The sequence below is a fragment of the Lathyrus oleraceus genome, chromosome 3, assembly GCF_024323335.1.
Source record: "Lathyrus oleraceus cultivar Zhongwan6 chromosome 3, CAAS_Psat_ZW6_1.0, whole genome shotgun sequence".
Taxonomy (NCBI): domain Eukaryota; kingdom Viridiplantae; phylum Streptophyta; class Magnoliopsida; order Fabales; family Fabaceae; genus Lathyrus; species Lathyrus oleraceus.
The window spans coordinates 502,445,197-502,517,285 of NC_066581.1; the positions used below are offsets into that span (position 1 = coordinate 502,445,197).

At 36.0% G+C, this 72,089-nt stretch overlaps 1 protein-coding gene and 2 long non-coding RNA genes across 3 annotated transcripts; 1 reads left to right on the plus strand and 2 right to left on the minus strand.

Annotated features, from left to right (window-relative positions):
• Positions 1 to 27,862: 27,862 nt before the first annotated feature.
• Positions 27,863 to 28,493, minus strand: LOC127128396 (uncharacterized). The gene is made up of 3 exons (XR_007805885.1): positions 28,366 to 28,493; positions 28,053 to 28,160; positions 27,863 to 27,947 (listed from the first exon to the last, which is right to left on the minus strand). It is a non-coding gene; the product is annotated as an uncharacterized LOC127128396 (long non-coding RNA).
• A 12,989-nt stretch (positions 28,494 to 41,482) lies between these two features.
• On the plus strand, positions 41,483 to 42,578 carry LOC127131848 (filament-like plant protein 6). Its single transcript, XM_051060739.1, has 2 exons — positions 41,483 to 41,522; positions 41,935 to 42,578. The coding sequence occupies exons 1-2, from the start codon at positions 41,483 to 41,485 to the stop codon at positions 42,576 to 42,578; spliced, it is 684 nt and encodes a 227-aa protein (XP_050916696.1).
• Positions 42,579 to 42,680: 102 nt separating this feature from the next.
• LOC127128395 (uncharacterized) lies at positions 42,681 to 43,312 on the minus strand. Its single transcript, XR_007805884.1, has 3 exons — positions 43,185 to 43,312; positions 42,871 to 42,978; positions 42,681 to 42,765 (listed from the first exon to the last, which is right to left on the minus strand). It is a non-coding gene; the product is annotated as an uncharacterized LOC127128395 (long non-coding RNA).
• Positions 43,313 to 72,089: the final 28,777 nt, after the last annotated feature.

A 72,089-nucleotide genomic window follows, 5' to 3' on the forward strand; every position in this document is an offset into this window, starting at 1 on the left:
ATTTTGTAAATATTTTTAATTGTTTAAAAATACTTTTAAGTTTTCAAAAATTCTGAAATTTTTTCTCCAAGGTCCTTTGACCTTGTTTGACCTATGATAAATCTCATGGCCATTTCTTTGGTGTTTTGATGAGATTTTAGGAATTTGACAAACCATATTTAATTTATTATTTTTAGTATTTTTAAATTGAATAAATGCCAAATAATTGTGTTGAGCCATTTTAATTGTTTGTATAAGTTTGACTTGTGTTGTTGGGTCTTGGTTAAGATTGATTTGACTTTGCTAGGTTAAGATCATTGAATTTAGGGGATTGATGGAATGTACATTCCATCTCCCAAAATGAATGAATGATCTTAATTTGGTAAAAGTCCTCCTTTGTCCAATTTGAGTTTTGATTTATTCCCCTCCCTCTTCATCTAATTCCCCTTCTTTATGCATCCATTTCATTTGGCCTATGATATCTCAAGGTCCTAAGGCTAGTTGATGGAAAAATCAACATAAGTATGGATGAGATTAGGCCACCTCTTTTCCATCTTCTTTTTATGTGTGGTATGTTTCATGAGCATAGTCCATTATACTATGCCTCTAACATGCATTAACACCAAAATTCTATTGCCCGACCTCAAATAGTTGTGACTTCTACATAAGTCCAATTACAATTGCTTAACATAGCGCTAAATTTTTGACACAAAAAGGCATAGCATTCTAGTTAGTGAGATTGTAAGTCTCCCCTCTTTCATGGTATTGTGTGGAAACTTGACCTTTTTTCCTTCCTTTGGAAAATGTCTTGGTTTAAGGATTCATGCTTGTGATAAGTGGGTTGAGTTTTCTCCAAAGAATGACTTAAATAATAAAAAAAAGGCAAAAGCAATACTAACTTCTAATTCATTAACAACTAACATTTAATTTCAAGCCATTTACTTTTAATGCAGTTTATCTTTAAGCTTTATTCATTTGCCATTATTCACACCATTCTAATTGTTTATGTTAATATCATTTTCACTTTGTCCACTTGGACCATATTTTGTGATATATTTTGCATGTGTATATTGTGTTTTTTTTGTGTGGTCTTTGACCATTAATGTACATAATAAGAACAAAAACCCTAAAAAACTATTGCGTGGACTGGTGGGTTGATCTTGGACAATTGGACTTAGAATTTAGACAACATCCGTATACAAAAGGACTTGGCCAATGCCAACTTTCATGTAACTAAGTGCTTGCAATTTGAAACTTCATCTGATACATCATTGAAGATCCATCTGACTTCATCTGCAACATGATCATTGTGAATCTGTTATTTTGAACCTGTGACTTGTGGAATTCATCTGCTACATAGGTCGATTTTAAGAAGATTATGGAGTGGCTAAAGCTTGGATGTGGCTATCTTTATTTGATGTCTTGTTTGTTGCTCGATTTTAATGTCCAAGGGAATTTGGGTTTCTATATGGCCTTCTTGCCTATTGGATTGCAGCCCATTAGTCAGATTTTTTCAACTCTTAACTTTTAAATTTATGCTTAGAATTAGTCTCTTCATCTCCTCCCCATCTCTTTAATTTCAAGATCTCTCCCTCCTTTTAAAAACTTCTTTGTTTGTACTTGTTTTTTCTAAACTTAGACAATTTTGCAAACTAGAAACTTTGGCCTTATGCCATTGCATTTTAAACTTCTTTTCTTAAATCAAACTTGTAAATATACTTAACTATACTTGACTTAAAATTTTCAAAATCCAAAAAGAAATAACTCATTCAAAACATTTTTAGGCCTCTGTGCCTTTTAAACCTAATTTTTGTTAAAAGCAATGCACCCACTTTGAAATTTGTATCACGAACTACGAGGTTTTGATCCCTCATTCTCAAGTTTGTACGTAGGCACAAGTCCGAAGGTCTTGTCAAACATAAAAATATAATTAATGAATTCTTTTCTCATCCTCTCATTCTATTTGTTTGTAAACCTCACTTTGTACAAAATACATATGCACACAAGAAAGGGTTCCCTAGGAGTACCTAAGACACTTTGGGTGCTAACACCTTCCCTCTGTGTAACCAACCCCCTTACCTGTAATCTCTGGCATTTTATTAGTTTTGATTTGAAAACTTCTTATTTTTGAGTTTTGTTCGTACTTTTCCATTTTCCCTTGGAAACAATAAAAGCGTGGTGGCGACTCTTGTTATTTGATGTCTTACTTATCCATAGCTTGACGATCATGAATTTATCGCTACAGCCACCACGCTTTTATTGTTTCTAAAGGAAAAGGGAAAAGTACGAACAAAACTCAAAGATAAGAAGTTTTCAAATCAAAACTAATAAAATGCCAGAGATTACAGGTAAGGGGGTTGGTTACACAGAGGGAAGGTGTTAGCATCTAAAATGTCCTAGGTACTCCTAGGGGGCCCTTTTTTATGTGTGTATGTGTTTTTTGGTATAAAAGATGTTTGAGAAAAATATAGTGTAGGGATGAGAAAAGAATTCATTAATTATATTTTTGTATTTGACAAGACCTTCGGACTTGGGCCTACGTACCTATATAAAAATGAGGGATGAAAACCTCGTAGTTCGTGGTAACAATTTCAAAATGAGTGAATTGCTTTTAATCAAAAGTTTAAACGAAAAGTGGCACAAAGGGCCCAAAAGTTTGAATGAATGTTAGTTCTTTTTGTCTTTTGAAATTTTAAGTCAATATGGTTAGGTTCATTTACAAGTTTGATTTAAGAAAGAGTTTGAAAATTCAATGGCATAAGGCCAAAGTTTCTATTTGAAATAAGGTCTAAGTTTGAAATCACAAGCAAAGAAAGTTTTTGAAAAGGGGAAGAGATTTTGAAATTTAAGAAGTGGGAGGAGATGAAGAGGTTATCCTAAGCATAAATTAAAAGTTAAGAGTTGAAAATATTTGACCAATGGGATGCAATCCAACAGACAAGAATGTCATATAGAAAATCCACTTTCTCTTTGGACTTTGAATCAAGCAATAATCAACAAAGCAATTAGCAATCCAATAATCAAGAAGATCAAGACATCAAATAAAGATAGCCCCATCCGAGCAATCAAATCTCATAGCTAACAGTCTTCTTTGTCTTCTTATGTACTAGATGAAATACTTCTTGATCAACTCAGAGAAAAGCATCAGGCACAATAACAAAATAACAATTTGCACTAAGACAAGGTAGCAAATGAATCCAAACAAATCCCAATACTTGCATCAGATGAAGGCTCAGTTCACAATAACTTGGTCTCAAAAATGTTGGCATTGGCCAAGTCCTTTTTGCATAGGGAATGTTGCCTAATCCTAAGTCCAAAAGTTCAGATCAAGATCAACAGTCCACCAAACATTTTTTAGGGAGTTTGTTGTTTATTAAGTGTTTTAAGGTCCTAAGACCACAATCAAAATCAAAATGCACAAACAAATATATACAATAACAAGATATGGCCCAAATGAGCAAAGTGAAAATGGCATAAACATAAACAAGTTAAATGAAATGTAAATGGCAATGAATGATAAATGACTGAAAATTAAATTGCATAAAGTAAATGACTTGAAAGTAATGTAATATTAACAATAATTAGTCAAATATTAGTCAAAGTTAATTGAATGTTAGTGGTGTTTTGCTTTTTAATTGATTAAGTCATTCTTTGGAGAACACTCAACCATCCATTCACAAGCATGAATCCTTGAACCAAGACATCTTCTATGAGAAGGAAAAAATGCCAAGTTTACACATAATATCATGAAGGATGGGAGACTTACAATCTCACTTACTAGAATGATATGCCTTCAGGGTCAAATTTAGCTCTATGTTAAGCAATCGTATTTGAACTTATGTAGAAGTCACAATTATCTGAGGCCGAGCAATAAAAATTTAGGTGTTAATGCATATTAGAGATTTGGTATGATAAACAAAACTCCTAAAACATATTACACACTAAAAGAAAGGATCAAGAGGGATGGACCTATCTCATCCATACTTGTATTGGTTTGGTTCATCTGACACAAGGTCATTGATGAACCAATTAGCCTTAGGATATTTGAGATTTCATTAGTCAATGAAAGGACTGGGAAAGAATAGGGATGAAGATGAAGGGGGGAGGGGGGGAATGAGAGAAACACAAATTGGTCATGGGAAGAATTTTGTCAAATTAAAATCATTTATTCATTTTGGGAGATGAAATGTACATTTCATCAATCCCCTAAATCCAATGATTTTAATCCAACAAAAGTTAAACCATCCTTGACCAAGGCCTAAACAAATAGTCAAACATCACAAGACCATAAAAATGGCTCAACATAATTTTTACACAAATAATCAATTAAAAATCAAATAAAAAATGCATTAAAATTCAATTTAATTTGGTCAAAACCTAAAATCTCTTCAAAACACCAAATAAATGGCCAAGAGATTTATCCTAGGTCAAAGGACCTTACACAAAAAAATTATCATTTTTGAAAAGTCAGAAGTATTTTTAAACAATTAAAAATATGCACAAAAACATTTAATTCATGAAAAATATCAAAATTAATCCAAAAAATAATTTTAATTCAGAAAATGAAATAGAAAAATATTTAAAGATTTTTGGTGAAAGTCCCATATTTTTTGTATTAAAAATAAGATTATTATGAATTAAACAAAATAAATGGAATAAACATAAATTCAGAAATTAAAAAGAAAATAAAAAAAACAAGGGCCATCGGATATATCTCATTAATTGAGGTGGCAGATATGATGGTCACGCGTGCGCTATCCACCAAAGACCTGAGTCAAAGCGCCACACGCGTGGTAATCAGAATGAACGCTCAAGATTAAAACGTTTGAACCAGATCAGATGGCTTGGGCTTTGACAACGCACCACCGGAGCCCTAGCTTCGGTCATCTTCTCTGATGACCTCCATTGGACTAGTCCAACCTCAACTTAATGAAAAATGAAAAACAAGGACACTACTTCAAAGAGAAAATGCTCAGGAGCTCGAATCTGGCCTCAATTTTATCCAATTCCAAGTATATAAAAAGATACATGGATTTGAATTTTGAGGATCATGAACTGAGTTGCTTCGATTTGACCTCAAAGCAACTCAATCTTGTTGCCTATATTGGTACGACTTCAGCCAACCAAAAATCAATCAAAATAATTTAGAAATGAGGGAGAATTGAAGAAGAGAAGTTTCTGAAATTTCACCTTCGAGTAGCTTCAATTCAGCCTGATCTTGATCTGAATTTGCTTGCTTCTTCCTCCTCTTGCTTGCAGTGATCATTTAGGATGAAAAAGGCAATGAATCCTTGGAGTTTGAACTTCAAAACAGAAGGTGAAATTCAAACTCGATTTCAAAGAAATCTTCAAGGAATTCTATGGTGTTAGGGTTTGAGTTCTCTTGGCAAAGCTTGGGTAAGGTGTGTGTGATTTCTGAGGCCATGAGCTTGTTTAAATAGGCAAGGGAATTGATTTTTGCACCACTTGAAATTTTTCTAAAATTGGAAACCATAGTGCATGAATGCATGGGCAATTATTTGGGCCTAAAGAATGATGAAATCCATCTCCAATTCATGCACCAAGAGTACTAAGGTCATCACATGGAAGCATGCAAAGAGGAGTGATCATTTGAATCCAAAACTTGCCAAAACAAATCCCACAAAGGAGCCATGTGAAAATCCCTCAATTTTGGTCCAAATTAAGTGATCTTGGACTTTTTAAAAATCTGAGATCAAGGGGAACAAATTTCATGTTGAACACTTTTCCATTTGAAGCTTGGATCATGATGAATTTTGAGGTGCAATATTGGAAAATCAAACATATTTGAAAATTTTCTAAGTACCAAGTCAAATGTTCACTTCTTCCACCTTGAATATATTTTGCTATGGGTTTCAAATGGAAACAGTTCCTTCATCAAAGTTGTATCTCTTTCAAAACTCTTCAATTTGGTCACAAATTTTACCTCATTTTGGATTTGGCATGAAGGTGTTATGCATTTTAGAAGTTGAGGAAAATCACTTGTTCAATGGTAATGGCCCAAAATAACCTATAATGTTACCTCTTGGAACATGCATTTTCAAGTTGAATTTGAACTTATTCCAAACATAAAAGTTGAAAAGTACATCTTTAATTTAATGATGGAACTTGAATGGCGTTCATATCATAAAAATTGAGCAAGTTATGGTCCTTGGAAGTTGACCTCCTAACTAGGGTTCAAACAAAAAGACCTATAACCGTTCACCATAAAACATGATTTTCCAAGAAAACCTAGCTCTTGAATTCAACATGAAAGTTGTTTGGAGTGTCATAAGGAGTAACGTTTCTCTTGGAATCATTTTCATATGACAAAATTTGTAGGAGATAGGATCTAGGGAACCCCAGTTTTGACTAGTTGACTTTCTCTGGTCAACCACCATGAACCAACTTGCTAACTTGACATTCTCTTGATCTTTGGGACTCATGGAGGATCATATATGTGTAAGATGATGTAATATTAAGTATCCTTGAAATTCTGGCATAGTCAGAATTCAGATGTTCTACTCCAAGTAATGACATCTGATCTAACATTGTTACTAATACAGCAAGACAGTTATACAAATTAAAACCTAGTACTGATATGCACACATTCACAGATGTCACGACATCTGCTACTATATCACCATAGAATGGAAGAACACCCAGTTCTGTCCATCTGGTACAAAGACACGGCAGAGATTCAACATAGCACTTACTTCTGTTGAGCCTGCACAGTTATCAGCATGATGTCTCAACATTGATTTGAACATCACCTGTTACAGCATTACAGGTTTACCTTATTTTATAACAGACAGAATTATAACGAACAGAAGGTAAAAACACAGGTAATTGTTAACCCAGTTCGGTGCAACATCACCTACGTCTGGGGGCATACCAAGCCAGGAAGAAGATCCACTATCAGCAGTATTAATTCAGAGTTAAACTCCCCCGTTTACAACTCTTCACTTAATCCCTACCCAATGCAATCTATACCTAGGAACTCCTAGATAGAAACCTCCAGTTTCCATTCCTATCACTACAATTACAATGTAATGCTAACCAACTTGAACTTGCTTCACAGCTTCGTTCAAGAACATAATCACTCTTGCCTACATGCTTTGGGTTACAAATACTCTCAGCTTTGAACACTGAGAAAACAACTTGAACTTGCTTCACAGCTTCGTTCAAGAACATAATCACTCTTGCCTACAGGCTTTGAGTTACAAATACTCTCAGCTTTGAACACTGAGAAACACATGGTAACCATCCCACAGGTTGGGAGGTTTACCTCACACACACCCCTAAATTTTCATTCTAGGAGGCTTACAAAAACTAGGTTACAATATGCTATTTATAACCTAATCACCCAACTGGATTTGGGCCTTCAGAAATCGCAGCAAACTTCTCCTTTGCTGTTACAACATCAGCAGAAACTTTCTGCTACAAACAAGGTCTTCAATCTTTTAGTTCCTAAAATATCTCCATATTTAGTTCCTAAAATATCTCCATATTTAGTTCCTACAATATCTCCATATTTAGTTCCTAAAATATCTCCATATTTAGTTCCTAAAATATCTCCATATTTAGTTCCTAAAATATCTCCATATTTAGTTCCTACAATATCTCAAGACCTCCACAAATAATGCCACATAGGATTCTAACTAATTTCCACATATTAGTGTGCTAACAAATAGGCTATTTGTTAGGTTCCTTAATTGTAGTTTGGTTGTTGATTTCCTGGATTTTCTCTCTGCTGTTGAATCCCTGAAGAATAGCCTGAGAAAAAGCTGAAACAGAAAACTGAACAACCTACAATATAGCATATGCTGTCAGGAATGAATGTCACGACTTTCAGCTTGACATCAAGGATCATATGCTAAGTCTGTTTTTCCAGAAAACAGACTGTACAATTTTGTTGACCTGTATATGACCAAAATGACCATACTACAGTAACAGCTTACATTAATAAATGTCAAAGTATCCAATTTGACATTTACACATTTGGCCTTAAGTCAGTTCTGTTATCCTCTTGAAGAACAGACTAAGAAACATGTTGAAGTATAGCAGAACACCACTCTGTCTATTGTTCAGTATATGCTGTCAATGATGAATGTCATAACATCCAGTTTAACATTCATACAGTAGGCCTTATGCCAGGTATGGTTCTTCCTTGATAACCAGACTGCAAATAAATACTGAGCTCTAACAGAACACCAACTGTTCTATTCCTCAGTAGCTGCTGACAGGGATGAATGTCACAGTCTCCAGTTTGACATTCAATAAATCCTGTATTAGCTAATCCTGCAGTAACTACTCAAGTGTGTCATGACATCAGTCAAGACATCAGAGTACAGTTAGATATTCTAACCTACAATGCAGTCACACATACACACCATGTCATGACATCAGTCAAGACATTAGAATCCAGCTAGTGTTTTACCATATAATGCAGCCAATTAAACACCTACAAACTCCCCCTTTGGCAAATTTTTGGCTAAAACACTTTGATCCCCATAACAGAGTTCATAGCAGCGGAATCACACATCTAGCAGGAAATAGGCCTAGCTAATACACTCAGAGTGGCAGCACACTCACACACATGGAAGTTAAATAAAACTTCACATAACAGCACACATCAGCTGCAGGGGGGGAATCTTGAATCTGTCATGAACATCTGTTTTAACACAATAACAATCTGTTATCCTAGGGTATCACCTGTTACTCCCCTTTTTTGTCAAAAATGTTGCCAAAGCAACACTTTAAATTACAGACCACAGAAAAAAAACAGAATTACACACAAATGACAGAATTACAGACTTGGTTTTGCCTCACAGTTTCAACCAAGTTAGCACCCACCTGATCTTGCTTCACAACTTTGATCAAGTAGTCACACACTGTCTTCACAGCAGGTGTATCAGGTGTCATACCTTGTTATCTGAGAACACATAGACCACAAGCTTGGTGATTACTTGCAGCACAAAGATAGAACTCCCCCTGTCATGAACAACCAACTCTCCTCTTGAAACTTGGAGATCACACATGACCATATCCAACACCCCAAGGTTGGACCTTCACATACTTCCTGATTCAAAGAGAACCCAGACCACTTGATGAATGGAAAACATAAGACGCATCTTCATGTCTTCAAGAGCACACCCTCTGTTCAACCCTCTTGGCTGAACACATCCACACTCTGTGCCAATCTCTCTTCTAACCATAACAGAACACCACTTCACAAAATGTTCTAACATTAGTTAGGACATCCGCACAACATAACAGGGAACACCATCTGATAATCTTCAGATATCACTGAGTCACCAGCTTACTCCAAAAGGACCCAGACACAAGTTGGGACATATACATTCTCATCCCATTATAAGAGATACTATTCCATAGATAGCTTAGAACTTCTACCACAAGCTCCAAGATATGAATTGAAAACACCTCCTTTTGTCTTCAACTTACTACTTTTCTGCTCAAAAGTAATTTGTCTCAGACTTTCCTCAAGAATAATCAGCTGCCATATGTGGATTATCTTGATTCTTCGAACTCACTTCTGAAATAGACCAAATGCCACTGGTTGATTACCTCCTTCATGAATCCTCATATGAAACAGTCAAATGCCATTCTTTGACCTCTCCACGTCTATCAGACCTCTCCCAAAGATATTCTGACCTTCCAAGTGAGACTTGAACTTCAAGCTACATGTTGAACAAAACTTAGATTTTCTAAGACATGAACATGTAACATCCTTTCTATCCAGTAACTCCAAAGAACTGCAACGAGAACGACCTTTTTGAAGTATCCAATCTACAACCCTGTAGACCTTTCTATCTCAAGTTGATGTGCCACTTCACCAACTAAGAATCTGATGTTGAACCAAATGTCACAACATTGTGTTTTGACATCTAGCTGTTGAATTCAGCTCCTTCTTCTGCCACTTGAAAGAACTTCCTCCCTTCACAGAACAAGCGTTCAATGTTCTCATAGACTTGATTGTGGAACCAAGTTTGAGTAAACAACCTCCATCCTGCAGGTTTGCAGTTAAGTCATCCAAGCTCACACCTTGATGAATCCCTGCTTCTTCTCCAAAGACATCAGACACTCTGATGTATGAGTCTTCAGAAGGACCAGTTAGAAACTAACCCTTCAGCTATACCAAGGATTCCACATCCTAATGCAAGGCTGTTTCCATGATGTCAAGACTGCTGCCACTTGTTCTTGACTCCACAGTGTGCATAAGCTAATGCACTTCCTTACCTAGATCAGAAATAAACTGATCCAAGTAACCACCATCAAGACTATGATGTCTTCTTCTTCTTGTACATACCAAGGTTGAACATGTTTCTTGCCAGGAAACCTTTTCAGAGATCATATGCTTCTGCTGCCACCAAAGAGATAGATCATAAGCCAATGTACTATCCTTCCTGTGATTCTGCACAGGGTCTTGAAGAAGTGATGTTCCAACATCTTTAAGAACATCAGTTATCTTGAGCTCCAAGGATAATCAATTAAACACTTGTACTTGGCACAAGTAGACATTGATCTTAAATCCTTTCCCAATTATCCTTTCAGATACTTCCACCATAAGAATACTTTGAAAGTACTCTTCTTGTGTCAACATCTTCTGCTTGCAAGCACCTCGACAATTTTGAAAGTCTTCCTAGATTAAATTCACCCTTAGGAATGAGAGAGATGAATTCTTCCTTGCAAATGTGTCACACAACCACCAGAACCCATGTGACACAGGTCAACAACCAACCAGACCCTAGGCTGACCAAATGTGAGGAGGTTAACCAAAACTCCCCCTCAAATTAACAATCATGGAAACTTCACACCAATATCCATGCATTGTACAGACATGTCTCAACATGACATACACCATCCCTACCAGTGGCAACTAACTCTATGAGTTATACCTAAGCATACTCCAATCACACCAATCAGACTTTAGCTGACCATAAGTACTAAAGGAACACCAGTCAATAGCAGACATGCATTGCCAGAGCATACTACATCAACCAACCTATGAATCTTCATATTCTCACTCCTTGAAAGAACTGCCACTTCTGATCGTGGTGCTTGAATAACAAGATTCATGGTCCCAATCCTCTTAAATGAAGTAGCAGTCAGGTTACCCCATTGTTGACTTCTAACATCCAGAGGACTTGTCTTCCAACACACCATAGTACTCCAAAGAACAGCTATCCAGCCCTGATCAATCTACAGGAGTAGGACAAGCAGCAGGAAATTGAGCAATGTCACATCTCAGCCAGCTCCACTTCTAGAGACCAGACCTCTACATGTGACCTTCTTGAGCATACACACAGTTGACCCTACCCTTGTCAACTTAGCACACACAGATGTCTCCTCTTCCAGGTCAGGAGTAGGTTCCAAACAAGGTCTCCCTTTGTTTGACACCTAAAAACATCTGCTCTTCAACCAGTAGCTTCATACTTGTTGAACAACATGTTCTAACATCACATAGAACATTAGTTCCACCTCCTTGAAACAAACTTTCCTTGAAATTCTTCAAGGTCTTCATATACATTACCCAAAAGAGTAAAAGAATCAGTGATCAGTTGATTCTTACCATCCTGAAGTGAGAGCGTCATGATGAGTGGACTTGAGGGGACTCGAGTATCTTTGACATCTTCAATAGATTATGATGAAATCTTGAATACAGCAGCCTTTCATCCACATGAGGGGAAACTACATCAGAGTTTGAGTTTTGCCAGGTATTATGCAGCGGAAATCATAATACAACTCAACCAATGAACACACACTTCACCAGATCGGCCTCCAAGAACATACCAAGTTTGAATATGATTCAATACTTGCACAGCTGTCCCACACAAAAGCCAATTGCCAATCTCCAGAGGCAGGTGCACACAGTTCCTGTCATGAATAGTCCATCCACCTACTTCAAGGGACCATTCAGGGAAACCACAAAACCTTCTACAGGTTCCAACATCAGTACTAACATAACTTCTTGCAAGATACCAGAAAGTATCACCCATGAATCTCATCCAGAAACAGAACAGGATGCCTGCTCTGATACCATTTGAAATTCTGGCATAGTCAGAATTCAGATGTTCTACTCCAAGTAATGACATCTGATCTAACATTGTTACTAATACAGCAAGACAGTTATACAAATTAAAACCTAGTACTGATATGCACACATTCACAGATGTCACGACATCTGCTACTATATCACCATAGAATGGAAGAACACCCAGTTCTGTCCATCTGGTACAAAGAAACAGCAGAGATTCAACATAGCACTTACTTCTGTTGAGCCTGCACAGTTATCAGCATGATGTCTCAACATTGATTTGAACATCACCTGTTACAGCATTACAGGTTTACCTTATTTTATAACAGACAGAATTATAACGAACAGAAGGTAAAAACACAGGTAATTGTTAACCCAGTTCGGTGCAACATCACCTACGTCTGGGGGCATACCAAGCCAGGAAGAAGATCCACTATCAGCAGTATTAATTCAGAGTTAAACTCCCCCGTTTACAACTCTTCACTTAATCCCTACCCAATGCAATCTATACCTAGGAACTCCTAGATAGAAACCTCCAGTTTCCATTCCTATCACTACAATTACAATGTAATGCTAACCAACTTGAACTTGCTTCACAACTTCGTTCAAGAACATAATCACTCTTGCCTACAGGCTTTGAGTTACAAATACTCTCAGCTTTGAACACTGAGAAAACAACTTGAACTTGCTTCACAACTTCGTTCAAGAACATAATCACTCTTGCCTACAGGCTTTGAGTTACAAATACTCTCAGCTTTGAACACTGAGAAACACATGGTAACCATCCCACAGGTTGGGAGGTTTACCTCACACACACCCCTAAATTTTCATTCTAGGAGGCTTACAAAAACTAGGTTACAATATGCTATTTATAACCTAATCACCCAACTGGATTTGGGCCTTCAGAAATCGCAGCAAACTTCTCCTTTGCTGTTACAACATCAGCAGAAACTTTCTGCTACAAACAAGGTCTTCAATCTTTTAGTTCCTAAAATATCTCCATATTTAGTTCCTAAAATATCTCCATATTTAGTTCCTACAATATCTCCATATTTAGTTCCTAAAATATCTCCATATTTAGTTCCTAAAATATCTCCATATTTAGTTCCTACAATATCTCAAGACCTCCATAAATAATGCCACATAGGATTCTAACTAATTTCCACATATTAGTGTGCTAACAAATAGGCTATTTGTTAGGTTCCTTAATTGTAGCTTGGTTGTTGATTTCCTGGATTTTCTCTCTGCTGTTGAATCCCTGAAGAATAGCCTGAGAAAAAGCTGAAACAGAAAACTGAACAACCTACAATATAGCATATGCTGTCAGGAATGAATGTCACGACTTTCAGCTTGACATCAAGGATCATATGCTAAGTCTGTTTTTCCAGAAAACAGACTGTACAATTTTGCTGACCTGTATATGACCAAAATGACCATACTACAGTAACAGCTTACATTAATAAATGTCAAAGTATCCAATTTGACATTTACACATTTGGCCTTAAGTCAGTTCTGTTATCCTCTTGAAGGACAGACTAAGAAACATGTTGAAGTATAGCAGAACACCACTCTGTCTATTGTTCAATATATGCTGTCAATGATGAATGTCATAACATCCAGTTTGACATTCATACAGTAGGCCTTATGCCAGGTCTGGTTCTTCCTTGATAACCAGACTGCAAATGAATACTGAGCTCTAACAAAACACCAACTGTTCTATTCCTCAGTAGCTGCTGACAAGGATGAATGTCACAGTCTCCAGTTTGACATTCAATAAATCTTGTATTAGCTAATCCTGCAGTAACTACTCAAGTGTGTCATGACATCAGTCAAGACATCAGAGTACAGTTAGATATTCTAACCTACAATGCAGTCACACATACACACCATGTCATGACATCAGTCAAGACATTAGAATCCAGCTAGTGTTTTACCATATAATGCTGCCAATTAAACACCTACAAACTCCCCCTTTGGCAAATTTTTGGCTAAAACACTTTGATCCCCATAACAGAGTTCATAGCAGCGGAATCACACATCTAGCAGGAAATAGGCCTAGCTAATACACTCAGAGTGGCAGCACACTCACACACATGGAAGTTAAATAAAACTTCACATAACAGCACACATCAGCTGCAGGGGAGGGAATCTTGAATCTGTCATGAACATCTGTTTTAACACAATAACAATCTGTTGTCCTAGGGTATCACCTGTTACTCCCCTTTTTTGTCAAAAATGTTGCCAAAGCAACACTTTAAATTACAGACCACAGAAAAAAAAACAGAATTACACACAAATGACAGAATTACAGACTTGGTTTTGCCTCACAGTTTCAACCAAGTTAGCACCCACCTGATCTTGCTTCACAACTTTGATCAAGTAGTCACACACTGTCTTCACAGCAGGTGTATCAGGTGTCATACCTTGTTATTTGAGAACACATAGACCACAAGCTTGGTGATTACTTGCAGCACAAAGATAGAACTCCCCCTGTCATGAACAACCAACTATCCTCTTGAAACTTGGAGATCACACATGACCATATCCAACACCCCAAGGTTGGACCTTCACATACTTCCTGATTCAAAGAGAACCCAGACCACTTGATGAATGGAAAACATAAGACGCATCTTCATGTCTTCAAGAGCACACCCTCTGTTCAACCCTCTTGGCTGAACACATCCACACTCTGTGCCAATCTCTCTTCTAACCAGAACAGAACACCACTTCACAAAATGTTCTAACATTAGTTAGGACATTCGCACAACATAACAGGGAACACCATCTGATAATCTTCTCATGGTTAAACACCCGTCTCTGAACCACGCACAATACTTGAGGTTAATCACCCGTTATTTGTTAAACACCTCCTACATGGGTTAATCACTTTCTCATGGTTAAAACCCTTTTCATGCATATTTGCCTTATCAGACCTAGTGCTTAGGCAAACCCCCTTATTTTGTAGGTCTTGATCTTTGGGTCTAGGTAAAACTCTACAACTCTACATTGGCTAATCACTAGTTATAGCTTAAACGCCACACTCCTGGTTTAAACACCACTCTTATTTTTATCTTTGGTTTAAACACCATTCTTGTATTTTCTCTTTGGGTTAATCACCATCTTGGTTAAAACACCCATCTCTTTGGGTTAATCACCACCTTGGGTAAAACATCCATCTCTTTGGTTTAAACATCACTCTTATTTTTCTCCTTGATTTTAAACACCACATTCTTTTTCCCTTTGGTTTAAATACCGCTTTTATTTCCTATTTCTGGTTCAGACACCATTCTATGGGTTTAAACAATACAATCTTGGTCTAAACAACACCTTCACCATTTCACAAAGCTTTTATAATAAATTCACAAACTCTTTTCGATTCAAATTTATTTCTTTTCATAAAAGGACTGTTATAATCCATTCCTTAGCAGTCAAACTAAAATCTTAAAGCGTCTGAAGGAGGATCATAATCAACTAAAGTCAAAACACTTCTAGGATACGATTATATCTATTCACTAAAAAGAAACCAACAAATTTGTAGTTTTTTTTCATGAACTACGTAGCTCTGATTTTCTCATTGCATTATGAGAATACGTAGGCACGAGGGTTTGAATCTTTGGCGAGCACATTAATTAATAGACTTATTTTTTTCCTTTATTAAAATCAATCGCAAGTAACCTCTAGATAATAACACTCATTAACACAAAGAACAATCAAAATGATTCTCGTTGAGTACAATGGATGTGATGGGTGCTAATACTTTCCCCTTGCATAGCCGACATCCTTACCCTTTTTCTCTTCCCCTGGGTTTTGTCGATATTTTCCATTTCCTTTGGAATAAATAAAGTTCAGTGACGACTCTATTGTATCTTCGAGCGTGTGATGCGCTCAAGTATTTTTTGCAGCGCGAAAATTATCAAATGTATATTTTAGAAGTTCTTAAAGTCTCAAGTGTCTTAACAAGTTGTATTCTATCTACACCTCTGATTGCATATCAAGTGTAGTTTTACCCAAAATCTCTTAACAGTTTGTTATAGAGTCAGAAGTCTCTTACTTGAGGGTTTGAGCATTTGAAGTCCTTTTCTTGTGTGCTTGAGCCTAAAAGTCTGTTAATTTAAGGGTTTGAGCATTTGAAGTCTCTTGCTTGTGTGCTCGAGCATATAAGTCTCTTACTTGAGGGTTTAAGCATTTGAAGTCTCTTGCTTGTGTGCTTGAGCATAAAAGTCTCTTACTTCGAGGTTTTGAGCATTTGAAGTATCTATCTTGTGTGCTTGAGAATATAAGTACATTACTTGAGGGTTTGAGCATTTGAAGTCTCTTTCTTGTGTGTTTAAGCATAAAAGTCTCTTACTTGAGAGTTTGAGCATTTGAAGTCTCTTGGTTGTGTACTTGAGCATAAAAGTCTCTTGTTTTGAGGGTTTGAGCATTTGAAGTCTCTTGATTGTGTTCTTGAGCATATAAGTATCTTACTTGAGAGTTTGAGCATTTGAAGTCTCTTACTTGTGTGTTTGAGCATACAAGTCTCTTATTTGAGGATTTGAGCATTTGAAGTCTATTGCTCGTGGGCTTGAGCATAAAAGTCTCTTACTTTATGGTTTGAGCATTATAAGTCTCTTGGGAGTACAAAGGGACTGGACTACTCTGAAGTTGTGAGAGGAATCAGAATAACTGTTATGTATGTTTGCTCTTACTTTCCTGATTTATGATCTTATCATTCTGATGTTATCAACTATGCAACTCTGAGTCAGATTCTAGTTCAGAATATGATAAGGACCTTCATAAGAAAACATAGTGATTCTGATTTATAGATCTGAACTAAGTGTTTAGAATCTGATTAAGATCAATTAGAAATAGAAGAAGAAAAAGTTTAGAGAAGAAAAATTAACACAGTTCAATCCCATATTTGTATTTTTCTCACCTTCAATTTTAACCAAATTTGAGCTATATTCACCTACTTCCCTTTCCACTTTTGGATCAGAAGCTATCCCTAAGTATACACGCATTTATATAGTTTAGCAAGTAACAATATGTGATCCTTTGTCACAGTCATCCCAAATATACACACCCATGAAATTCTTACAATAATTGTTGGAACCATCACCTTAGTGTCACTGCTAGCTCACCAAACAGTTACAGGTAGTTGAGTTGGTTTTGAGTTTATTAATTGATTATTTGTTAGTTGCTTATCTTACAATTTACAGTTTTTATTACTCTTACAACTCATATTCTATTTGTGTCGTATGCATTAATTGGCTTAATGTATGTATACGTGAAGATTTTTATTGATAAAAAAAATTGAATGGTCATATCAAACAACTAACAGAAGACTAGTACTACTAAAGAAATTAATTATACGTTTAATGAAGTGAAATGAAAAGAGATCTTATTTTAGTCAAGATATAAACTTGTGTAACAACTAGAAACAAGTCAACTCTCAATGCGTCTGAAGCAAACTTTATATATATGGAAATACGTTAAGAATTCTTTAAGATTTTGTGTGAACCAATTCACAAAAGTAATAAAACTTTCATCGAGTATATATATATATATAATAGGTTTTAACTAAAACAAAAAAAAACTTAGTATAAACATCAATAGAACCTTGAATCTTTAAAAATCTTTAAAGTCGGCAATCGATACAAAGTCAGCAGTCAAAATGAGGGATAAATACACAGTTGTAAATACAATTATACTTATACAACACAATAATGCATAAATACACTATTGTAAATACAATTGTACTTATACAACACAATAATTTCTCTTACCTTGTTTCGTGTTTTCATAGATTTGAATAAGAATTGATTTCAAAGTTCAAACAACATTATAATTTTTCATCATTAATCAAAATGTCTATTGCAATTTTTCAACATTAAAGTTTTTCAAACAACATTTAAATTTTATAAAATATCTATTACAATTCAAGTATTTTCAAAACAAGGTATGAAACATTAACCTAATATCAACATAGACAAAAATAGGGTATGAATCAAAAGAGAAATGGAGAGAAATTGAGGGTTTTTGAGTTGAAACCTATCACAAATGAGAAAGATGTTTTCTGAAAAAATAATTAAATTAGAAGAAAAGAAAGAACTTAGGGTTTAAGAATACTAACCTGTTACGATTGGTTTGAGATTGGTGGTGTGGGGTTTTTGCAGTGGCATTCCGACGGAGAGAGATATACCAAGGTGGCGATCTGAGGGAAGAGAGATACTAAGGCGCAATTTCGAGTTGCAATTTTGATACGAAGGTGCCAAGGCTTTGTTTCGAGTTGCAATGTTATGTTTTTCTCTCTTTCCCTTTTCTTCTAGTGTCCTGTCTTCTTAATTTTGGTAGAAGACAGTTCAATCGTCGTTACCCTTAAACTTTTGGTGAAAGCACTTTTTTTTTTTAATTTTTGAAGGAGGACGACTCTCAACCGTTGTGAGCCCTAATGTGCTAGCGCGTCCTATCCCCTTTAAAGCAATCTTTCAATTTTGTGGTTGAGTCGGTTCATCAACTGTCGTAACCCCTTTTTAGGGAGCTTGAGCTCAAAACCGTCGTAACATGATATGTTTATTTAAAAAAAATCAAATGATGGTTCTTCAAAACAGTCGTGTAAACCGACGTAACTTACGAAAGAGGTCGGTTCTCATTGAACTGTCGCAGACCTTGTGTAGTAAAACCCATTTTTCTTGTAGTAGAATTTCTTCAAGATTAGATTTATAGGGGATAATCTATATCATGTCTTTCTTTCCTCTCCATGAGATTTTCTACACTATGAGATAGGTTTTTTTCCTTTTAAGTATCTTGACTTGTTTGTGGAAGCTAATCCTATGCTTGTAACCACTTAGGATCCTTTAGTTTTTTGGTTGGAAAAGAGGATCAATTCTCGGAAGAATATGTATGTTAGTTTGGGTGATAAAGTGGTTATCATAATTTTGTGCTTAATGTAATCCCCATTTTCTTCTTGTCTTTCATGAATATGTCTGGTTTGGTTTCGGGGAAGCTTCTCAAGCTTCAAAGAAGGTTTCTATGGGGAGGGATGAAAGTTACCTCAAAAATATCCTGGGTAAAATGGGAAGATGTCTATAAACCTAAGAATATAAATCTAAGAATAGAGGATTGTTATGTGTGAGGGATCTATGAGTGGTTAACTTTACCCTTTTTAAGAAGTGGATATGGAGATTGCTTATATGAGATTCAGGTATTTGGATGGACATACTTGTAGTTAGATATACTTGTAGTTAGATATGAAGTTGCAGTGGTTTCCTTTATCCATGGGGAAGACCTAAAGATTATTCTCTTCTTCGTCTTGATAGAAAGAGGTGTTCGTCATCTGGTCTAATGAGGAACATAACTATGATTTGTTTGCTAATAGTGTTATTAGGAGAGTAAGGACGTAGTCCAAACTTCTTTTTGAAAGGACACTTGGATAGTGAATGTCTACTTAAAGATAAGATTTCATGGTTCTCTAATTCTCACACCATTTGTAATTTAATTTTCCATTTTTTTTTTACTTTTGTTTTCTTTCTATTTTTGGTTTATATCCGACTACTCTTTTATTTTCTAATGATATTTTCTTTTATTTAAAAAAATATTCCACATATGTTAATTATTATTTCTTGATACTACAAATTTATGATGTTAACAATAGTTACATTTTTGCGATCATATAACATTTATGAATTATTCATTATATCATACAATTTTAGTATTGTCTAAGAATCATACAATATTAATGCAATTTAACTATTATAATAATTATGTATTTGCCAACCAGGTAACTTATTTATTTTATATGAATCATACTATTTTCTAAAACATAAAAATAATTGTTACAAATTTTTGTATTATCATAAATTCAAACATTATCTTTTGTAGATGTAAAAGTTTTAAGTTTTCTTTGTACTTATTTTGAATTTTTTCTCTTTTGAAACATGTTTAACTAACTATAATATATCAATTTTGAACATTATTTGTTTGAAGAGTACTTCACATATTTATCACATGTAAAAACAATAAATAAAAATTAAGTTCAATTGTTTAAAAGAATAGGATTGCTTATACTTTTTAAATATTTAACTTTTACAAGAGCATTAAGATAATTATTATATAAAAAGCACCAAATAGTTGGATATTTATGTTTCATATTTTTTCTCTTACTAGTACAACTCCTTTACAATATTTATTTAGATATAAGTCTAAGTCAATATTGTAAATAAAGTGAATTTATAACTAATTATGAAACTTATTAGATATTTTTTTCTTTATAAATTTATCTTTAATAATATAATAATTTTTCAAATTTTAATTTTAAAACATAAGACATGAAAGTTGAAATAGTAATTTAATAAACTAAAATAATAGAAATACAATGAAATTAGAACAAAATGATATATATATATATATATATATATATATATATATATATATATATATATATATATATATATATATATATATATATATATATATATATATAATTTCCAAGTTATATATTTGATATTGAAATTTTTATGAATATATATACATTATTTCTAAAATATACTATAAAAATCTAAAGTTTTTATATTATTAAATGTTTTTATAGTTTATCATTATTTTTAAAGCTGAATTGGAGAATTTTTGGTCAAAATTAAATTAAATTGAATCAAATAATTAATATATAAATAAATATAAATTTAAACTAAGAATATCTTTTAAATATAAGATTCAAAAGAGTACTCAAACACAATTTTAAATATAATGTATCGAAAATTGTACATTTTTTTGAAACAATTTCTTCTGCTTGCTTGTAAGGTAGATTTTTAAACAATCTATTTTTCTTTTATTGTAAAGTCTTATACAATGGTTGTTTGTTAATATGAAGATTATTTAGAGGTGACTAGTAAACTATTCTTTTCATATAAGCTTTCTTTTATTTGTTTAATGGACAATGGTTGTGTGACTAAAATAATACCTATTTATGAAGTCGCACATATGACTATTTAGAAAAGAAATACATAGAGTTTTAAAAATGAAATTGTGTTCTTCGAAAAGAATAAAAATTGATTACTAGTCAATAAGAAAAGGAACACAGAACAATAAGGGATTTTTAGAGTAACTATAATTCATAGTGTTAGATTGATACGATTCACGGCTTTGATATTGATGGAGATGAAATCATAAATCCCATTGATGTTTTGGGAAATGGTTTTCCACTACAACATGAAACCAAATCATTGTTAAATATATATTTTTAATAGAATATTATAGATTTTTAGTATTTTTGCTTTATGATATTTTAAAATGTTCTTCAATTTCTTTTGTGTAATTTACACACTGTAATCAATTCATTGCCTACTTTTGCACTCGTCGTGTGTTACTTTACGTGATACAAACATGTTATACTCCATCCAATATATTCAAAAGTTAAAGGCGTGTACATCTGTTGAATATATTAGATTAAATATGTTGTAACTTATTAGTTAACATATGATTTTTAAATAATTTCTTGAAAGAAAATTATCTTATCAATATTTTCTTCTGTAATTAAAATTAAATAACAGCACATCTCCAAATTTGTATTATTTTTAATTGTGTTGTCTTGGATATTTTATTAAATAAATATTGGTTTGTATGAATTTGTGATAATTTTTTATCAAAAATTTTAAAATACTATATAATATCCTCTATAATATTGAGATTGTTACTGTTGAGGAAAAATATTCATTGGAAACGTTGTATTGTTTAATTTTGGATAAGAGAAATTTGATTCATATGTAAGAACTTCTATGAATAATTGTGTGTGATTACCACTGAAGTGAGATCACTCATTTCTGAGGTTCTAACCTTGGTTGTGACTTGGGTTTGCGCATTTCACCCAAAGGGGATTACGTGATAATGCTGGTCTCTTCATGATAACCTATGTTCATTGAAGCTATATCTTGCTTTTATTAATGCATTATTATTTTGTCTCAACGATGACCTTCTCTATGAACAATTGATATGCTTATATTGATATCATCAATGGGTCTAATTTTAAGAAATGGAAGCAAGACTTAGGGTTTTCATTAGGGATTGTTGATCTTGACATGGCATTGCATTAAACCATACTTGTGACCAATGCTCAAAATACACCTGAAGAGAAAGAAAATTTAGCTAAATTGGGGAGGAGTAACCGATTTTGCTTGTGTGCTAATAAGAGGACCATATTTTGAACATCTGATCAACATATTTTCTAAGAAAGTGAATGCTAAAGAATATCTCACTACTATTAGGGAGAGGTTTCAAATATCTGATAATGTTGAATTTGGATATTTAATGAAACTGCTCACGAACATGAAATATGATAGTAATGGGGTGTTAGGGAGTTCATTATTAAATATGATATTTTACATTCCTTAGATTTCAAGGATTTGGGGACTCGTGTGATTTATATTGGAGACAAATTTACTAAGACCAATAAGAAAGATTCAACTAGATGTTCAGAACTTTTGGACTTTATTCATACAGATATTAGCATGCCCTTTTCTCCTACTATTTGTGGTAATAAATCCTTTATCACTTTCATTGATATTTTTAATGGTATGACTATCTTTACTTGATTAAGGAAAAATCAGAAGCACTTGAAAAATTTAAAATCTTTAAAACCGAGGTTGAAAAGCAACTAGGAAATATGATAAAGGTGGTGCGTTTTGACAATCGTGGAGAGTATTATGGTAGATATAATTCTATTGGACAACATATGGGACCTTTTGCAAAATATTTTCAGTATTATGGAATTGCTCCACAATACACCATGTCTGGTACTCCTGAATAAAACTGTCTGAAAGGTGAAACCGCACTCTGAAAGGTGGAATTGTTACACTAAACAGAGTTTTGAGTAAATCAGTTCCAAAAACACCTTTTGAGCTTTAGACAGGTTGAAGACTCAGTATGAACCATCTCTGTGTCTGGGGTTGCCACCGCAGAGGTTAAACCACTTATGGTTGAACCACTTGTTAAAAATGTAGTTGATCCTCCTATTATAGCCGAGGTTGCACAACCTGATGAGCTAGTTGAGAAAGTTCATGTTAGAACGTCGGTAAGACAAAAGTGACCTGGTATCCTTAATGATTTTGTAGTTTATCTTAGTGAGGATGCTTATGATGTTGGTATTGTTATTGATCCTAAAAATTATCTAGATTTACTTGTTCTTAATTTATCATATGGACAAATGCAATGCATGATGAAATGAAATCCATGGCAAATAATGATGTTTAGGAACTAGTGGAGTTACCAAGAAAATGTAAGGCGATTGGATGCAAGTGGATATTCAAAACAAAGAAGGACACAAAATGTAAAATTGAGAGGTTTAAGGCAATACTTATGGCTAAGGACTTCACACAAAAAGAGGGGATTCATTTTAATGAAAAAAATTCTCCTGTTTCCACTAAAGACTCTTTTAGAATCATTATGACCCTTATAGCACATTTTGACTTGGAATTGCATCAGATGGACGTTAAGACTACTTTTCTAAATGGTGATCTTAACGAGGAGGTATACATGCAGTAGCCTGAGGGTTTTGTGACAAGTGGTAATGAGCATTAGGTTTGTAAATTAAGAAAATCTATTTATGGTTTGAAATAGGCTTCCATACAATGGTACTTGAAATTTGAAAAGGTGGTGACTTCATTGGGTTTTAAAGAAAATAAAGTCGACCAATGCATCTATCTTAAGGTCAATGGGAGAAAATTCGTCTTTCTTATGCTATATGTTGATGATATTTTGCTTGCGAGTAGTGATCTTGGTCTACTTCATGAGACAAAACTTATGTTAACCAAGTTCTTTGATATGAAAGATCTTGGTGAAACATCTTTTGTGTTGGGAAATGAAATACAAAAGAGTATATGCTTGTAAAGAACTATCTTTTGTGTTGGGAAATGAAATACAAAAGAGTATTTCCTAACATCTTTGATCATTGGATTGCTGCTAAGAAAGTGATGAGATATTTGCAAAGAACTAAAGAGTATATGCTTGTGTTTATAAGAGTTAACAACTTGGAAATTATTGGGTATACTTACTCTGATCTTGCTAGGTGTGTTGATGATAGGAAATCTACTTATGGTTACATTTTTTATGTTGGATGGAAGTGTGATATCATGGAAGAGTAAAAAGAAAACTCTTATCGCATCTTCTACTATGAAGGAAAAGTTTGTTTCTTTTATGTTGCTGCCACTCATGCTGTTTGTTTGAGAAATTTAGTGAATGGACTTTGTGTTATTGATTCCATTACCAGGCCACTAAAGCTTTACTGTGATAACAATGAAGTTGTGTTATGTTCTAAGAAGAATAAAATTTCTAGCGGTTCTAAGCATTTGGAATTGAAATATTTGACAATGCATTTGGAATTTTCTTAAAGGGAGAATGTTAGTTAACAAAGTGATGTTTGTCAACAAGGTAGTATATTTGGCTAAGATATCTAAAAGAGCTTCCCTCATTCTTAAGGTGGATTTTGAGAAAGTTTATAATTCATTTAGTTATAACTTCTTGGTTTATATGCCTATCAAATTTAGGTTTAATGAGAAGTGGGGGTCTTGGATGAGAGATTTTTTTAATGGTAATCTTGCAGTGTTGGTAAACGGATATCATACTTAAGAGATCATAATCAAAATAGGTTTGAATAAAAGGGATCCTTTAGCTCCATTTCTTCTCCTTCTAGTGGAAAAAGGGCTTAGCGGTCTTGTTGCTAACGCTGGGGAGATTGTTCTTTACTCTAGATTCAAGGTTGGTACATCTGGGTTAGTGGTATCTCATCTTCACTATGTTGATCATATTACCATAGTGGTTAACCATACTCTATAGAATCTGTGGATTATTAAGGCTATTCTTAAAGGCTTTTAACAACCTTCGGGGCTTCGAGTGAATTTCTTCAAGAGAAGTTCTATAGAGGCTAATGTAGATCATACATCTCTTTCCCCTACTGGAGATTTTCTACACTATGATATTATGTCTCTTCCTTTTAAGTATCTTGGCTTTCTTGTGGGAGCTAATCCTCGGCTTGTAACCCCTTTGGATCCTTTAGTTTCCTTACTAGAAAAGAGGCTCAATTCTTTTAAGCATATTGTAAGACCCCAATTTTGACCCTAAGACCCCTCATGCTATTCTCATCATATGCATTAACATTGGGATCACAACTTGGCATCCTCCTTACCCCTCATTCAGTGGGTTTGCATTGGAGAGGTCACCAAGCACATTTGATTGTATCATACTTCTTTTTTGCTTTATTTTACTAACCAAAATACCAAAAATATGTCATTGTATAGTTTAGCTCTTTTCTAGGTAGTGTGTATGCTCACTTATGCCTCATCAAGCTCATATTTAGGGTTTAAGACCCTCATTATAAGGAGCTCAATCAAGAATTGGTCTATATTGGCTCTAAGTATCATATATGAATCCCCATGATCTTCACATGTTATTTTGATCAAGAAATCATCAAGAGTTTGGAGTTGGTTTGCCTTGGAAACCCTAATTCATCTAGGTATCTTATGTGACTTCTTCAACAAGTTTATTTAGCAATTGATCAAATATTTCAAGGGATATTTCAAATTTCATCATCTTATGCATATATGATCCTCCATGAGTCCCAAAAGTCAAGAGAATGTCAATCTAGCAAGATGGTTCATGGTGGTTGATCAGAGGAAGTCAACTAGTCAAAACTAGGGTTCCCTAGACCCTATCTCCTACACTTTTTGTCATATGAAAATGATTCCAAGAGAAACGTTACTCTAAATGATAGTCCAAACAACTTTAATGTTGAGGTCAAGAGCTACTTTTTCTTGGAAAATCATCTTTTATGTGTCATACCCCGATTTTGGTCTTGAATTCTTTATGTTTTTTATGTTTGTTTAGCATACTTGGCCTAACCTTACTTTGGTCTTATATGAGGATTGGTCTTGGTCCAAAGTCATGGTGTTGTTCATGTGATTGCGGATACATCTATGGTCTGGGTCATCTGAACAACAATGCTTCTTGTGTTTCAAGCCACTTGCTAGTCATGTTATTGGTTCATGGATGCTATGTCAAAACCCTGACCTTATGGTCTCATTTCATGGCCTTGTTCATGTGCATTATCAGTCAAGTTATTTTTCAAAAGTCAAACATTCAAGTCATAAGGCAAAACAATTTGGAAACCAACTTCAAACCATTTGTTAATCCATTTCAATCTATTTCATGTCATTGTAAACCATTACATTTGATTCTACACAAGAAAATACAAGTCTTGACATTTTTGAGCAAATGTTGATTTTGGTCAATAGTTGACTTTTCGGTCAACTTTGACCAAAGTCAATCCAAAATCCAAAAGCCCTAATTTTCACCACAATCATCAATCATTTGTCCATTTACAAGAAAAAATGAAAAAAAAAACATAAAAGATAGGCTGATACAAATATGAATAGCACGCCACTCTTGACAAAGTTGGATAAGAATGTTAGAGATGATATTTTTTATCATAACTGACACATATTATACAACATAGAAAACATTGAGGAATATGGTGGCAGTATCATATGAATGTCCTTATATATACACAGAGATGTCAGCCACAATCAAAATATACATCAAGTATTCCCACCATGCTCACGTACACTTGAACAGAATGATTCATGAGGCATCAACTGAAACAGATAATGCATTCAGTTCAATGTGTTGTTTACCGTCGCTGCCAGGGTGAACAAAGACAGTAGCATGAGCCTCGGAATGCGATTTATTGGCTCCTTCTTGTGAAACAGATATTGAGCTCAAGGACATTTTGTCACCGCTATTGCTTTGACCGTCTTGATCATTGGATTGTAAAAGGGATCGGGATCTCCTGCCCTCAGCCAGTGCTTGAGAATCCTGAATAGATGAGATGAGGCTCACAAAGGATACTTCCAACCCTTTCCTCCGCAATGAAGCCGTCAGCCTGCATACAAGGCCAAAAGATGAAGCATTATTAAAATAAAGTCCACTAATTGCATAAAGATATGAAGAGGAGAGTTAACAAACCTTAGCTGACTCTACTGGAACTGTTCCATCACCATCAACACACACGAATCTGGGCTGAATATTATTCTAAGGAAATGAAATGCCTGGGGAGTAGTTTACACAAATGTAACACAACACACAATAAAGCCGAACTATGTCCAAATCTCTGTAGAGTCATATTCACATCTGACGGGTTTGGAAGATCAAGTGAAGACATATGAAGAAAAGGTAGAGACACTTGAAGATGAGATCACGGAATTGAATGACAAACTATCAGCAGCAAACACGGAGATAAATACCAAGGAAGGTTCGGTAAAACAACATGCTAAAGTAGCTGAAGATGCTGTCTCAGGCTGGGAAAAGGCAGAAGCAAAAGCTTTGGCGTTGAAGAACCATCTAGAATCTGTCACTCTTTCAAAACTTACTGCTGAGGATCAGGCATCGCAGTTAGATGGTGCTCTTAAGGAGTGTATGCGACAGATAAGAAACCTGAAAGAAGAACATGAACTGAAAATACAGGAAGTCACCCTTGCAAAAACCAAGCAATTGGACAAGATTAAGGTTGAGTTTGAGGCTAGGATACGAAACTTTGAACAGGAACTCCTCAGGTCTGCTGCTGATAATGCATCTCTGTCAAGATCCTTGCAGGAACGTTCTAACATGCTAGTCAAACTAAGTGAACAAATCGAGTTCTGCAACAGGTTCCCTGCAATGCACAAGCCAATCTTAGCTACCACTCTGTATTATCACAAAAAATAGTATATAAAAGCTACAAACATGATGGTCATTCCTAACAAATCGTGCCTACCAATGTTGTATAGCAAGGTTGAAAACCAAAACTTCAAAACAAGAACATGAACAAAGGTTACCTGCTACAGCCAAAGAACCATCGACCTTTTGAGTCCTCATTCACAAACCAACTGAGTTTTCTGACAAGAGAAATTCACTGCAGTAAAAAGGATAAAGTAAAACAGCAAGGCAGTTAAATTCCAGAAAAATCCCAAAACAGAATAGAGACAAAAACAAAGAAGAAGGCACATGCTCAGGTTACCTGTTCCAGATCCAAGTATCAAACGAGATGGACCAAATTCTGAGCATCAAAAGAGTGTTTTGCAGGAACGCCTCTTTTGAATCCAAGGACCAAATTCGAAACCCTAAGCTGAGAGCATAAATAGAGAGAGTGAATCAGTAAAAGAAAATGGGAGGCGGAAAAGAGACTACAAACCCTAATCCAAAAAAAAAAGAGAAATCAGAGAGAAACGAAAGAAGAGGGAGGCGGACAACGATTCCACCAAGAACCCTAAATCCCCAAGTCAGAAAGGAAACCGATTGAGGGAGGCGAAGTAAAGAGGGTCGATTGTTACCTGAGCAAGGTGAGCTTCCCGTTTTTGTTTCAGTATGAGTTGTTGTGGATGAGAGCGATTTCGTGAGAGCAATACCGAGAGTAGAGAGAGCACGATTGAGAGGGTTTTGGTGAGATAGAGAGAGCGCGATTGAAAGGGTTTTGGTGAGAATGAGAGATAGGTGAAGGAGAATTGCGGTCCAAAACGCAGCGGAAATTAAAATTTTCTCCTTTAGAGATCCTTACGAATGGTCATGATCAGTGATAGAGTACTTACCTCTTGTGACGGTTGAAACCTTTGGTGCAGATCTCTTGTGACGATCAAAACCTTTGATGCAGATCCACGAAGCGATCACGAACGTTGAACGATGACAACGTCTCTACTCAGTCCACACGAACGGGTTCCTTCAATCTCAGTGCTAGCTGGTACGAATGAAGGCTTTGAGTGAGAGAGAGAGAGAGAGTGAAAACGAAAAGAATGCAACCGCAAATTTTTGCTTCTGCACAAGGGTTCTTTTTATAGAACCACTTGTGTGGGCTTCAAGCTAAAAAGCCCACTTAAGTGTATTTTGGCCCATATCTTATAATATGCCCAAAAACACTTAAGCCCATGGTACCTTACCATATTTCGTATTCTACTCAAGTACACCGTACCTTACGATGTTCTATAATTCACTTAAGGGTACCATACCTTACGATATTCCTTAGTTACTCTATCTCTCATCAATCCGTCCTTTGTGTGTGACCCTGTAGGTTTTCGTGACGTTGGCAATTATATTAAATCACACATTTAACATAATAAACAGTGAGCGGTATCTAGCAACACGTCACTGCTACCCAAGACACGAAAATGTCATGTGATCTGACAATTCCTTCTGTGATAATACTTATGTGTATAATTATCCTTTTGCCCTTATGTCTATATTGAACACAAGGCATAGACCGTGTCATCCTTGTCCAGTTCAATATTGGGCCCATAGACATTTATCCTGTTATGCAGGATGGGCAAATTCCATCTAGGTCACTCATGTCCCTCAGCATGCTTTGTGGAGTACCCATCAACTGCCTTTATGGTTATCCAGTTACGGATAACGTTGGATCAGCAATAAAGCACTCGACTCTACATCTAGGATCCATAGTGGTTTCAGGTCGAAGAGTGGAATACACTATTATCACCATGAGAATAACTTATGACACCTTGCATAACTTTCTATATAGTATTCTCATAGCGGGTCAATCCGGTATAAATATTACTCCTAATATTCATACCTATGTTTAAGACTTGATAACTCTTTATCCATGATCCATGAGATGTGATCATCAGTCTACAAACATAATAGTCTTAATGCTTTAATGTTATCCCACTTCACACTAAAGCTCGACTACGGATACTTTAGGAATAATGTCCTTATGTTTAATGTGTTCTCATGATTAAGTCACACTTAATACATTAAACGGACTATCTATTCCAGGGACTTTATTAATCAACCATAATAAAGAGAATGCCTTTTATTATTCGATACAAGTACCAAAATGTATTGGCCTCTAGGGCTTACACCAACAATAGGTGCGAGCGATTTTGAGAGCAGAGGGAGATTTCGTTTGAGCGAGTTTGAGAGATGCTGAGGTAGAAGGCGTTTGTTTGAGAAAGTGAGTTTGTGAGATTGGGGAGAGAGTGAGGGAGAGAACGAGTCTGCTACTGTTCCATTTTTTCTTTTTTTATTTCATTTTAAACAGAATAGGTTTTTTAAAAACATTAAAGGTTTTGCTTAGAATTCCTAGGATATTAGGTAATAATTGTTTTTTCTATTTCCAACTTATTCCCCATTGATAACCCAACAGCCAGGCGGCTGGGTTTGATTTTTCATTTCTTTTTTGGTAGTCCAACAGACTTTTATTTTTATCTTAGTTTTTATTTTAATTCTAATTTTTAATCCATTTTAGTTTATTTATCCAGTCTAGCATCAAGATAATAACTAATGATAAGTGGTCTGGTGGAGAAGGGTAGTATCATAGTCTTGAGTGGGGTGGGTTCAATACTCATGTGTGGCATTTTTTGGCATTTTATTTCTTTTAGCTATTTTATTTTCTTTTAGCATTTTCATTTCTTTTTATGTTTATGCCTTTATTATACTCATAGTTCCATTTGTTAATAATGCAAATTTATTTTCTTTTAATTTCATCATTCATCCAAAACCATTTTTAAAATTATAAAAATCATATTTTCTCGATTCAATGTCGAGCCCATTTTCACACCCTTGTAAGTCGATTGCTTTTTAAGCATCGCCATCAACCTCACATAGCTTGCTCTTGGGCTTTCTTACAATGAGCTGGTTCCTTTGCACTTACACTCATATATTGCATTATTTATTGTTTGGACCCGATTTAATTATTCCAATACTTTGAATCCCCATTCATAACAAATGTATCCCTCTCCCATGAAATGTATAATATTTATTCTTTCATTCTTTATTCATCTGTTAATACAAGAATTAAAATGAGCATTCGATAACCATTTCAAAACAAGATCAAAACCTCGATCCAACGTCGAGTAATCATTTTTCAAAACCTAACAGAACCAGCACGTATTCATCCACCCTTTTGTAAGTCGGTTGCTTTATGCATCGCCATCAACCTTGTAAGTCGATTGCTTCATGCATCGCCATCTACCCTTATCCCTAACACTTCTCCTTGCTCCACTCGTCAACTCTTGTTCCGATTAGGTAGCACCCATTAGATAGAACCCTTTGTATGATAATATAGGTAAGATTCCCATATCCTTTTGTATGATAACATAGGTAGGATTCCCATATTCTTTTGTATGATAACATAGGTAGGATTCCCATATTCTTTTGTATGATAACATTAGGTAGATATTCCCATTTGTAAATCCTAAACACCTAAGTACATATTGCATGACAACTCTAGGGCAGAGCTTCCCCACTTCTAGACCTTTCCGAGCGTCTCCGATCTTGTGGCGTGTAGTCCGTTCTATTGCAAAGAGGTAACTGCCTAAGACTCGATTCAGCGAGCTGCGACACCTGCTGCTAGGATGTGGACACATTGCCCACTCTCCTTTGACACAACTGGTGTCCTCCTTTTGTAAGCCCATATTCAGATGGCAATCCCCTATTTAGGGGAACTACGTTGCCCTGATCCTCATACCAGATGAGGTACGTAGGCAGGAGGTCGCACGAGATCTCTCCGGGCACCCTTTTCTTTTGTTGAGTGTGTTGTGCTTTCCAGCTATCAGGCTCGAGTTCCCGACTCCCTGTTAGTCTGTGTGTTCACTCTTTTCCTTTTTTATGTGTGTTTGCTTGACAACTAGCAGGCTCGAGTACCAGACTCCCTGTTAGCTTGTTTGTTCAACTTTGTTGTTGCTTCTGACGATTCAGCATCCGATTAAACCCTTTGTGTGTGTAGGAGTCTGACATAAGTCCAGCGATTGGTAGTTGGTTTCCTGTGTGTATTTGTTGGTTCGGAGTCCGATGTAAGTCCAGCGATTGGCATTCGGTTTCCATGTTTTCCTGTTTGTGTGGAGTCTGACATAAGTCCAGCGATTGGCAGTCGGTTTCCTGCGTGTGTTTTGTTTGGCGTGCGTGTAGCCGAACTACGGTAACTCTGATTCTCATGTTCAGATGAGATACGTAGGCACAAGATGCGATGTCTTGCCGAGTTTGACTAACAACTAACAACTAATCCTTGTTTGCTTTCGCCCTTGCTGCGATCCTTTCTCTCGCCCTCGTTGCGATCGAGACCCTTTCCTTTCTCTTGTCCTAGTTGCAATCGAGACCTTTGTTCCCGTAGTTAGCTGAACTACGTTTTGCTCTGATTCTCATTCCCGATGAGATACGTAGGCATAAGACGCGACGTCTTAGCGAGCACACTCCTCTTTCACTCATAGGTAGCCGAGCTACGAAGACTCTGATTCTCATATTCAGATGAGATACGTATGCAGTGGATGCGACATCCGTGCGAGTCATTTTCTTTAACCCTTTCTTTTAGTAAATAGTACATTAGATAAACACACACCCTTTAGACAAGAACAACAAGAGTGGATCCCGTAGAGTACTACGGATGCGTAGGGGTGCTAATACCTTCCCTTCGCATAATCGACTCCCGAACCCAAGATTTGGTTGCGAGACCTTGTCTTTTCCTTTCCTCTTTCCAGGTTTACTTAGAGCGTTTCCTTTCCCTCCTTTGGGATAAATAACGCACGGTGGCGACTCTTCTGTCTTTTTCTTCGCCGGTTTTTTTTTCGCACTACTGGTTTTTTTCAGGTTGCGACAGCTGGCGACTCTGCTGGGGAGCCGGTTTCCCTAAGCGAGTCCCTCCTAGATTTTGTAGGTTTCTTGTTTGTTGGGTGTTTTTTCTTTTGTACAGTTATTTATTTTCAGCATTTACCTGCTTTACCTTATTGCATTCATGTACATATGTTTGCTGTATCTGTGGGTTCTGTGGGTTGTTTGTTTGTTGGGTTGGGACTGTTCTATGAGAGATAAGCCCACTACCCAGGCTTGAGTGTACACATAGGTGTTAGAGTGGATAGTCATGAGGCTTGCGTGGCATGTTGCTACGTTAAGTCGTTCATGAGACCCACATCCAGACGAGGTTTCTTTGGATATGTTTTGTCCTATGGGTGTTCCATAACGACAAACATTCCTTTAGAAATCGTCGACTCTGGTGACCATTTCCCGAGAACTCAGTCGAGGCCTCTCCTCCGAGACGCGTTTATGTTAGCTCTGGTGGGCGCATTCTCGCTGCTCAATCCGAGGACCCCGAGACTGGGAACTCGCTTTAGGATGTCCTGTTGAGGGGAGTCAGTGGAGGTCTTTTATCCCGTAATAATGCCAAACCTTCATTGGTAAACGTATTATTCTCGACTGAAGGGCTGAAGCTGACAAACTTCTGTTCTTAGAACCTACCAGTGAGGGGCGGGCTAAATCCAGGAAACCTTAACCTCCAACCAACCCGGTTTTCTGGAGCAGAGTTTTGATCTTATAGTATATTCTTCAGTGGGTTTCTCTTCAGGCAGTGCAACCCGACAGATGTTCAAGCAGATACAGCAGTCCTGATTCCCATGTCACTGCATTGCATCACATCATTCTGCATTCATATCATTTAACACATGTTTATCTATTCCCAGGGGATCATATCTTCTTCTTGATTCTAGTCGGGATTTTCTTCTTACACCGTTTATCAAATGTGAGACTGGAATCAAGGGGGTAGAATGCCTTTTGGAATTGATAAACATGTCAATGCATTTGCATATCCCATAACATGTCACAATGCTGGGGCAGTCTCCTCAACTCTGCATCAAAAGATCAAGTTCCCAGTCAATGGAAGAATTATCATTGTCTGTGGTGAGGAGGACATCCTGGTCAGTAACCTGTCTACATTCAAGTATGTAGACGTGGAAGGTGAAATTCATGAGACCCTGTGTCAGGCCTTTGAGTCAGTTCAGATCAAGGATGCAGCTCCGGTGGAAGGGGTTAAAGCAGGAGCCCCTATCTCATCTTTCAAGCAGGCGCAGGCCTTGGTGGATTCAGGTATTGCTCCCGGTTGGGGACGTCTGTTGGAGTTACCAATGAAAGACGACAAGTTCGGGATTGGGTATCAACCAGCGCTGACTTCTACAACTTCAGCACTTCAGACTCGTCAGGGGCCGATTACTTTCTCTAGTGCTGGCGTCATCCAATATGGCCAGATCTCTGCGATCAACGATGAAAATGGAGATAGTGATTGCGACATCGACAACTGGGTGCGTCCGAGGATCCCTGGTGAAGTCATCAACAATTGGTCTTCCGAGGAAATTGTCCAAGTCACTCTTCTAGAGGAGTAATTTTTCTTTGTTTATTCATGCATGTCCAAGTCTTACGTTCCGCCCAGGGCGTAATGACTCATTGTAGGGCTCATCTATGTGAATACCTGCATTGTTTATCATAAATGAAGGACGTCTTTTGCATTCAAATGTTTTGTTCACTGTCTGTCCTTTTTTGCAGTTTTCAAAATTTCAAAAGAATAAAAATATTTGGCAATGTTTTGTTTAGTTTTCACTCACTGTTCACACTCATAAGCACATACCATCACTCATGCAGATGCACATCACCGGATCCTATTGATAACAGTTCTGCTATGGCTCGCTTCGACTTCGAAAATCCAATCTTCCAAGCTGAAGAAGAGGGTGATGAAGACTGCGAACTCCCTGAAGAACTTGCCAGGCTGTTAAAACAGGAGGAAATGGTCATTCAACCGCATCAAGAGTCTACTGAAGTGATTAATCTTGGCACCGAGGACGTCAAGAAAGAAATCAAGATAGGGGATGCTTTGGAAGATGATATGAAGAAGGGGTTGATTGAACTGTTGCAAGAGTATGTTGACGTCTTCGCGTGGTCTTATCAGGATATGCCAGGGCTTGACACAGACATTGTGGTACACCGCTTGCCTCTCAAAGAAGGTTGTCCTCCGGTCAAGCAGAAGCTCAGAAGAACAAGACCAGAGATGGCTGTAAAGATAAAGGAAGAAGTGCAGAAACAGTTGGATGCAGGGTTCCTAGCGGTTACCAATTATCCGCCATGGGTCGCAAACATCGTTCCAGTACCTAAGAAAGATGGAAAGGTACGGATGTGTGTCGACTACCGGGATCTGAACAGAGCTAGCCCTAAAGATGATTTCCCATTACCTCACATCGACGTTTTGGTGGATAACACAGCTCAGTTCTCGGTATTCTCCTTCATGGATGGCTTTTCTGGCTATAACCAAATCAAGATGGCACCAGAAGACATGGAGAAGACAACTTTCATAACCCCATGGGGCACCTTCTGCTACAAGGTGATGCCGTTTGGTCTGAAAAACGCTGGGGCAACATATCAACGAGCTATGGTGACTCTGTTCCATGATATGATTCATCATGAAATCGAGGTTTATGTGGACGATATGATTGCCAAATCTCAGACAGAAGAAGAACATCTGGTGAATCTGCAGAAACTGTTTGAGCGGTTAAGGAAATTCAAGCTGAGGCTTAATCCGAACAAGTGCACTTTCGGGGTGAGATCTGGAAAATTGATGGGTTTTATTATTAGCGGAAAAGGGATTAAGGTGGATCCTGACAAAGTGAAAGCAATACAGGAAATGCCTGAGCCAAGAACGGAGAAGCAAGTCCGTGGTTTCTTAGGGAGGTTGAATTACATTGCAAGGTTCATCTCTCACCTAACAGCCACGTGTGAGCCAATTTTCAAATTGTTGAGGAAAGATCAGGCTATCAGGTGGAACGACGATTGTCAAAGGGCTTTTGAAAAGATAAAAGAGTATTTGCAGAATCCCCCTATCCTCATGCCTCCAGTCCCAGGGAGACCGCTGATTATGTACTTGACAGTACTCGACAATTCTATGGGTTGTGTTCTCGGTCAACACGACGAGACAGGTAGGAAAGAACATGCCATCTACTACTTGAGTAAGAAGTTCACAGATTGCGAGTCGAGATACTCAATGCTTGAAAAGACATGTTGTGCACTTGCATGGGCTGCTAAGCGATTGAGACAATACATGCTGACTCACACAACCTTACTAATCTCCAAGATGGATCCAGTCAAATACATATTTGAGAAGCCAGCTCTCACCGGAAGGGTTGCTCGTTGGCAAATGGTACTGACAGAGTATGATATCCAGTATACATCCCAGAAAGCCATCAAGGGGAGTATTCTGTCAGACTATCTTGCTCAACAACCGATTGAAGACTACGAGCCGATGAAGTTTGATTTTCCAGATGAAGACATCATGTTCCTCAAGATGAAAGACTGTGAAGAGCCAGTTGTTGGGGAGGGGCCTGATCCAGATGAAAAGTGGATTTTAACGTTTGATGGGGCCGTCAACGCCAAAGGAAGTGGAATTGGCGCTGTCATTACTACTCCGAAAGGTGCCCACATGCCTTTCACCGCTCGTCTGACTTTCGAGTGCACCAATAATGAAGCTGAGTATGAGGCATGTATCTTGGGTATTGAGCAAGCCATTGATTTGAGAATCAAGACTCTGGACATCTTCGGAGATTCAGCTCTAGTGATCAATCAAGTGAGTGGTGATTGGAACACTCTCCAGCCTACTCTGGTCCTGTACAGAGATTACACGAGAAGACTATTGACTTTCTTCACAACAGTAAAGCTGTATCATATACCTCGTGATGAGAACCAGATGGCAGATGCTCTTGCTACTCTATCCTCCATGATCAAGGTGGTTCGGTGGAACCATGCTCCTAGGATCGATGTTATGCGCCTTGATAGGGCCGCGTATGTGTTTGCCGCTGAACTAATGGTTGATGACAAGCCCTGGTATCACGATATCAAGTGCTTTCTGAAGAATCAAGAGTACCCTGCAGGGGCATCCAACAATGACAGAAAGACTTTGAGAAGATTGGCAGGCAGTTTCTTTTTGAACAAAGACGATGTACTGTATAAGAGGAACTTCAACATGGTTTTGCTCAGATGCGTGGACAAACACGAGGCGGACATGTTAATGCAGGAAGTTCATGAAGGTTCCTTCGGTACTCATGCCGGCGGACATGCAATGGCTAAGAAATTGTTAAGGGCGGGTTATTACTGGATGACCATGGAATCAGATTGTTTCAAGTATGCTCGGAAGTGTCATAAATGCCAGATTTATGCTGACAAGGTGCATGTGCCGCCAAATCCTCTGAATGTGATGTCTTCGCCGTGGCCGTTCGCTATGTGGGGCATTGATATGATTGGAAGGATTGAGCCGACCGCCTCCAATGGGCATCGCTTCATCCTTGTGGCCATCGACTATTTCACCAAGTGGGTCAAAGCAGCGTCATTCGCGAATGTCACCAGACATGTGGTTGCCCGTTTCATTAAGAAGGAAATCATTTGTCGCTATGGGATTCCAGAGAGAATCATTACTGATAATGGTTCCAATCTCAATAACAAAATGATGAAGGAGTTGTGCCAGAACTTCAACATTCAGCATCACAATTCTTCCCCCTATCGTCCTAAGATGAACGGTGCTGTTGAGGCAGCAAATAAGAACATAAAGAAGATCGTGCAGAAGATGGTCGTTACGTACAGAGACTGGCATGAGATGCTACCCTTCGCCTTGCATGGGTACCGTACTTCAGTACGTACATCGACCGGGGCAACCCCTTACTCCCTTGTGTATGGTTTGGAAGCAGTCCTACCTGTTGAAGTGGAGATTCCTTCTCTAAGAGTCCTGTTGGATGTCAAGCTAGATGAAGTTGAATGGATTCGGACAAGGTTCAATGAGTTGAGTCTTATCGAAGAGAAGCGAATGGCAGCCATTTGTCATGGGCAGTTGTATCAGAGTCGGATGAAGAGAGCCTTTGATCAGAAAGTGCGTCCTCGTTGTTTCCAAGTCGGAGATTTAGTGTTGAAAAGGATCCTTCCTCCTCAGACGGATCACAGGGGCAAGTGGACTCCTAACTATGAGGGACCATATATCGTCACCAAGGTTTTCGATGGTGGGGCCTTAATGCTTGCAACGATGGATGGTGAAGACTTCACTTCCCCGGTAAACTCAGACGCAGTTAAAAAATACTTCGCATAAAATAGACCCGCTGGACGGTAAAAAGAACAGTCCAGGCAAAAATGGGCATCCCGGCGAACCAAGAAAATGAAAAAAAAGGTTCGGGCAAAAGTTAGGGATTAAAATTAAAAGATTGTACACCCGGTAAGTTGAAAACCCGAAAAGGCAACTTAGGCAAAAATGGGTATCCCGGTGGATTGAAAACCCGAAAAGGGCGATCCAGGTAAAAGTTAGGGATTAAGCGAATGGTTGCGTTCTGAGTTAGTTCTGAATCTCATCTCATGTCGGTGACTGGAAACTTTCAAAGGATAGAAACAGTCCAATCACCTTTTTTCCGAAGGCTGATCATCTAGAGGATCTTGAAGACGGGCAAGTCATAGCAGAATTGGAATCCAATAGAAATCCATTTCACATTGCCATTAGATTAATTTATATTTTATCTTTTGTGCAATTACCTCTTTCCAGGGATTGCTTCCTGATGTAAATGCCTATTCAGAGGCCATTCAATCAATAAAATCATGTTATTCAGTACATCTCTCTGTTCATTTTCATTTTACTGTTTTGTTTGCAAAAATGACGTCCGAATTTTTGATAAACATTGCATCATGAAACATAAGAGCTTTGCAGGTACATGCTCAATGAACATTTAAAATTGCTGTAAATTTTAAGTATTTTGAATCATCTATTCAGAATAGGTACACTCGGGGCATTTCCTTAAGATTCCCAGCAGATTCTCACTACGGTGCTTCCCAAGCATGTGTTTCAGACTATACACTCCCTAGTAGAGTTAACAGTGCCAGACTGTATATCCCCAGCGGAGTTAACAGTGTCAGACTGTATATCCCCAGCGGAGTTAACAGTGCCAGACTGTATATCCCTAGTAGAGTTAACAGTGCCAGACTGTATATCCCCAGTAGAGTTGACAGTGCCAGACTACACTCCCCAACGGAGTTGACAGTACCAGACTGTATCTTCCCAGCAGAAGCAGCTGCTCCTCAGAGTTCGATGCCAGATCGAGGATTTCAATCCCAGATCGATGATCTCTTTCCTGGAAGCATAACCTCGGTACCGTATCGGTGTTTGCTCCCCCCTGCTGAGTCATCTCTCGTAGATTATGGTTTCCAGAACCACTATCGCTTCCCCCAACAACAGGTTTGCAGCGCCGTTCTTTCCCCAGTCAGAGTCTCGGTATCTCGCCATTGCCAGAACACCGCGCGGCCGGTCATTTCCCCACATAGTTCATTATGCTGTGCATCTCCAATAGTAGTGCCAGGGTCCAGAAGATTGTGATCATTTCCCCAACAGGATTTCTTGCTTCAGCTTGGCATTTTCCCCAGCATTTCGCATCCCTGCATGTAGAATCATATTGCATTGCATCCTCCCAAATCGCGTAGCATTTCCATTTTCATGGAGCATTACGCCATCGCAAAATTCAAACATACGCATGTAAGCATAAAACATTCTCGGTATCCTAAGTGATAAGCCAGAGATTTGTTTCCAGTATTCAGACTGAAAGTTTGTTCATGACTTATTATCCCCAGCATGGGTCGTTGGCCCACGTGCCGCCTCAATTATCATGTTCCCTATTTCTGCCGAGGCTGATAGGCATGAAGTTTCCGGTATCCAGACCGAAGTGGCATTCAGGCCAGTTTCCGGTATCCAGACCGAAGTGGCATTCAGGCCAATTTTCCGGTATTCAGACCGAAGTGGCATTCAGGCCAGTTTTTTCCGGTATCCAGACCGAAGTGGCATTCAGGCCAATTTTCCGGTATCCAGACCGAAGTGGCATTCAGGCCAATTTTCCGGTATTCAGACCGAAGTGGCATTCAGGCCAATTTTCCGGTATTCAGACCGAAGTGGCATTCAGGCCAGTTTTTTCCGGTATCCAGACCGAAGTGGCATTCAGGCCAGTTTTTCCGGTATCCAGACCGAAGTGGCATTCAGGCTAATTTTCCGGTATTCATACCGAAGTGGCATTCAGGCCAGTTTCCGGTATCCAGACCGAAGTGGCATTCAGGCCAATTTTCCGGTGTTTAGACCGAAGTGGTATTCAGGCCAGTTCCCGGTATCCAGACCGAAGTGGCATTCAGGCCAGTTTTTTCCGATATTCAGATCGAAGAAGTTTCCGACATTCAGGTCGATGCAACTTGTGGCATTCAGGCCAGTTCCCGGTATCCAGACCGAAGTGGCATTCAGGCCAGTTTTTCCGATATTCAGATCGAAGAAGTTTCCGACATTCAGGTCGATGCAACTTGTGGCATTCAGGCCAATTTTCCGGTATCCTGACCGAAGTGGCATTCAGGCCAGTTTTTTTTTTTCCGATTTTCAGATAGAAGAAGTTTCCGACGATCAAGTCGAAGTACTTGTGGCATTCAGGCCAGTTTTCCGATTTCCCAGTCGAAGTGGTGTTCAGACCAGATTTCCGGTGATCAGACCAACATTGATACTCTCATATTCTGATGCTTAGTGTTCAGACTAATGTGCGGCATTCAGGCCATGGGTATTCCTGTGTTACCATTTATTTTGGTATCCAGGTCAACTTTCTGTTTCGGTACTCAGGCCGATTTTCACCGTACCAGATGGATTCTTCTTATGAGATTGCTTCTTTGCCGATTCTGACAGGCATTGTTAATTATTTCATAGGGATTCAGGATCAAAATCCGGGTCTTCTTAATATTTAACCATCTCCCACTATGATCATATGAAGAACGTCTTGGTTCATATTCTCTAGTTGAAGACGCTTAAATAGGGGCAACTGTCATACCCCGATTTTGGTCTTGAATTCTTTATGTTTTTTATGTTTGTTTAGCATGCTTGGCCTAACCTTACTTTGGTCTTATATGAGGATTGGTCTTGGTCCAAAGTCATGGTGTTGTTCATGTGATTGCGGATACATCTATGGTCTGGGTCATCTGAACAACAATGCTTCTTGTGTTTCAAGCCACTTGCTAGTCATGTTATTGGTTCATGGATGCTATGTCAAAACCCTGACCTTATGGTCTCATTTCATGGCCTTGTTCATGTGCATTATCAGTCAAGTTATTTTTCAAAAGTCAAACATTCAAGTCATAAGGCAAAACAATTTGGAAACCAACTTCAAACCATTTGTTAATCCATTTCAATCTATTTCATGTCATTGTAAACCATTACATTTGATTCTACACAAGAAAATACAAGTCTTGACATTTTTGAGCAAATGTTGATTTTGGTCAATAGTTGACTTTTCGGTCAACTTTGACCAAAGTCAATCCAAAATCCAAAAGCCCTAATTTTCACCACAATCATCAATCATTTGTCCATTTACAAGAAAAAATGAAAAAAAAACATAAAAGATAGGCTGATACAAATATGAATAGCACGCCACTCTTGACAAAGTTGGATAAGAATGTTAGAGATGATATTTTTTATCATAACTGACACATATTATACAACATAGAAAACATTGAGGAATATGGTGGCAGTATCATATGAATGTCCTTATATATACACAGAGATGTCAGCCACAATAAAAATATACATCAAGTATTCCCACCATGTTCACGTACACTTGAACAGAATGATTCATGAGGCATCAACTGAAACAGATAATGCATTCAGTTCAATGTGTTGTTTACCGTCGCTGCCAGGGTGAACAAAGACAGTAGCATGAGCCTCGGAATGCAATTTATTGGCTCCTTCTTGTGAAACAGATATTGAGCTCAAGGACATTTTGTCACCGCTATTGCTTTGACCGTCTTGATCATTGGATTGTAAAAGGGATCGGGATCTCCTGCCCTCAGCCAGTGCTTGAGAATCCTGAATAGATGAGATGAGGCTCACAAAGGATACTTCCAACCCTTTCCTCCGCAATGAAGCCGTCAGCCTGCATACAAGGCCAAAAGATGAAGCATTATTAAAATAAAGTCCACTAATTGCATAAAGATATGAAGAGGAGAGTTAACAAACCTTAGTTGACTCTACTGGAACTGTTCCATCACCATCAACACACACGAATCTGGGCTGAATATTATTCTAAGGAAATGAAATGCCTGGGGAGTAGTTTGCACAGATGTAACACAACACACAATAAAGCCGAACTATGTCCAAATCTCTGTAGAGTCATATTCACATCTGACGGGTTTGGAAGATCAAGTGAAGACATATGAAGAAAAGGTAGAGACACTTGAAGATGAGATCACGGAATTGAATGACAAACTATCAGCAGCAAACACGGAGATAAATACCAAGGAAGGTTCGGTAAAACAACATGCTAAAGTAGCTGAAGATGCTGTCTCAGGCTGGGAAAAGGCAGAAGCAAAAGCTTTGGCGTTGAAGAACCATCTAGAATCTGTCACTCTTTCAAAACTTACTGCTGAGGATCAGGCATCGCAGTTAGATGGTGCTCTTAAGGAGTGTATGCGACAGATAAGAAACCTGAAAGAAGAACATGAACTGAAAATACAGGAAGTCACCCTTACAAAAACCAAGCAATTGGACAAGATTAAGGTTGAGTTTGAGGCTAGGATACGAAACTTTGAACAGGAACTCCTCAGGTCTGCTGCTGATAATGCAGCTCTGTCAAGATCCTTGCAGGAACGTTCTAACATGCTAGTCAAACTAAGTGAACAAATCGAGTTCTGCAACAGGTTCCCTGCAATGCACAAGCCAATCTTAGCTACCACTCTGTATTATCACAAAAAATAGTATATAAAAGCTACAAACATGATGGTCATTCCTAACAAATCATGCCTACCAATGTTGTATAGCAAGGTTGAAAACCAAAACTTCAAAACAAGAACATGAACAAAGGTTACCTGCTACAGCCAAAGAACCATCGACCTTTTGAGTCCTCATTCACAAACCAACTGAGTTTTCTGACAAGAGAAATTCACTGCAGTAAAAAGGATAAAGTAAAACAGCAAGGCAGTTAAATTCCAGAAAAATCCCAAAACAGAATAGAGACAAAAACAAAGAAGAAGGCACATGCTCAGGTTACCTGTTCCAGATCCAAGTATCAAACGAGATGGACCAAATTCTGAGCATCAAAAGAGTGTTTTGCAGGAACGCCTCTTTTGAATCCAAGGACCAAATTCGAAACCCTAAGCTGAGAGCATAAATAGAGAGAGTGAATCAGTAAAAGAAAATGGGAGGCGGAAAAGAGACTATAAACCCTAATCCCAAAAAAAAAAGAGAAATCAGAGAGAAACGAAAGAAGAGGGAGGCGGACAACGATTCCACCAAGAACCCTAAATCCCCAAGTCAGAAAGGAAACCGATTGAGGGAGGCGAAGTAAAGAGGGTCGATTGTTACCTGAGCAAGGTGAGCTTCCCGTTTTTGTTTCAGTATGAGTTGTTGTGGATGAGAGCGATTTCGTGAGAGCAATACCGAGAGTAGAGAGAGCGCGATTGAGAGGGTTTTGGTGAGATAGAGAGAGCACGATTGAAAGGGTTTTGGTGAGAATGAGAGATAGGTGAAGGAGAATTGCGGTCCAAAACGCAGCGGAAATTAAAATTTTCTCCTTTAGAGATCCTTACGAATGGTCATGATCAGTGATAGAGTATTTACCTCTTGTGACGGTTGAAACCTTTGGTGCAGATCTCTTGTGACGATCAAAACCTTTGATGCAGATCCACGAAGCGATCACGAACGTTGAACGATGACAACGTCTCTACTCAGTCCACACGAACGGGTTCCTTCAATCTCAGTGCTAGCTGGTACGAATGAAGGCTTTGAGTGAGAGAGAGAGAGAGAGAGTGAAAACGAAAAGAATGCAACCGCAAATTTTTGCTTCTGCACAAGGGTTCTTTTTATAGAACCACTTGTGTGGGCTTCAAGCTAAAAAGCCCACTTAAGTGTATTTTGGCCCATATCTTATAATATGCCCAAAATCACTTAAGCCCATGGTACCTTACCATATTTCGTATTCTACTCAAGTACACCGTACCTTACGATGTTCTATAATTCACTTAAGGGTACCATACCTTACGATATTCCTTAGTTACTCTATCTCTCATCAATCCGTCCTTTGTGTGTGACCCTGTAGGTTTTCGTGACGTTGGCAATTATATTAAATCACACATTTAACATAATAAATAGTGAGCGGTATCTAGCAACACATCACTGCTACCCAAGACACGAAAATGTCATGTGATCTGACAATTCCTTCTGTGATAATACTTATGTGTATAATTATCCTTTTGCCCTTATGTCTATATTGAACACAAGGCATAGACCGTGTCATCCTTGTCCAGTTCAATATTGGGCCCATAGACATTTATCCTGTTATGCAGGATGGGTAAATTCCATCTAGGTCACTCATGTCCCTCAGCATGCTTTGTGGAGTACCCATCAACTGCCTTTATGGTTATCCAGTTACGGATAACGTTGGATCAGCAATAAAGCACTCGACTCTACATCTAGGATCCATAGCGGTTTCAGGTCGAAGAGTGGAATACACTATTATCACCATGAGAATAACTTATGACACCTTGCATAACTTTCTATATAGTATTCTCATAGCAGGTCAATCCGGTATAAATATTACTCCTAATATTCATACCTATGTTTAAGACTTGATAACTCTTTATCCATGATCCATGAGATGTGATCATCAGTCTACAAACATAATAGTCTTAATGCTTTAATGTTATCCCACTTCACACTAAAGCTCGACTACGGATACTTTAGGAATAATGTCCTTATGTTTAATGTGTTCTCATGATTAAGTCACACTTAATACATTAAACGGACTATCTATTCCAGGGACTTTATTAATCAACCATAATAAAGAGAATGCCTTTTATTATTCGATACAAGTACCAAAATGTATTGGCCTCTAGGGCTTACACCAACAATAGGTGCGAGCGATTTTGAGAGCAGAGGGAGATTTCGTTTGAGCGAGTTTGAGAGATGCTGAGGTAGAAGGCGTTTGTTTGAGAGAGTGAGTTTGTGAGATTGGGGAGAGAGTGAGGGAGAGAACGAGTCTGCTACTGTTCCATTTTTTCTTTTTTTAGTTCATTTTAAACAGAATAGGTTTTTTAAAAACATTAAAGGTTTTGCTTAGAATTCCTAGGATATTAGGTAATAATTGTTTTTTCTATTTCCAACTTATTCCCCATTGATAACCCAACAGCCAGGCGGCTGGGTTTGATTTTTCATTTCTTTTTTGGTAGTCCAACAGACTTTTATTTTTATCTTAGTTTTTATTTTAATTCTAATTTTTAATCCATTTTAGTTTATTTATCCAGTCTAGCATCAAGATAATAACTAATGATAAGTGGTCTGGTGGAGAAGGGTAGTATCATAGTCTTGAGTGGGGTGGGTTCAATACTCATGTGTGGCATTTTTTGGCATTTTATTTCTTTTAGCTATTTTATTTTCTTTTAGCATTTTCATTTCTTTTTATGTTTATGCCTTTATTATACTCATAGTTCCATTTGTTAATAATGCAAATTTATTTTCTTTTAATTTCATCATTCATCCAAAACCATTTTTAAAATTATAAAAATCATATTTTCTCGATTCAATGTCGAGCCCATTTTCACACCCTTGTAAGTCGATTGCTTTTTAAGCATCGCCATCAACCTCACATAGCTTGCTCTTGGGCTTTCTTACAATGAGCTGGTTCCTTTGCACTTACACTCATATATTGCATTATTTATTGTTTGGACCCGATTTAATTATTCCAATACTTTGAATCCCCATTCATAACAAATGTATCCCTCTCCCATGAAATGTATAATATTTATTCTTTCATTCTTTATTCATCTGTTAATACAAGAATTAAAATGAACATTCGATAACCATTTCAAAACAAGATCAAAACCTCGATCCAACGTCGAGTAATCATTTTTCAAAACCTAACAGAACCAGCACGTATTCATCCACCCTTTTGTAAGTCGGTTGCTTTATGCATCGCCATCAACCTTGTAAGTCGATTGCTTCATGCATCGCCATCTACCCTTATCCCTAACACTTCTCCTTGCTCCACTCGTCAACTCTTGTTCCGATTAGGTAACACCCATTAGATAGAACCCTTTGTATGATAATATAGGTAAGATTCCCATATCCTTTTGTATGATAACATAGGTAGGATTCCCATATTCTTTTGTATGATAACATAGGTAGGATTCCCATATTCTTTTGTATGATAACATTAGGTAGATATTCCCATTTGTAAATCCTAAACACCTAAGTACATATTGCATGACAACTCTAGGGCAGAGCTTCCCCACTTCTAGACCTTTCCGAGCATCTCCGATCTTGTGGCGTGTAGTCCGTTCTATTGCAAAGAGGTAACTGCCTAAGACTCGATTCAGCGAGCTGCGACACCTGCTGCTAGGATGTGAACACATTGCCCACTCTCCTTTGACACAACTGGTGTCCTCCTTTTGTAAGTCCATATTCAGATGGCAATCCCCTATTTAGGGGAACTACGTTGCCCTGATCCTCATACCAGATGAGGTACATAGGCAGGAGGTCGCACGAGATCTCTCCGGGCACCCTTTTCTTTTTTTGAGTGTGTTGTGCTTGCCAGCTATCAGGCTCGAGTTCCCGACTCCCTGTTAGTCTGTGTGTTCACTCTTTTCCTTTTTTATGTGTGTTTGCTTGACAGCTAGCAGGCTCGAGTACCAGACTCCCTGTTAGCTTGTTTGTTCAACTTTGTTGTTGCTTCTGACGATTCAGCGTCCGATTAAACCCTTTGTGTGTGTAGGAGTCTGACATAAGTCCAGCGATTGGTAGTTGGTTTCCTGTGTGTGTTTGTTGGTTCGGAGTCCGATGTAAGTCCAGCGATTGGCATTCGGTTTCCATGTTTTCCTGTTTGTGTGGAGTCTGACATAAGTCCAGCGATTGGCAGTCGGTTTCCTGCGTGTGTTTTGTTTTGCGTGCGTGTAGCCGAACTACGGCAACTCTGATTCTCATGTTCAGATGAGATACGTAGGTACAAGATGCGATGTCTTGCCGAGTTTGACTAACAACTAACAACTAATCCTTGTTTGCTTTCGCCCTTGCTGCGATCCTTTCTCTCGCCCTCGTTGCGATCGAGACCCTTTCCTTTCTCTTGCCCTAGTTGCAATCGAGACCTTTGTTCCCGTAGTTAGCTGAACTACGTTTTGCTCTGATTCTAATTCCCGATGAGATACGTAGGCATAAGACGCGATGTCTTAGCGAGCACACTCCTCTTTCACTCATAGGTAGCCGAGCTACGAAGACTCTGACTCTCATATTCAGATGAGATACGTATGCAGTGGATGCGACATCCGTGCGAGTCATTTTCTTTGACCCTTTCTTTTAGTAAATAGTACATTAGATAAACACACATCCTTTAGACAAGAACAACAAGAGTGGATCCCGTAGAGTACTACGGATGCGTAGGGATGCTAATACCTTCCCTTCGCATAATCGACTCCCGAACCCAAGATTTGGTTGCGAGACCTTGTCTTTTCCTTTCCTCTTTCCAGGTTTACTTCGAGCGTTTCCTTTCCCTCCTTTGGGATAAATAACGCACGGTGGCGACTCTTCTGTCTTTTTCTTCGCCGGTTGTTTTTTTTCGCACTACTGTTTTTTTCAGGTTGCGACATTATGGTGAAAGATTATAGGTCATTTTGTTTAAACCCTAATTTGGAGGTCAACTTCCCAAGATCATAACTTTGTCAATTGTTATGATATGAAATCCATTCAAATCCCATGATCAATTTAAATATGTCTACTTCAACTTCGATGTTAGGAGGAAGTGAAGATTCAACTTGCAAATGAAGGTGCCAAGAGGAAACATTATAGGTCATTTTGGGCCAATACCATTGAACAAGTGATTTTCCTCAACTTCTAAAATGCATAACTCCTTCATCCCAAATACAAATGAGGTCAAATTGGTGACTAAATTTAATATGTTTTAAAGAGATACAACTTTGATGAAGGAACCTTTCTCATTTGAAGTCCATAGAAAAAGTTATTCAGGGTGGAAGAAGTGAACATTTGACTTGGGACTTAGAAAATTTTCAAATATGTTTGATTTCCCAAACTTCCACCTAAACATTCATCATGATCCAAGATTCAAATGAAAAAGTGTTCAACATAAAAGTCATTCCCCTTGATCTTACCTTTCCAAAACATCCAAGATTATCTCATTTGGACGAAAATTGAAGGACTTGCGCATGGTTTCATTATGGGAAGTGTTTTGGAAAGATTGAACTTCACATGATCATTTCCATTTGAATGCTTGCGCATGATGGTTTCAGCAGACTTTGTACACGATTTGGAGTTGGATTGCATCACTCTTGAAGCCCAAATGATTGCCCATGCACCCATGCAAGTGAATTACTAATTTTGTCCAATTTTCAAGTGGTGCAAATATAAAACACATTGCCTATTTAAACAAGCTTAAGGCTTCAAATTCATCATCAACACCTTGCCCAAGCCTTGCTAGACCTCTGCAAATCCTCACTGCCATAGAATTTTCTGAGATTTCTTTTGAAATCGAGCTTGAACTTCACCTTTTTGTTTGGAAGTTCAAACTCTAGAAATTCACTTCCATTTTCAGTTCATTTGGTTTCTGTAAGCAAGAGGAGGAGAAAGCAATCAAATCCAGATTAAGATCAAGTCAAATTGGATCAACTCAAAGGTGAATTTTCAGAAACTTCCACTCTTTGGTTCTCTCTAATTTCTCCACTATTCTTGTTTATTTTTGGTTGTATGAAGTCCTACCAATGTAGGCAACAAGATTGAGTTGCTTTGAGGTCAAATCGAAGCAACTCAGTTCATGATCCTCAAAATTCAACTCCCTGTATCTTCTCATATACTTGGAGTTAGAAAAAATTGAGGCTAGATTCGAGCTCCTGAGCATTTTTTCTTTAAATCCATGTCTTGCTTCTTCATTTTGGTGATGGTTGAAGGTGGACCAGTCTGGTGAGGTCCACCGGAGAAGAAGACCGGAGCTCTGGCTCCGGCGATGTGTTGGCAAGCTCCTCAACCACATGATCCATTTAAATTGTTTTAATCTTGGGCGTTGGTTGTGATTACCACGCATGTTGCTCATTTGAATCAAGTCCATGTGGAATGTGCACGCTGAACCATATTATCTGCCACCTCAATTAATGAGGGAGATCAGATGGTCCACGTATTTTTGAATTTTTGAATTTTCATTTTATTTGCTTTATTTTCATTATTTCATATTATATTCATTATTGATCCAAAAAATATGGGACTTTCACCAAAAAAATTCAAATATTTTTCTCTTTTATTTTCTGAATTAAAATTATTTTTTGGATCAATATTGATATTTTTCATGATTAATTGTTTTTGTCCATATTTTTAATTGTTTAAAAATACTTCTGACTTTTCAAAAATAGTGAAATTTTTTCTCCAAGGTCCTTTGACCTTGTTTCACCTATGATAAATCTCTTGGTCATTTATTTGGTGTTTTGAAGAGGTTTTAGGTTTTTGATAAAACATAATTTAATTTAATGCATTTATAATTGATTTTTAATTTGTTTAATTGAAAATAAATTGTGTTGAGCTATTTTTATTGACTTGTGGAGTTTGACTATTGTGCTTGGGCCATGGTCAAGGTTGATTTGACTTTTGTTAGATTAAAATCATTGAACTTAGGGGATTGATGAAAGGTATATTTCATCTCCCAAAATGAATGAATGATTTTAATTTGATAAAATTCCTCTGATGATCAATTTGTGTTTGTCTCATTTCCCCTCCCTCTTCATCTTCAATCCCTTTCATCCCATTCCTTTTATTGGCCAATGACATCTCAATATCCTAAGGCTAATTGGTTCATGAACTAGTACAAGTATGGATGAGATTAGGTTCACCCTTTGATTATTTTCTTTTTGTGTGTGGTATATTTTAGGAGTATGGTTCATTATACTATATCTCTAACATGCATTAACACCAAAATTTTCATTGCCCCGCCTCAGATAGTTGTGACTTTTACATAAGTCCAATTATTATTGCTTAACATAGCGCTAAATTTTGACACAAAGGTATAGCATTCTAGTAAGTGAGATTGTAAGTCTCCCCCCTTTCATGGTATTATGTGGAAACTTGGTCATTTTTCCTTCCTTTGGGAGATGTATTGGTTCAAAGATCCATGCTTGTGAATAGAGGGTTGAGTGTTCTCCAAAGAATGACTTAAACAATAAAAAAAGCAAAACTCCATTAACTTATAATCAACTAACATTTGAATAACTTTTAATTTCAAGTCATTTACTCTATGCAATTTAAATATAAGTCATTTATCATTTTCCATTATACATATCATTTGACTTGTTTATGTTTATGTCATTTTCACTTTGCTCACTTGAGCCATACATTGTGTTTGTATATACTTGTTTGTGTATCTTATTTGTGATTGTGGTCTTAGGACCTTAAAGTACATAATAAACAACAAAAACTCTTAAAAAATGTTTGTGTGGACTGTTGGATTTGATCTGAGCCTTTGCCTTAGAATTAGGCAACACTCCCTATGCAAAAGGACTTGGCCAATGCCAACTTTTCTAAAACCAAGTCATTGTGAATTGAACTTTCTTTCATCTGATGCACGTATTGAGATCCCTCTGAGTTCATCTGCTACATGGTCTTGATGCAAATGTTACTTTGAACATGTGTCTAATGCCTTATTCTGAGCCATTCAAGGAGTATGTCATCTGATACACGGGGAAGATTATGAAAAAGATTATAAAGTTGCTAGCTTGGATGTGGCTATCTTTATTTGATGCCTTGCTCTTCATCTTGCTTGCTTATTGATATTGCTTGATTGTAAAGTCCAAAGGAAAAAGTGGGTTCCTATATGACATTCTTGTCTATTGGATTGCATCCCATTGGTCAGATCTTTTCAACTATTAACTTTTAAATTTTTGGTTAGGATTAGTCTCTTCATCTCCTCCCACTTCTTAAATTTCAAATCTCTCCCCCCTTTTTTAAAAAATCTTCTTTGCTTGTGATTTCTAAACTTAGACTTTATTGCAAATTAGAAACTTTGGCCTTATGCCATTGTATTTTTACACTTTTTTCTTAATCAACTTGTAAATGAACTTAACCATATTGACTTAAAATTTCAAAGAGACAAAAAGAAATAACACTCATTCAAACTCTTTTAGGCCCCTTTGTGCCTCTTTTAAACTTAAACATTGATTAAAAACAATTCACGCACTTTGAAATTGTTACCACGAACTACGAGGTTTTGATCCCTCATTTTTATGGTGGTACGTATGCACAAGTCCGAAGGTCTTGTCAAACACAAAAATATAATTAATGAATTCTTTCCTCATCCCCTCACTCTATTTATTGCAAACATCATTTTGTACCAAAAACACATACACACATAAAAATGGGCTCCCTAGGAGTACCTAAGACACTTTGGGTGCTAACACCTTCCCTCTGTGTAACCAACCCCCTTACTTGTAATCTCTGGAATTTTATTAGTTTTGATTTGAAAACTTCTTATCTTTGGGTTTTGTTCGTACTTTTCCCTTTTCCTTTAGAAACAATAAAAGCGCGGTGGTGACTCTGGTTTTGTTGACGTTAAGTTTATCCATAGCTTAATGGTCATGAATTTACCGCTACATAAATTAAGTGGCGACTCTGCTAGGGAGAGTGGTTATATATCAGTTTGGGTGGTAGAGTGGTTATCTATAATTTTGTTCTTAATGCAATCCCCATAATCTTCTTGTCTTTCATGAAGATGCCAAGATTGGTTTGGAAAAATCTTGTCAAGCTTCAAAGAAGGTTTCTCTTGGGGAGGGAGAATGTTGCCTCAAAAATATCCTGGATTAAATGGGAAGATTCTATAAGCCTAAGAATAAAGGAAGGTTAGGTGTGTGGTATCTCTGGGTGGTTAATCTTGCTCTTTAATGGAGATGAAGATTGCTTATAGGTGATTTAGGTATTTGGAGGGACATACTTGTAGCTAAATATGGATTTATAGTGGTTTCCTATATCCTTTGGGGGGAGGACCTAAGGATCTCGCTCTTCTTCTTCCTGGTGGAAAAAGTTGTCCGTCCTCGGATCCAAAGAGGAAAATAACTCTGATTGATTTTCTAATGGCATTATTAGACTTTGTTTTGGAAGAACCCTTGGATAATGAATGTCTCCTTAAAGACAAGGTTCCATGGTTTGTTCTCTAATTCTCTCCAGCAATACAGGAATGTGGGTGAGTTAGGCTTGGTGGTTGACAGGGTCTTGACTTGGGATCTTAGGTCGTGGATGCCCTTTTTTCTTATATAGCTTCTAGTGTTTGACGATCTTTTATCTCTTCTTAGAGGTGTCACTTCGTCCTTTGAGAGAGATAAGTGATTTTGGAAGCATTCTAGAGAGATTTCTTTTTTAGTGACCTCTTCTTACCTTATTCAAAATGTTAGCCCGACCTCTTCCTTGGCTTCTCTTGCGGAAGAAAGTTTGATCCTTCCCTTGATCTGATTCAGTTGGGCTCATTTAAAGATCTTGGCATTCTCATGGAAATTTTTGCAAGATAAACTCCAATCTAGAGAAAAATTGGCTAATAGAGGGGTCATTCTTGATCCTAGTAGGATTTCTTGTCACTTGTGCGGGAATTTTGTTGAGATGATTTCTCATCTCTTTTCTAATTGCGATCTAGTCTTGTTTGTGAGGTATAATATCTTTAGGCGGTAGGATTAAGATTAGGGGTGAATATCTTTTTATTTGGCATGTTGTTGTCTGGTCCATCTGGAAAGTGCATAATGATGTTATCTTTAACAGAGTCACAAAATTAGCGAATGAGGTGAAGGAAAAGAGCATTTTTTGATATGGAAATGACTTATGGGTTAATCAAGAGTGAAATGTTGAACATTCACTGAATGACTTCAGAATTCTAACCTATATCCGCATCTATAACGAGCCAAGTGTTTGTTTTGGCTTCAAGGTAGATTCGAGTATATGTTTTTTCTTGGTGCTCTTCTGTTGTCATATGATCTGTTGATGGTGGATCTGGTGGTTTGATATCTAAACTTGTTTTCAGCAGAATGAATTTTAGTAGTTTAGAAATTTTCTTGCGAGATTTCTATTGTCGGATTTGTAGGCAAGATTGGTTTTATTGTTCGTTGTTCTTATATTGTTCTTTATTTCTTTTGTTGTATTTTGGCACGTCTTATTCTTTTGAGATCAACGACTATGATGATGAAATCTTCAATGTAAATATTACTCATGACAAGTTCATATTAGAAGAATTTTTTATAAATATTAATCAAGGCTTATTCACCGTTGTACTTTTATATTTTTTTTACCACCATTACTTATAGAATATTATTTGTCATTTAAAATAAATGGCTGAGTGAGATCAACAAACTATGATGATGAAATCTTCAATGTAAATATTTCTCATGACAAATTCTTAGAAGATTTTTTTATAAATACTAATCAATGTTTATTGAAGTTTACCCACTTTAAAGGTTGTTCGCAACGATCTTAGTAATTTAATTTTCCTTTATAATTTTTGTTTACTTTTTTTTCTTCTCTTTCTTAATTTCATTTATGTCCTTTAGACTTCTCTTTTATTTAATTTTTGAATAATATTTTCTTTTACTTAAAAAATATTTCACATAAGTTAAATATTATTTTTTGATAATACAAATTTATGATGTTACGATAGTTACACTTTCCCCATCATATAACATTTATGAATTATTTATAATATCATGTAATTTTACTATAGTCTAAATATCATACAATTTTAATGGAATTTAATTCATATAATATTTATGTATTTGCTAACCATACAACTTATTTATTTTATATGAATCATACTAATTTTTAAAACACGAAAATAGTTGTTACAAATTTTTTTATTGTCATAAATTCAAACATTGTCGTTTGTATAGGTAAAAGTTTTAAATAGGTAAAAGTTTTAAGTTTTCTTTGAGTTTGTTCTCTGAATTTTGAAATATGTTTAACTAAGTATAATATATCAAATTTTAACCTTATCACATGTAAATACAATAAATAACAATTAAATTGAATGGTTTAAAAGCATAAGATTGCTTATATTTTTTAAATATTAAACTTTTACCAGAACATTACCATAATGTTTGATATAAAATAAACACTAAATGGATGGAGAAAATAAAAATGATATGTATGTCTAAGTCAATATTGTAAATAAAGTAAATTTAAAATTAATTATGAAAGTTTGTCAGATATTTTTTCTTTATAAATTTATCTTTAAAAATATAATTATTTTTCAAATTTTAATTTTAAAATATAAGACATGAAAGTTGAAATAATAATTTAGTTAGATTAAAATAATAGAAATATGTGAAACTAGAACAATATATATATATATATATATATATATATATATATATATATATATATATATATATATATATATATATATATATATATATATATATATATATATATATATATATATATATATATATATATATATATATATATATATATATATATATGGATATACATAGATTATTTATTCAATAGATTATAAAAATCTAAATTTCTTTTCCAATCATAAATATTTTTATCATTGTTTAAACTGAATTGAAGATCAAATTGATATGACATTTTGGTCAAAATTAAATAGTCGAAGCCTTATAATGCTCCTTCATAAAATTAGTTCCCTTAGTTTGCATTGAGATAAAGTTTTGTGCTAAAATTTCACACCTCTCGTCGAAAATGGACTTGCCTTGTAAAAGAGAATAATATCCCATTGAGATTAATAAAATGTAAAAGATAGGATGGTGGGACAGCGGCCATGGACGATAAAAAGAAAGTTAAAATAAAATGTAAAAGAGTTGAGATTTAATTTTAAAAGAAAGCAAAGTTGTTAGTGTCACATGTCTGATATTCTTATTATTACATTTATGACATAACTTTATTTTTCTTCTTTTTTGCTCATCACTAAATTTTCGAAATGAATTTTAGTTCTTCTAACACCTTTTTATCTATTTATTTTCTTGTTAGTACATCTCTTCAGCAAGTCATAAATAACACTAAGAAAAAACTAAGTTTTTGTATTTTTATTTAAAATTTGTTTTATGAAAATTTATAAATGAAATAGAAACAAATTAAATATAAGAGAAATGATATAAAACAAAACAAAGTAAGTTTTTTTTTTCTTAAAAGATATATATGTTTCTTTGTATTGATTTCAATTCTCCACGCGCTAGACGAGGGTGTCTTTGGTAACAAAAATTTCTATAGTATCGGAGTTTGTTATTTTAAGATTTCATTTCTTTTTAATTGTTTTTTTCATTACAACTTTTCTTTAGTTTTAAATCACATTACTTATAAATAAAATAAAATTTATTTTTAAATTTATTAAGAAAAACAATTTTTTGTGTTTTATTTAAAATATGTTTTAAGAAAAAATATAAATGCGTTAGTTGATCAGTGGTCTGGGCACGGGGACGGAGCCAGATTATGTGATAAGGAGGTATATGTCCCTACTAAATTTTTATTTTTTTAATATTATTATATATTTATATAATAATTTGTAAAAAAATATTTATTTTAAAAATAGTAATTTATCAAATAATTGAAAACGTATTTTGTTATGAATTTATAATTTAAAACTATATGATATATAAGCAAAATTATATCAAAAGTCTTTTATATTATTTTTGTGTAATAAATTTGTCATTTAAGTTTTTATTTGTAACAACTCGGTCCTTTAAGTTATCAAACATGTGCATCATTAGTCTTTTTTAACCGTCTAAATATGTAAATTGTGGATGTAGTTAATTTGAGTGGTTATGAAAATGATAAAATGCAATGAGAAATCTCTAAATGTTCTAACTATTCTAAACACGAAGAAAAAGATTTGAAATTAATCTAAATGACCAATTTGTTATAAAAAAACTTAAATGATCAATTTATTATACAAAAATGATTTAAAAGGATTAAATATATGAATAATTGTTTATGGTTTCTTTTGTGAATTTTAAAAATTAATTATTAGTTTAAATATGTTCGATTAAAATATAGTTAAATTGATTTTTTATTTAATTTTAAAATAATATTTTACTAAATCTTTTTTAAAAAAATCATTTTATATATTTTTATTTTAATACTAAGATGTCATTATAAAAAATTACAATTAACTACTCATATCATCCTCAATTACTTATATATATAAAAGTAGATAGATAAATATTGTTGTTGATAATGAAATCAAATAATTACATAAATAAAAAAAATTAATTTTAAAGATAAATTTTATAATATGATATATATTTATAATTTTTAATTCTATTCTTCGTAGATATATTATGCTACAAATTCATAAATTAATATATTGTCCCAGAACATAAAATGTCTAGCTTCGTTCTTGTGTAATGTGTGATATGGAAAGTGTTCATTGTTTGTATTAATATATTCATAACATAAGGACTCAAGAGCATGTGAAGTAAAAAAGACACATATTTTATAAAAAATAATATGAATAGAAATAATTATTTTACTAGATAATTATTTCCACCATACCTCCACAATGGAATAAGGTATAGAACACTATCAATAAGGTATAGAGTTGATAGATATGATTCACAGCTTTGATAGTGACGAAGATGAAAACATAAATCTCGTTGATCTTTTGGAAAATTATTGTTCACTACAATATGAGAACAAGTCACTTTTAAATATATATTTTTAATAGAATATTATAGATTTGTAGTATTTTTTATATATGATATTTCAAAATTGCTTAATTTTCTTTTTGATTAGAAAAATTTAACATTTTAGTATAGGAAATTTGAATTTGTCGTTGTTTTCTTGAAAAATAATATCAGTAAAAAATTTAATATAATTATTTTTTAATTATGATTAAAAAAATAAAATAAAACAGTTAGAATAATTTTTGCATGAATCAATCAACGAATCACGATTTAACCCAAGAGTCTTAATATAAAATAATAAATTTTTTATAAAAAATAAACAAATAATTTATTTATAATTTATTCTATTTAAATCAGATCTATTTGAATCACGTAAAACATTATTATTATATATGTATGGTGGTATTTTTTTCTTAATCTTTTTTTTATAAACCTCTTTTTACTATTTTTGAATGGATGATCCATTGGTAAAAACCTACGATGACAATCAAACCAACAATTTTTTCCACCATATTGTTAGGTGAAAGCATCTGTATTGTCCATACAATAAGAGCATGCTAATCTACCTTGTGTCCCCGTCCAGAAAACTTACCCTATGCTGGAAAATCATTGATTGTCCACATTAAATGCGCTCTAGTAACAAAATTCTGATGCATAGAGATATCATATGTCACAATGCCATCTATCCACAAGCGCTGCAAATCATCAATCAGAGGTTGCAAGAAAACATCTATTTTAACTTTCGGGTTGTACAGTCCAGGTATAAGACAAGTCAAAAACATGTATGATGTGGTCATGCACATTTCGGGAGGGAGATTGTAGGGTGTGACTATTATCAGTCAACATGAATATGGAGAACTAGAGGCTTTAATGTAAGGTGTAAACCCATAAGTACATAAATTTAATATTACATTTCTTGGATCACTAGCATAATCAGGATAAACTTCATTGAAGTATTTCCATGCTTTTCCATCAGATGGATGACGCAAAACATTTGGATTGCTTGTGTTCTGACAATATCATATCATTTGAGCTGGATATTCCTTTGAAGCATAAAGTTGTTGTAACCTAGGAATGATTGGAAAATAGAATATTCTCTTCACTGCCACATCTTTGTATTTTCCTATTCCACACTTTCGAGGAACATACCTAGCGGTTCCACAAACTCTACACTGAGTTAAAGTGCTCTCTTCTTTAAAATATAATAAGCATCCATTTACACAACAATCAATTTTCTCAACCTCCAATCCTAACTTACGCATTGTTGAATATTATATTTCCGGTAAATATTTTTATATCGTATCCACAGAGATTGGTTGATATTACTGCCGTTCTATAATCTCAATTGTTGTAAGTTTGAAAAGTAACCAAGTTGTTTTTGAGTGAATTGTTATCTCTTAATTAAAATGACACTAAGACAATGAAATTAGTTTTAAATCAAATATAATATACTTGCCAAGATTAGAGTTCACTATCCCAATTTTTTATGTTTCCCTAGTGACAACTATATGGACTCAAAATTATTGATAATATTCAAGTATCCTCTCAATAACATTTATTTCAAAATGAGATTGTGATAATCACTATATTAATCTTTAGACGATTTCTCCATCTAATTATTAATATAGCAATTTTTAATGTTTGATACAAAAGAAAAGTAGTGTATAAATCTATTTCTACAATTTATTCACTACTTGAAAGCATACTTTAAGTCAAGATTTGAACAATCTTTCTCAACAATAACTCAAATCTGAATATTTAAATTAGGGTGAAAGTATCAATCCATACATCAATAATCAATTGTCACATACAAGAGTTCATAGGAATACATAATCAATAAGGGATAGCTACTACCTCCAATCTTGCCAAAGTGGGGTTTAGCTCCTCATCACCATGTTTGACAGCAATAAAAATGGAATGAATTCTGAAAATAGCCTCTAGCTTCCTTTTACAAAACTTGTGATGATCTCTCATTTTCTCCCCATGTGTGGTTAAAGAGTTCATACTTTCTCTAATAATCTCCTTTTTGTCTAAAACAGAAAAGTGATCTCAAAAGGTTCTAAAAATGTCACACTTAAGTTGGGCTCCAAACATAACAAGTGGCCCAAACTAATAAAAAGGCTTGCTGTCTTCGTAGGGTTCGCGGCGCCAACATGGGTCGCGGCGCGAACTGAAGGAAATGCAGCTTCTTTGCCTTGCAAGCTTCCTCAACACTTTTTCTTCCAAACTTTATTCTTCAAGTGTGCTTCCAAAATGCCCATCAAGCTCCTTCCAAATTTTGCTCATGCAATCCAATGCTCTCTTATCCATAATTTCTACAAAACTAACAAATAAGTGAAATATCTACTCAAAACATAATTAAAATAAACTTAATTGCATATTTACTAAATTGTGAGAATAAAAATGTGTAAATTCGATAAGAAAATGGTAAAAGGGACCAATAATAATATATAAAAAGTAGTGATAATTGGTCCCTAACAACTCTCCCCAACTTATCATTTTGTTTGTCCCTAAACAAAAGTTTTTCACCAAAGTAACCAAAGTAATGAAACAAGAGAATGAAACAAAGATTAACCAAAGACACTCAAATGGTTCAAAAGTGTACGGCCCTTTCACAATCCACTTACCTCAATGCTAGACAAAACATGAACAAGAACAATGGTTGGGTGCAAATGACATACCAAGAATTTCAAAGCAATACATGTCAAAATTGAATCAAACTTATACACACATCATAGTAATGATGAATAAACATGAGGATTTTTTTTCACTCATCCGAACAATTAAATCAACATCAACTCGAATCATGCGGTCATCAAAGCAAACACTAAATCATGTGAAAAAATGAGAATCAAGAGGTATTTTAAAGATTGTAATGTGGCTTGGGTTACAAAGAAAGGGTATGATTAAGGGAATTCAAACAAAAATGCATATCCCAAGGGAGCATTCCCATAAATTCAAACTCAACAACAAATTCTATTTTTGATCCCAATTTTTCTTCTTTTCTTATTTTTCAACAACAACACAACCATGAGCTCTTTTTTCTTTCTTTCTTTTTACTAGCTCCATAATTTCAAAGGTGACTTATTGTTCTTATTTCTTTTCACACTTTCACCTTTTCTAAAACACCACTTTTTCAAGTTTTTATCAACTCTTCTAAGTTACTCTCCCCAACTTTAGACTTCAAGACAAAATTTATTCAATAATGCTCCCTACTTAGACATAGGCAAAAGACAAAAATTGCAAACAAAATCGGTTGAAGGTTCAATTGAAACGAAAGGAATTAGGATTCATTTATTCGCAATACTTCTAATGGAATTTGCACTTATCAATCAAATGAATCCTAATACAAGCTCAAAGGGGTTAAACTAAGGATCACTCCTCACAAGGTTAGTTGATTCAAAATATTTTTTGGTCAAGTGGTTTTTCTCAATAACAAACAATGCCTCTATCACTTTCACAATTTTCACAAAAATAGACTAATGCATGATTTAGCATGATAAGAATGAATTGAAATAATATTCGGTCTCCCACATTTAGTGCACAATGGAAGACTACCTCACAATTGGTTAAGTTCTACTTTGATTCAAAATTGACATGTATCTCAAGGAATTTATGATAGGAAATTTGCAACACACCATCAAATTATTCATGTTAAGTCTAGAAAGCGGTAAAGTGTACCTTGAAATGCCGACAATCAATTCTTATCATCACCACTCGAAGTGTCCTACACTTCCTTCCTTGCGAGCATCACTTGGTTCCTTCAAGCTTAACTCAAGAACGAGAACAGTTAAACAAAAAAGTGGGGCATACCAAAGTTCATAGAAACACACAATTAAACTTCACAATAAAGATACATCCAATTAACAAAACAAAAGTTCACGGTGAAACGAGAGCCACCAAAAGTACAACCATAATTAAAAACACAAAAACAATAATAATAATTAAAAAAACTAACAAATAAAAAAAAATCTAATACTACCTAAACCAAGGTCTTCAATCATCCTCATCAACACCACCGCCCACGGACCCAATGACATCTTCCATGTCTTCATCATGACCCGCACCACTAGCTTCACCACTACCTCCTGCACCCCCCATGAATGCTGGCCTGCCCTCAGGCCAATTAGAATAAGATACGTACTCCGCCTGAGTCGGAAAAGTGAGGGCTTCGGGTACTAAGAATGTGTTCTGGAACTGCTGCTACATGGCATCAAATAAGAATGATTGAGACCTCCTAGAAACCTCAAAGTTTTCACAGTAGTAAGTGGCAAACGCCATCTGATCAAAAACTGGTGCACAGAGGACGCGAGACCTAGATGAAGAAGTGCCTACTCCCTTAGCTCTATCCATCTGACTTTGGAAGAACCTACTCAAAAACACATCATTAATCACACTGGTTATAGAAAGGTTCACCTCATCCGGAATAGGCATATTTGCCCTTCGACAAAGCCCCATAACCAGCCCCAGATACATGAGCACACCGACTTTCCCTCCGAACTTTGTCCCGCTAGTTGCCATTTTTCTCATCTCCCCCGCGATGATAGACGCCACATCCACCGATTTCCCAATCATAATGTAATACAAAAGGCAGCCGACATCGAGTGGAATTGTGGTACTATGGCTCCACGGCCGAATGTTGTTCAACAAAAGAACCAAATAAGCCCGGGCTTCCAAATTAAGGTTTTCCCTCTTCCAAGATTTTGCAAATCCTTGATCGTTCAAGTCATACGTCCTTCCCTCAAGGCAAAGGTGAGCATTAACAGCAGCAAGATCCCAATCATTTGTGGTCTCTTTAACACGGTATTCACACCGCATGTTATCTGCCAAGGTGAGAGGATGACCCAAATAAGCATTGATTGCATCCCTATTGAAAGTGATGATCTTCCCCCTCACCCTAGTTTGATAGTGGTATGCTACACCTTCTTCCAATTGAAGAACATTGACGTAAAATTCACGCACAATGTCATAATTGATTTCCGCTTCCGGCTCACAAATTTTTCCCCACTTTCTCTTTTCAAAATTTTCCACAATCTTCCTATAGTTGCCACCTGGTGACAAACGAATGAACCTCTTTGGCTGGATGGTTCTTTTGATCAGCTTTTCAAACTTCTCCTCATGCTCATTACTAATGAATTTCCGCATGGACCTTGAGGGACCAGAGCTTACTATTTTTGTGCGCTTAGACATCTGCAAGAAAACCACAAAGCAACCACACAACAGCCAAGAATTAAGTCAGCACACGTAACAAAAAAAAATAAAGTGCGGAAATTCTTTCAGTTCGCGGCACGAAGGCCAGATCGCAGCGTGATCTCTGCGAAACCCAGAAAAACCAGTAGCTTAGGGTCTTTCCTATAGCTCAAATCTCTTCAAAATTTATACCACAAACTCTTAACCTGTCCTAATTTGAAGAATCTCTACACATGCAAAGTGAATTTCAACAAAAAAAAATTATCCTCTAACAATGACCCTAATTCACCTTGATGAGAGAGAAAAGAAGGAAAAAGGAAAAAGAGTAAGCATACCTTGATGAGAGAAAGAGATTGAAATGATTCTTGCAAAAAATGAGATTATTGAGATTGAGAGGGTTACGATTGTTAGGTTTGAGTTTGGGAGTGAGAGAGTGTGTTGTGAAAGTGGTGAAGAGAGAGGGATGAAGTTATAAAAGATAATAAGGAAACAAAAGTAAAAAAAAAAACAGAAAATAAAAGGGGTCTGTTCCGCTCAGTTCGCTGGGCCAACTTGGTTCGCGGCGCGAACTGAAGGTTTCCCAACTTCTAGAATATCACACAAAAACAGGGGAATTAAATTTTCATTCAGTTCGCGGGGCGAACTGAAGAAATTTTCTAATTTTTTTGGAAATTGGACTGACCTCCATTATAATCTTGAAAACAAAGCAAAATACATTACACAAATGAAGTAACAAAAATTGAAATGAAGGGTTACGAAGTTAGGTTGCCTCCTAACAAGCGCTTTGTTTAACGTCGTTTGAGCTCGACGGTTCGGCGGTACTTCACGGTTCGGCGAGCGCAATGACATAGACGTCTCGGTTTACTTCTCCACCATGGTAGACTTTTAATCTCTTCCCATTCACAGTCTAGCTCTCTTTTGACTTTGGGTCCTCAACCACAATGGCTCCATAATCTCGCACCTCTTTCACTACAAACGATCCCGACCGTTTGGACTTCAACTTACCCGGAAACAACTTAAGTCTTGAATTAAAAATGAGCACCATTTGTCCAAATCTGAACTCCTTGTGACGGACCTTTCCATCATGGTATGCTTTCACCTTCTCCTTGTAAAGCTTGTTTGAGTGGTAAGCATTGTTCCTTAATTCCTCTAATTCATGGAGTTGTTCTTTTCTTTTCTCACCGGCTAGAGTGGAGTCAAAGTTCAAAAATTTAAGAGCCCCAAGTGCTCTATGTTCCATCTCTACCGGGAGATGATAAGTCTTCCCATAAACCATCTGAAATGGGGTTAGTCCAATAGGAGTTTTGTAGGCGGTACGATACGCCCACAGAGCTTCATCCAATTTTTAAGACCAATCTTTTCTTGAGCTCGAAACAGTTTTTTCAAGTATCATTTTTACTTCTCTATTTGACACTTCCATTTGACCATTTTCTTGTGGATGGTAAGGAGTAGTCACTTTATGCTTTACACCATAATGTTCCAAGACTTTTTCCAAGTCTGTATTGCAAAAATGTGATCCCTCATCGCTTACTAACACCCTAGGCACACCAAAACGTGAAAATATGTTTTTCTTTAGAAATCTTATCACGGTTTTGGGGTCGGCCTTAGGTGAAGCAATTGCTTCCACCCACTTTGACACATAGTTAACAGCTACAAGGATATACTCATTAGAGAAAGAAGAGGGAAATGGGCCAACAAAATCAATGCCCCAACAATCAAAGACTTCCACTTCCAACATGTTGGTTAGGGGCATTTCATCTCGTTTGCTTATCCCTCCGCTTCTTTGGCATGTGTCACAATTCTTTGCATGTTCATGTGCGTCTTTAAACACGGACAGCCAATAAAATCCCTCTTGGAGGACTTTAGTGGCTGTTCGGAAACCGCTATAATGACCTTCATACGGAGAGTTATGACAATGCCAAAGGATATCTTTTGACTCTTCAAGTGTCACACACCTTCTTAAAATGTTGTTCACACCCGCTTTGAACAAATACGGGTCATCCCACACATAGTACTTTGCATCCGCTAAAAATTTCTTTCTTTGATTACTAGTGAGGTCTTCCGGTGTCAAATCGGTTGCCTTATAATTAGCAAAATCGGCAAACCAAGGCCTCACTTGAATCGCATAAAGATTTTCTTCCGGAAATTCTTCCCTCACTTCTTCTTCTTTATTTGTAATTTCCACATTAACCAATCGGGACAAATGATCCGCTACCAAGTTTTCGGAACCCTTTTTATCTCGGATTTCCAAATCAAATTCTTGTAATAACAAAATCCAACGAATTAGTCTTTGTTTGGAATCCGACTTGGTTAGCAGATACTTGATTGCCGAATGGTCGGTGTAAACTACAACTTTGGACCCGATCAAATAAGCTCTAAATTTTTCCAATGCATACACTATAGCTAGTAACTCCTTTTCGGTTGTCGCACAATTGACTTGCGCCTCATTTAAAACTTTACTAGCATAGTGGATGGCATGAAAATTTTTAGCTCTTCTTTGACCCAAAACTGCACCAACCGTATAATCTCTTGCATCACACATAAGTTCAAAATCAAGTGTCCAATTAGGTGCAACGATTATGGGTGCGATGACTAACTTTTCTTTTAACTCATGGAATGCTTTTAGACACAACTCATCAAAAAGAAATTGCGTACCTTTGTTGAGCAAATTACTCAAGGGCTTTGCTATCTTTGAGAAGTCCTTGATGAATCTTCGATAGAATCCGGCATGTCCAAGAAAGCTTCTTACTCCTTTGATGTTTTGTGGAGGTGGTAGTTTTTCAATGACTTCCACCTTTGCTCTATCAACTTCCAACCCTTTGGAAGAGATTTTGTGACCAAGAACAACACCTTCGGTGACCATAAAGTTGCATTTCTCCCAATTGAGCACTAAATTTGTTTCCACACATCTTTCCACAACCACATCAAGATTTTTCAAGCATAAGTCAAAGGACGACCCATAAACGGAAAAGTCATCCATAAACACCTCAATGCACTCTTCGATCAAATCCGAGAATATTGCTTGCATACACCGTTGAAATCCAAAAGGCATTCTTCGGTAAGAAAAAATGCTGAAAGGACATGTAAAAGCCGTTTTCTCATGATCCGCCGGATTGACCGAAATTTGGTTGTAACCCGAATAACCATCTAAGAAATAATAGAAATTCTTGTCGGTCAACCTTTCTAACATTTGGTCCATGAAAGGTAGCGGGAAGTGATCTTTCCTTGTAGCTTGATTTAGCCTCCTATAGTCAATGCACATCCTCCATCCGGTTACCGTTCTAGTTGGAATCAACTCATTTTTATCATTTTTAACAACCGTCATACCACCCTTTTTGGGGACTACTTGCACTGGACTTACCCATTCACTATCGGAGATAGGATAAATCATTTCGGCCTCCAATAGTTTGACAACTTCTTTTCTCACCACTTCCTTCATTGATGGATTTAAGCGCCTTTGAGGTTGTGCAACGGGCTTGTAATTTTCTTCCATCATGATCTTATGCATGCAATAAGCTGGACTAATACCCTTTAAATCGGATAATACCCACCCTATTGCACCTTCATTCTTTTTCAGCACTTGTATCAACTTATGCTCCTCTTTTGTGGACAAGGCATTGCTAATGATCACCGGTTTAGTGAAATCATCACCAAGGAACACATATTTCAAGTGTGGAGGTAGCATCTTTAACTCTAACTTTGGCTCTTCCACTTTCTTTTTCACATCCAAGTCCTCATTTTTCTCCTCATGATAAGCAATCTCTCCACAAGACTCCAATTCATCCAAAATTACTTCAATTTCTTTTTCTTCATTTTCGGTTAAAACATTGTAAGCTCCTATAAGAGATCTCTCTAACGGATTAGAAAGATGAACTTGATTTGCAACCTCCACGATTTCCTCCTCGGTGGCATCGATTCGGAAAGAGTCATGCTTGTCGTCAGGGTGCTTCATGGCTTCAAAAAGATTGAAAGTTACCTCTTCATCTTGCACTCTTACTTTCATGAGTCCATCATCAATGTCGATCATCATTCGGGTTGTTTTCATAAATGGTCTTCCAAGAATTAGAGGAACATTACAATCCTCATCCATGTCCACTACCACAAAATCTACCGTAAACAAGAATTTGTCCACCTTTACTAGCATATCTTGAGCAACTCCATATGGTGAAGTGGTAGACTTATCGGTTAGTTGCAAAGTCATCCTCGTAGATTTCATCTCAACATTCCCCAATCTTTTAACAGTGGAAAAGGGAATTAAATTGATTCTAGATCCCAAATTGATCAAACCATTGCCAATGTAAGTGCCTCAAATGGTCACCGGTAAAACGACTCGGCCCGGATCAGATTCCTTCCTTGGGAGAGTTTTTTGGATTATGGCGCTACAACGTGCATCAAGAAAGATTGTATCATCTTCCACACATCTCTTCTTATTTGTGAGAATATCCTTCATGAACTTCGCATCTTTGGCATTTGCTCTAATGCTTCGGCAAATGGAATATTTAATTGAAGTTGCTTAAATATATCCATAAACCGTGCATAGTGTCTAGCATTCTTCTTCTTTGATGGTGCATGCGGGTAAGGTAGATGTTGAGCTGTAATAGAACTCACTCCTTTATCTCCTTTTTTCTTCTTTCTTGCCTTTGATTCTTTCTTCTCACCTGCTTCACCCTCCCGTTCAGCTGAATCATTCTGAACCTGTTCAGTTCGCGGCGCCAAAGGGAGTCGCGGCGCGAACTGAGAAGTTTTTTCCTCTTTTTTCTTTTCATATTCCACCACCACTTCGTTCTCTTCATTTTCAGTTACGACATTCATATCATCATCTACTGCAACCTCCTCATTTCTTCCACTCGTCACCTCTTTACCACTTCTAGTAACAATTGCTTTACAATGCTCCTTCGGATTGGTTTGAGTGTTGGCGAAGAAAGAAGAACCCGCTTGTTGTTCCGACAATTGCTTCGCAAGTTGGCCTACTTGATTCTCCAAATTTTTGATAGCTGCCTCATTTCTCTTCTGGTTTGCCATGGAGGCTTGCATGAATTGTGTGAGAGTATCTTCTAGCTTTGAACTTCCGCCTTGCGATTGTTGGACTTGAGAATTTGGACTTTGATATGGACTTTGTTGCTGAAAATTTTGGTTGTTGAATCTTGATTGTTGATAGCCTTAGTTGTTCCTTTGATATGAGTTGTTGTGATGTGGAGGTTGCCTTTGATAACCTTGATTTTGGTTGTTCACATAACTCACTTCTTCCAATGGAGGGCAATAACCGGTGGGATGATCTCCTTGACATAGTTCACAACATGCCACTAGATGTCTAGCTTGAGATCCTTGAATTTCCTTCATTTGTTGTGGAAGTTTGGACATTTTTTGAGTGAGTAACTCCACTTGTTGAGAAAGTAACTTGTTTTGGGCAAGAATAGCATCATTGGTATTTAATTCAAGAACTCCCGGGTTCCTTTGTGAAGGACTACGATCATGTTGACTTTGACGATCATTGAGTGTCATCCGGTCAATAATGACTTTCGCCTCTTCCGCGTTCTTTGACATAAGAGAGCCACCCGTGGTAGCATTCAAAAGTGTCTTGTGATGCGGTTGGAGCCCATTTAGAAAAATATGGATTTGAGTGAGTTCATCAAAACCATGGCCTTTGCATTTTCTCAACATTGACATGAATCTTTCCCAAGCCTCGTTTAGAGACTCGTTGCTCCCTTGATTGAATACCGCAATAGCCTTTTTGGCTTCCATGAATCGGGATTGAGGAAAATATCTTTCTAGAAACTTTTCTTCTAGTAAATTCCAATCCGTCATCACTCTTGGTGCTTGATCAAGATACCACTCTTTTGTCTTCCCCACTAAGGAATGTGGGAACATTCTCTTGAATAATGCTTCTTCACCCGCTTCCTCTATTCCCGTAGAACCCGCAATCTCATAGAATTTAGTGAGATGGGTATACGGATCTTCATGGTCCATTCCGATGAATGCATTTTCATAAAGGAGTTAGAGGATTCCGGTTTTCATATCCATGTTCCTTCCACCACAAGCAAATTGGGCAGTCCGCCTTGGACTATTGGCAGACATTTCGGTAGGAACTTCACCCGCCGTGTTTCCTTCAAAAGTCTTTACACCCACTTCTTCAATTTGAACAAGTGAGGAAGTAGATGCTTCTTCTCTCCGTTTCCTCTCTTCGGCTAGTTTCCTTCTTCTTCGTGTTTTGCTATTGAGCTTTCAAAGTGTTCTTTCAATTTCGGGATTGAATTGAAATTGCTCCTCGGTAGCCTTTCCTCGCATGCACTAGAATCTAAAAAACTAACAAACCAAGTGAAACACAAGAGTGATAATAGTAAAATAATAAAAAACTTAGAACAATGAATTATTGCAATGCTTGCAATATCGAACACCAATCCCCGACAACGACGCCAATTTGTTGAAAAGTATATTTCCGACAAATATTTTTATATCGTATCCATAGAGATTGGTTGATATTACCGCCGTTCTATAATCTCAATTGTTGTAAGTTTGAAAAGTAACCAAGTTGTTTTTGAGTGAATTGTTATCTCTTAATTAAAATGACACTAAGACAATGAAATTAGTTTTAAATCAAATATAAAAGACTTGCCAAGATTAGAGTTCACTATCCCAATTTCTTATGTTTCCCTAGTGACAACTATACGGACTCAAAATTATTGATAATATTCAAGTATCCTCTCAATAACATTTATTTCAAAATGAGATTGTGATAATCACTATATTAATCTTTAGACGATTTCTCCATCTAATTATTAATATAACAATTTTTAATGTTTGATACAAAAGAAAAGTAGTGTATAAATCTATTTCTACAATTTATTCACTACTTGAAAGCATACTTTAAGTCAAGATTTGAACAATCTTTCTCAACAATAACTCAAATCTGAATATTTAAATTAGGGCGAAAGTATCAATCCATACATCAATAATCAATTGTCACATACAAGAGTTCATAGGAATACATAATCATTAAGGGATAGCTACTACCTCCAATCTTGCCAAAGTGGGGTTTAGCTCCTCATCACCATGTTTGACAGCAATAAAAATGGAATGAATTCTGAAAATAGCCTCTAGCTTCCTTTTACAAAACTTGTGATGATCTCTCCTTTTCTCCCCATGTGTGGTTAAAGAGTTCATACTTTCTCTAATAATCTCCTTTTTGTCTAAAATAGAAAAGTGATCTCAAAAGGTTCTAAAAATGTCACACTTAAGTTGGGATCCAAACATAACAAGTGGCCCAAACTAATAAAAAGGCTTGTTGTCTTCGCAGGGTTCGCGGCGCCAACATGGGTCGCGGCGCGAACTGAAGGAAATGCAGCTTCTTTGCCTTGCAAGCTTCCTCAACACTTTTTCTTCCAAACTTTATTCTTCAAGTGTGCTTCCAAAATGCCCATCAAACTCCTTCCAAATTTTTCTCATGCAATCCAATGCTCTCTTGTCCACAATATCTACAAAACTAACAAATAAGTGAAATATCTACTCAAAACATAATTAAAATAAACTTAATTGCATATTTACTAAATTGTGAGAATAAAAGTGTGTAAATTCGATAAGAAAATGGTAAAAGAGACCAATAATAATATATGAAAAGTTGTGATAATTGGTCCCTAACACGCATCGACTTCTTCACTTGGTAATAGTTTTCAGGTAAGCATTATTTAGTTGGACAAACATCAATGAGCATTTGAGAGAAAAAAATCCATGGCCTTTTGAGGAACATGTCAATTAGACATGGAAACCAACAACTTAACTGAAATAGATAGTCTGAATTCAGAAGCTCCCTCATAAATGGGTTGGTATGCAGAGATCAACTCATCATAATATCATTGAGCTTTTTCATTTGGTACCTCACCCTCACTAACTATTTTATTTTCCATATTAGCATTCACATTTGAGACATTAACAAATGGTCAGAAAACATCAGAGATCATTTCATTCATTGCATCAATTATTCTTTATCGCCTAAATTATCCCCACCAGCATTCCCGCCACAACAAGAACGACAATCAAGGTATACACTCTGATTCTCTTCTCCATGATCAATCCATGTATAATAGTTGGGCAAAAAAAAAACATATATGTACAAGGGATGTTTGACCTCATTAGGTGTCTTCAAGAGAATGTTAACGAAATTTACACAAGCACACTTTATCCCTTATTCGTTTAAAAATTGAGGTCGATTCATGACTTTATTGACAAAATCTTCAAGTCCACTAACAAATTCATCTTTCAAATCATGCCTATCAGAGTTTACTCTATCATACATCCATCTTCGATCCATTTTCTACATAACAAAATAAACATAAGTTTCTAATCTTTATTTATTCACTTGACTTCTACGTTTAGTCCAAAGTTACGTACGTTTAGTCCAAATAATATAGAAAGTATGAAGTAGGGAAGAGTGGAATATATATATTTAATGAAAAATTCACAACTTTATACAATAAAAGTTAGAAAAGTGCCTTTTTCATTTGAAAAATTAAAAAATTGGAAAGCTCATCTTTAACAACGTCCAATCGACATCAAAACAACATAAACACAAACACATAAAAATTAACAAAAAAGGATGATGTCCCTAAACATCTTAATCAAGCAAAATCATAAAAATCATCGGAACATATTGAGATCTGAAATCTCGAAAACAAAAAGAAAATAGAATAATGAGTAGTAGATCGAAGCATACGAGACTCTTGTAGCGCCAGTCTTGAGCCTGTTCAGAAGCGTGTGAGCACAATAACAAAGAAGCTATGAGAGAGAAGTTATCAGATACTATAAAAATGCAATCAAAAGTTATGGTTTATTGAAGAAATTAGGGATACGATGAAAAGAGAAATTATGGAATCTGGAAACAATTTGATGAAGCAATTTCAATCTGGAAGTGATTTTGGCTATGATTTGACAAGCAATATGTTGAAGCGATTTCAGTATGAGATGTGATTTTGGAATTTCACGATTTTGATATTTTGATACGAAGCAATTTTGGTATGAAGTGACTTTGATATGAAGCGACTTTGTTATGTATTGTTTTTTTTTACATTTCATATTTTATATATTTATTTATAATAAATTTTATATATTTCGTTTATATCTTATTTATTTTTAGGGTTTAATGATGATGCTCTTATAGTGTAAATTTTTTTTACACTGTCGTCCAATAAAAACATATCATTTTTCTATGTCATACAATTATTTTAAAATTTACAGTCTGATTAGGCGGGATGTATGGTCGTCATTGGTTGACAGTGTAAAATAAATTTATACGGTTAGTGTATCACCCATTTTCTCTTATTTTTAAAATAAATTTTAGAAACATTATATATATATATATATATATATATATATATATATATATATATATATATATATATATATATATATAATATATATATATATATATATATATATATATATATATATATATATATATATATATATATTATATATATATATATATATATATATATATATGTTTTGATTTTTATAATATCATATTATTATTTTAAATAATGTTTGAGAGAAATAAATAACATATATTTTTAATTTTTTTATTTTTTATTTTTTAACTATGCTTATATTTTTTTTAAAAACTAATAATTTTTCACAAATCCCATTTTAATATATTTTTAATTTTAAAAATAATTCTACTTATGATTTTATTTAGTTTAAAGGTATTTTACTATTTATTTTATTTTATTAATTAATTATAATTTTGATTTTATTTTATAATTTTGATTTTAATTAATTATATATATATATATATATATATATATATATATATATATATATATATATATATATATATATATATATATATATATATATATATATATATATATATATATATATATATATATATATATATATATATATATATATATATATATATATATATATATATATATATATATATATATATATATTTCCTAGCGCCGTCCTTAGTTGTCACAACTACAATAAAATTATTGCAAACAAAATATATGGGAGAATTGAATATTTTTCGCATCAACTTTAGCGTCGGGATATATTGTCGCTAAGAAAAAATTGATAAATACATTCGTAAAAAGGCAAACGAAATTTATGGTGCGAAACGATCTAACTTTAGCGCCGGTTTATTCCAACGCTAATATTATATATCTGCAACTAAACATGAGTATTTAGACCAATCTAAAAAGGATGCAAACTAAATTTGTGGGGAAATGAATATTTCCGCACTAACTTTAGTGCCGACTAAAATCATCGCTACTTTAACTTGATAAGTAAATAATAATAGAATAATAAAAAAAGGCAAACGACATTGATGGAGGGAATGAAAATTTTGCGCTTTAACTGTAGCGTCGGTCTTTACTGACGCTATTGTTATTATTAAATATAAAAATGAAACAAATGATTCAAGCTGTTATCG

Excerpts from the sequence above, each read along its gene's own strand:
- LOC127131848 (XM_051060739.1), top strand. The coding sequence starts at position 41,483 with ATGCATTCAGTTCAATGTGTTGTTTACCGTCGCTGCCAGG. Across the intron at positions 41,523-41,934 it reads TGTTTACCGTCGCTGCCAGG|TTTGCACAGATGTAACACAA; the intron begins GTGAACAAAGAC and ends CCTGGGGAGTAG.